At 39.3% G+C, this 72,089-nt stretch overlaps 1 protein-coding gene across 1 annotated transcript; it reads left to right on the top strand.

Annotated features, from left to right (window-relative positions):
- Positions 1–16,427: 16,427 nt before the first annotated feature.
- Positions 16,428–56,334, top strand: LOC104654299 (putative fatty acid desaturase 2-like protein FADS2P1). Its single transcript, XM_010353419.2, has 12 exons — positions 16,428–17,006; positions 28,265–28,375; positions 31,131–31,328; positions 32,665–32,766; positions 40,406–40,531; positions 43,559–43,619; positions 49,697–49,773; positions 49,969–50,066; positions 51,071–51,167; positions 51,909–51,988; positions 54,252–54,377; positions 55,751–56,334. The coding sequence occupies exons 1-12, from the start codon at positions 16,680–16,682 to the stop codon at positions 55,800–55,802; spliced, it is 1,455 nt and encodes a 484-aa protein (XP_010351721.1). The 5' UTR covers positions 16,428–16,679; the 3' UTR covers positions 55,803–56,334.
- Positions 56,335–72,089: the final 15,755 nt, after the last annotated feature.

The raw sequence follows: 72,089 nt of genomic DNA, 5'->3' as shown, positions 1-72,089 counted from the left end.
TAACTCTCAACTCCGTGTTAAAACCTTATTAAATATAACTTTCATTATTTATACTGCACAAATAAAGAGCAAAGAAACATGGCCTTTTTATTAATCATATGGTAAGAGACCATTTTCCTTGAGGTATTTTGAATTATTGAAGATACTTCCACTCTCTCCCCCACGTATTCTTCTCTTTCCTCCTTTGCTTTTGGTTGTGTTGTTTTGTGTGCCCATAATTGATGTGACAAAGAACATTTAATGAGCCCTGGCCTGGTGATCTCTTCCTGCCCCACACCACTGCCTGACATTTGCTCTAATTTGGGCTTCTGCTTCTGACCTTTGCAAAGCTCTCTAGATAATAAGCTCCCAAGCTAATAAGCTCCCTAGATAATATGTTGTCTAGATAACCAGTTCCACAACATCAGAGCTCACAATACATCTCCCATGGCTACCACGACTTCATGTACATCAATAAGTATTTACGGAAAACAAGTTGTGGATTCAGCTGCAACCACATATGTGTGGCCTATTAAGGTATATGAAATAAGGACTTGTCACCTAAGATTTCTTAGCTAACATGTTGGCAAGGGAGAAGGAAGAAACAGTATAAGAATTGACCCCAGCAAACATTTACTCTGAATCTAGCACATGCAAAACCCTGAGATAGCCATCAAGGACAAAAATCTTCACTGGGAGGTGGGAAGCTCTAAAGGAAAAGCACTTGTCTTGGTGTCAGGAGACCTATGCTTGTGTTTTCATGCTAACAGGATGTGTGGATTTCGTCAAGTATCTTCATCTTCTGAACCTATTTCCTCATCTATAAAATGTCACTAACACCCACTTTGAAAAGCCACATGTAGGTTAGGAAGATTCAGTGTATGTGAAAGAGTTCTCTGAACTCCTAAACACTTGCTGTGATGATGGTGAAGGTGATAATGAGGAGGAAGGAGTGTCTGCTATGGGCAAACCACTATCCTAACACTTTTAAATACATTATGTTAATCCTCACCAATAAGTCTACAAATTAGATTCCATCATAATCTCAATTTTACAGATGAGGTTCAGAGAGATGACAAATTTTGCCCAATATCACACAGTCGGTTTAATGGTGGAACTGAAATTTTAACCTAAATTGATCTGGCTCCATAGTTAAAACTCTTAACTACCATATTATATGGCCAATCTAACTCCTTTATCTTTGGGAAATACTTTTATTTACAGGTCACTGACACTGAGTTACAGATCCTGGGTACAGTCTGGGTCTGTAACTTACTCAATGTATAATGCTGGGTAAGTCTTAACTTCTCTGTGCCTCGTCTGTTAAATGAGGGAGTTGAACTCTAGAATCTCTCAAGTTCATTCGCTTTGGGTTCATCTAACATTATATGGTCTTCATTCTTGTTGGTACGATAGTTTATTGGTAATTTTTTATTAGGTAATTAACAGTCCAAGTCACCTTGGCTATCTGCCAAATGAATAGAAGAGAAGCACACTACAGATACTAAAGGCAATTGAAGGGAAGAGATTTCCAAGGGCTTTGGCAGGTGGAGAAGGCTTTTTGGAGAGGATAAGCCTGAACCATTTCATCATTAAAAACACTTTTATTATTTTTCTCCATAGTCACTATATTTACAAAGATTTTATTTTTACTTAACGTTGTGGCATGGTCTGGCAAAAGACAGCATCTGCAGCCCACCCCCACCCAAGGAAAGAAGAGAAATCCTGTAAGCCCTAGAAAGAGTCAGGCAGGAAGACAAAATTAGTGGCTGCATGCTTACTGCAGACCAGCACGGTATAAGAACAGTATTTTGTCATCAGCTGTGAGTCAGCTAAAAGTTGAACCCACATGTTCAAGCGTTGTTAGGAGTTGAGTCTTTTCTTTGATGAAGCATATGGGAGCCTCATTCATCCGCACTTTCCTTGCCTCCACATCCTTGCCGTTGTGGGAATGGCATATAAGGCAGTGATTCTCCACCAGAAGTGACTTTGTCCCTTATGAACCATAGGCAATATCTGAAGACAGACTAAATGCCATAACTTGGCTGGGGAGGAAGTGGGAGGCTTGCTACTGATATCTAGCGGTAAGAGGCCAGGAATACTTAGGACAGGCTCCCCACCCTCCATCCCCAGCAACAGAGAATTATCTGGTCCAAAATTTCCATAGTGCTGAGGCTGAGAAACTCTGATACAAGGGAACAGCAGTTACAACAAAGAAAAAGAAAGCCAACTCACCAAGAGCGGCTGTAAATAGAAATGTCTTATTTTTACTCTCTCCTCTCCTCCCCAGCATTAAAGGGAATAGAAAGGAAAGCACTTGGAATCCCCAGGCCAGCTTGTGGAAGGTTTTGGGGTAGTGTGGGTGGAGCTATAAACTGAACATGAGATTGATTTTTAAAATAACTTTTTATTTTGAAATAGTTTAAGACTCACAAGAGTTGCAAAAATTATAGTATAAAGTCCCCATATACTCTTTAGCTAACTTCTTCCAATAATAATGTTATATAACCATAGTATATGACCAAAACCAGAAAAGTGACTGTGATGCAATAATACTGTTAACTCAGGTGTAGATATTGTTTGGATTTCACCAGGATATACGTGCACTCTTTTTGTCTGTTTATTTGCTTTGGGATATAGTTCTGTGACATTTTACCACATGGGTAGACTCAAGCACCCATCACCATAATCAAGATACAGAACTGCTCCAAATCCATAAAGAAACTCTCTCATGTGTTACACCTTAATAGGCACACCTTTCCTTCAACCCCAGTCTCTAATAAACACTGATCTATTCTTTATTCCTGTAATTTAGTCATTCCAATAATTGTATATAAATATAATTATATAGTATTTTGCCCTTTGAGGTTTTGTTTATTGTTTTATTTTTCATTCAGCATAATGCACTTCAGTCATCTAAGTTGTTGTATGTATCAATAGTTTATTCCTTATAACTGATGAATAATAGCCCATTGTATGGATGTACCAAAGTTTATTTAACGATTTACTTGTTGAAGGATGTCTGGATTGTTTCCATTTCTTGGTTGTTATAAATAAAGCTGCTATGAGCTTTTGTGTTCATCTTTTTGTGTGAATATAAGTTTTCATTTCTTAAGAGAAATACCCAGGAATGTGATTGCTGGATCATTCATATGGTAAGTGCATATTAGCCTTTATAAAAAAAAACCACCAAACTGTTTTATAATGAGACTGTACCATTTTACTTTCCCATTAACAATTCATGAGAGATCCATTTATAAGGCTGATGTTTTAAAATAGAAGCACTTGTGAAAATAACCCAAATGAGATTGTTTTAATAACTAAAATGACTTCACAGCTAAGACATCTGACTACAATAATATTAAAGGAATCCACTGCTAACCTGGAAAGGGAGGTTTCAAAGTGCACAAGAGGTAGTAGTTATTAAGGAAAATAACAATTATTGTACATCAAGCAGATTCTCCTCAGTCAAACATATTCTATCATTAAATATCATTTTCTTTGAAAGGTAAATTTCTGTTTTCAGTTTTTATTTCTAAAGGATATAAGTCACGGTTATTTGGAGCTGCTGATTACCATGTGATAACATATAGCATTACCCTGAGATGAACTAATTCCAGCCAAGTGCAAAGAACCAAACTTCCTAGTGAGACTAGTTGACCTAATATGAGAAATTAGTACTTTTAATAAACCTGGAAGCAACTGGATCTGTCAGTTAATGATATGGCTATAATATCCAGTAAGGGACTGAACTTTCCCAGTCCATCATAAATTATAGCAAACAACAGTTCTTATCTCATATACTTTTTAAAATTTGATAAGGTATGCAAAACATTTAACACAATATCTGAGACATAGTGAATACTTAGCTCAATCTATGAGATGGAATGAAAATACCTATCTGTCTATTATGACGAAGAATAAAATAGCAAATGTGAAGCATGTAACCAGCAGTAGAAACACGATAAATGTGAGCTGAATATATTTGCCACCTTGAGTGTTCACTCCAAGAGGTGCACACCGTATCCAATTAAAAGGGAGTGGTGGAAAGAGGCCAGTTTAAAATTTACCTGGTTCTTTCCTCAATGCCTTTGAATTATCTGTCCTTTGAAGACCATAAAGATTTCAGATGGGCTGATCATCATGCTTTCCGAGTTTTTTGGTTGTAATTTAATTTAATTATTGTGATAAAAATGACACTGCTCCCCATAAATACTCAAGACTCACAGTTTGTTATATTTACATTCATGTATCTAGGATCTCTCAAGTTCGTTCTCTTTGGGTTCATCTAACATTATATGGTCTTCGTTCTTGCTGGTATAATCATTTATTAGGTAATTAACAGTCCAAGTCACCTTGGCTATCTGCCAAATGAATAGAAGCACACTACAGATTTCAGAGGGAGTTGAAGGGAAGAGATTTCCCAGGGCTTTGGTAGGTGGAGAAGCCTTTTTGGAGTGGATAGGCCTGAACCATTTCACCATTAAAAACACTTTTATTATTTTTCTCCATAGTCACCATATGTATATATTTGTGTGTGTATATATATATATACTTATATATATTATATAAGTATATATATTTATATTTTTATATATTTTTATATATATAAATATTGAACCATATTGATTTGAATACTATTGATTTGTATACTATTGGAAATGTTGTTCAGGAGATACAGCGTTTCTGCTGGATGTGTTCATTCAACATTTAACATTTCTCCTCCTGAATGTGTAGAAGCGTTGTGTAGGAGTGTTGTTTCCTACATACCAAACATGTAAGCTCTCTTTGTTTATTTCTTTCAGTTCTGCTCTGGTCCAAGCAATTTGTGCAGTATCAACAGAAATAAACCCACAAGCACCTCATAAGCACCTATTAGAAGCCCAGCACCAATCCAAACTCTGGGAAGGAGTATAGTCATCAGTCAATGAATCTGCTAGTAAGATAGCACATTCTGGAAAGTAACCTCAGAGAAGATGGCAATATATATTTATGGCCATATAAATCAAGAAACTTAGAAAGATGCACTCCTTTGGCTTTGCAGTTATTAAGCCTTTAGTGAAACGTAATGGCAGCATAAATGCTGAGAGGTAATTTGATAGAGGTGTCAATAACTTTAGCATAAATTCTGAAAGGTAATTTGATAAAAGGTGTCAATAACTTTAAAAACAGGCAAACCCTTTAACGCAGCATTGCCTACTCATGGCATTTATCCTACAGAAATAATGCAAATAAATACTATCCAAAAGGGTTTCATTACAGCATTATTAATAATGGAACCAACTGGAGACTCACATAGCCAATCATAATGGCATTTCTAAATAAAGGACGGTACATTCTCAATTTGGAAAATTATGTAGCCATTTAAAATTGTGTTTTTTAAAAGAATATTTTACAAAGGGAAAATATTAAGAGAAAAGATGTTAAGTGGATAAAAGCAGGATACAAAACAGCAATACTATTAAATGTGTGCAGTTTTATTTCAAAGATATGAATAAATGTGTGTATATTTGTATATGTGTGTGTGTGTGCGTGTGTGTGTGTGTCTAATGATCTCCCTAAAAGGGACAAGACCATCAGTATGTGGTAGAATTACAGGTCATTAAAAAAAATCTTCATATGTCCCATAGAGTCAGAAAAATATAGAAAGATGACTAATAGGTTTCTATCCTCAAAAAGAGTTGACATCCCAGCAGAAAAGATACAATTTACACATGGCATAATAAAAAATATACAACAGAATATGGGAACTAGACTTCTGCTGTCTCATCCTCTGGTCCTCCTTTGGGGAATTACCTCTCCTTCAATGTGATTGTGTCTCTAGTAAGGCAACCTCATCACCCTGACTTGCAACTTCTTGGGCTTAGTCACAAGTGGTGTCCACGATCCAGGCTAGCTCACCTGGTATCACTCTTTGTTGGGCCACAGAATGAGAGTCCATCTGGGTCCAATTTTTACACTTTAGAAAAGAGAAGCTCTTTGTATGAATTTGAAGCCCAAACTTCTAGCATTGACCAAGGAAGTAATATACCTGAGAATGAAGCCAACCTGGAGAAGAACCGAGTGGAACATTCAGAAAAAGAGACATTGGGACAATATCCCGAAAAAAAGTAATTTTTGCCCAATAGAATCAGCCATGCTTGAAGTCATATGTAATCCTGAACTTTTCTGTGTTGTTAGCCAATAAATACCTTTTTTATTTTCATTTTGTCAGACAGTAAATTCCATTTTCCCTTAAATCAATTTGATCTATGTTACTTGTCTTTCAACTCACAGGGTCATTATTGATATAAACACATCTTTCAAAGACATAGTACGAGTTACTGAATCAGGGAAGAAAGAGGTCACTTCCAGTCTGATAACTGGGAAAGGCTTCTCAGAAAAGAAGCAATCTGAGCTGGACCTTGGAACAAAAGAGAGAGTAGGACCAGAAGAAAAGCCGGAATTTATAGAGGTAAAAATGTAAGGTGTTTGGTAAGATGCTTTTACTGAAGGAGAGACTTTGTGTTGGGAAGCAGGAAGTGATGGACTGGGGCCAACATTGTAATTATCAGGCTAATGGGTTTGGAAATTATTCTATAAGCAATGAAATATCCATTAAAGAATTTTAGTAAGGGTGTGACCTGTTGAAAATCATCCTTCCAGAAAAATAATTAGTGTGAGAGTTATATCTAATACAAGTATAAAATTGGCACCCTCTTCATCCTTTTCCTCCTGTAATCTCTTCCCAGGGAAACTCACTCACTAATCTCCCGGTCTTCAGTTTTCCACACTGATTTATCCTCCATACGTTGTCTGGTGGACTTTTTAAAGATATGTCTAATTGTGGCACTTAAAAAGTCAGGATGTTTCTTAATGCCCATACTGCAACATGGATAAATCTCAAAATAATTATGTTGAGGGAAAGAAACCAGACCAAAAAGGAAAAATGCATAGTATATGATTCCATTTATATAACATTCTAGAAAAAAAAAATGACAGAGAGCAGATCAGTGGTTGCCGAGCAATGGGGAGAAGGTGAGGAGGAAGGGTGAGAGTGTAATTACAGGGGAATGAGAGGACTTTAGAAGGCAATGAGATAATCACTGTCTTGGGTGCTAATGGCTTCACGGATGTATACATATGTCAAATTTTGCACCTTACATACATGCAATTTAGCATTTGTGGAATTGTTATACAGTTATACTTCAATATAAATTACACCTCAATAAAGCTAGTTTAAAAATAAAGTGACAACGTGGTCCAGTCTCAAAGCAGACAGCAAAACAGTACAACTAAAAACCAGTTTTTAAAGTGGTTCAGGCTTTTCTTCATGTATTTTCTGAACTCGACAGCATCAACTCTCTAAAGCACCCTTATTCTTTCTTGATCCCACTTCTTCCAAATTCCTTCCCTGTTGCTACATCCTTTTATTCTAAATTCCTTGAAAATTTTACCTTCTACCATCAGCCATAAGTGAAAAGATTCTCTATTTTTTCTAAAACATTAAATCTAGTTCCAGACTCCAAATGTTAGCAAGAAGTTCTCGAATCAGGTATTTTTTGTATTAACCACTGCCCTTTTATTGTTTAAGGATTTCAGGGTACCAGAAGAAAAGAAATAAAAGAAGATGCCTCATCTTCATTCTGTGGTAGTCATACTTATCACTGTCGATCGTTCTGCTACACAAGGCTTTTTTTTTTTTTTTTTTTTTTTTTACCAGTTAGCATTCAGTAGTTCTTTCATTGTGCCAGGCATTAAGCTAAATGCATTTTCTTACTCCTCATAACAACCCTATAAGAAAGACACACAGTACCCCCTTTTCCCACTCACTTGCCATCTTAGTTAGGGCTAGTCACTTACCTTCTCTGATCACCAGTTGTCTCTTGTAAAGCGAGCTGTAAAACTAGGTGGCTCTTCAAACTCTGACATTGGTTTTTTCCTTTATTTACTAAACATACCAATGCCAAATAAGGTGCCATAAGAAAGAAGAAAGGTGGATTACACGCTGAAATTGGGCTCGTTTTTATAGACTGGACCTATATGGACATTTACTGGCCTAAAGTAACTTTCTTTCCTTTTTTTTTTTTTTCTTTTCTTGAGACGGAGTCTCATTCTGTTGCCCAGACTGGAGTGCAGTGGCATGATCTCGGCTCACTGCAAGCTCCACCTCCCAGGTTTACCCCATTCTCCTGCCTCAGCCTCCCGAGTAGCTGGGACTGCAGGTGCACTCCACCATGCCCGGCTAATTTTTATATTTTCAGTAGAGACAGGATTTCGCCATGGTAGCCAGGATGGGCTATCTCCTGACCGTGTGATCGGTCCGCCTCAGCCTTCCAAAATGCTGGGATTACAGACGCAAGCCACAGTGCCTGGCGAGTAACTCTATTTCTTGCTCAGTATACTCAGAACAGATTGAGACTACAAGAAATCTCTGAATACACAGACACATTTAAAGTTCTTCGAGACCATCTGGTCCCTGGAAGAATTCAAGAGCTTGATTTCTGAGCACATAAAAGAAGTCTGAGGCTAGACAGGTTTTTTCTGGGATCTGGCAGGGATATAGCCAGGACATGGTGTAACACAGGCAGTGGCATTCCAAGGACAGGCTGATAGGAGCAGTCTACCCTGGTAGAAAGGAAGATTTTTATCACTGGCTTTAACAAAATTATTTTTAAGTGGCAATCTTCAACCATATGTGCTGCTACTTCCAGCAGTCTATTCCAGGACTGCTGATTCAGCATGGCAAACTTCCCCAAAGCATCCAAGGCCACAGTGCCAAGTGGCAAGCATCCCTGCGCCCTAAAGATACCATGCAACACAATATATACCCAGCTTCAATACGACAACACTGGGCTCTGCCTCAGAGGAAGCTCAAAGCCTCATCACAGGAAACTCATACATTGCTACTGACAGTATAAGATGATACAACCCCTATGGAAGATCATATAACAAAACTGCCTATATTTTCACCTTTTGACTCAGCAATTTCACATTAGAAATTTACCCTGAAGATACATGTCCTAGATATCCAAGCAGTGAATATCATGGATATTAATTATTTGTAAAAAATAATACACTCTACGGTGCTTAGGGATGAGGTGTCACAATGTCAGTAACTAACTCTCAGATGAATCAGAAAAAAAAATGAGTGGATAGTTGAACTGAATGAATATAGATGGATGGGTAGAGAGCATAGGATGAATGGACAGAAAGGAATAATGACAGAGATAAATGATTGATGGATTGACTGATAGCACATGCAATGTGAAATAAATAAAGCAAATATGGTAAAATTCTGACAACTCGTAAATCTAGATGATGGAAAGATAAGTATTCATTTCCCTATTCTTGCAGCTTTAGGTTTGAAATTTTAAAAAATAAAATGTTGGGGAAAAATTAAACCAAATTACTTTGTTCTTAAATGACTGAGGGACCATGGGCCAAAGACCTCATGAAACTATAGAATAAACCTACAGCATTTCCCAAAATTGACGTGAGGCTAAACTGGATATTATTGAGCAGGAAGCAAAATAGCCATGAAGTTTTAAAGTAAAACTGCGTCAACCAATCACTTGAAGCCACTTGAAACTTGAACCCTAGAGTGTACATTTATTTTCCTTAAATATTAGAAAGCATTTAGGGAAAAATTTTAAGAAGCCACCTTCATCTCCACACCTTTTAAGCTAACTAACTCCTTGCAGGAGATTTCATCTCTTTGAACCTGATTTGTCCTTTGAGAGAAATGGCATTAACACTCATCATCCACTACTATTGTGAGAATTCAGTAAAATGTCACACGCCACTTACCACACACCACTATTGTGAGAATTAAGTAAAATTAAGAGGTAAGTAAACATGAGGGATGCATGGCAAATGCATGACAAACGTCTCTTCTCTTCACTTTCTTTCTACCAATTGTGTACCTAAGAGACCAGCTAAAGATCATTGGCAAACCTAAAACTATGATATTCATTCATGCGTTAATCATTTATTTAGCAAATATTTAGTGAGGACCTAATTTTATGCCAGACTCTGTAAACAGTGATGAATGAAACAGGCAAAGTCCCTGCCCTCCTGGATGTTGGAATGTAATCCCCTTCTCTTTCCTCTACCCCTCCCTGTCTCTTACTTGACTAGTTGAGCACCGTTTTGGGTGTTCCTGAGAATAGGCCTCTGTTTCTCCTTTTCCCCCCCATGAGATAAGGCAGCAGCTGAGACCACGGAAGTAAATGATTGCTTTAAGTTTGTGTGAAAACAAGGCCACACTGCCCCACTTGAATCCTGCCCATGGCAGGACCAGGGCCAGCCAATAGCAGGCTGTCAGCACAGCTAAAGCAGTCCTTCCTGAATGTCTGCTTTGAGACAATGAGACTCTTTTAAGCCAAGGCACCAGTAGCTAATTGGAGTGTTTTTCAAACAAACTTTGTTGAAATTATAAAGCAGCACTTCAGAACAGCTGCCCTGGGAAAAAATGGGAGTGCAGTTTACACAGAGTTCATACACACAGAGCCAGGGTGTGCCCCAAGTTAAATGAACCCATCTGGGGAGCAGATCGGCCCTGGTCATAATGAGCAAATCAGCCCCTGATAAAAATAGCTGCACTCACATGCAGCTATTTTATCCAAAGTAGATCTCAAGGAGCTCAAAGCACATTATAAACAGATAGGTAAGTAGTGAGCCAACAGAAGAATCCTTTTATGTTCAGTCCAACATTCTATCTGGTTCTGTAGCTAAGAAGAAAGCTTATGTTTTTCTCTGTGTGACACAATGGATCCAGCTGGAATAGTTCCTATGGAGAATGTAGAAAATCTTGTATTCATTGTAAAATCACAATTATCATAATAATATTAGCTTGGCGCAAAAGTAACTGCTGTTTTTGCCTTTGCTTTTAATGGCATGAACACTATTATTAATCTAATAACAGAATTCTGCATTAAAACCATACTTCTACTTTCGTTGTCTCGTTTGAGCCTCCCAACAGCCCTTTAAGATAAGCAGAATTTTGGTATCATACCTTGTTGAACAGGGACAGAAACTGAAGTTCAGAGAGGGTAAGTGCCTCATATAAAGAGGCACAGCTTTTTAGAAGGAAGTGGCATAAAAGAGACATGAACAGTTCTTAGGCTAACACTGGTGCTTTTTTGCTCTCTTTGCTATCTTCAGAAAAGATCTTTCTCTGTTGATGACAGAGTTTGAATCCTCAGAACCTCAAATGGCATGGGCTGGCATCTGAGCTCGTTATAGAATTCTTTGTAATGATTTCCATTTTTTACCAGAAAGAACAACGCTTTGATTTTGAGGGCGCTACTATAGAATTGTCCATAAACTTAGCTTGATCTTTTGGTTGATTCATGACGTTGCAGAGCTGGAGAATGTTCATTTATTAATTTAAAAGGAGTCAAGGAGCCTCAAGGAGAAAGATTCAAAGTGGGACAACTGTGATTCCAAAAATCCAGCCCTTGTCGGTGGGAGAAGGAGAGATCAGTGTGCCTCTTCAGTCTGTGTTGAATGCTTTGATATTTTTTTTCCCACTTCTTTTATTGAACTAATACATGTTTGTCTCTTTTTCTTGCCCATTGACTGACTGTATTCCCACTCCCTTTAGGAGCACTGAATTATTAAATTCAGAGTTCAGTGCCCGGCAATTGCATGTGCCCACTGAACATTGCTGAGGTTGAGTAATATGCTGACTTGGAGATAAATAAATGGTATCAGTAGCTAACATTTACTTCTAGGACGTCTAGGTATTCTCCTAAGCACGATACATGAATTAACATGTTTAATCTCTACAAAGGAAGGTCTATTAGGCATTAGTAGTATTAGCTTCATCTCTATCTTAGAAATGTGAAACTGAGGCACAGGAACGTTAAGGCCCTTGTCCCAGTTCACAGCACTAGAAGCAGCGGTCCTGGATTTTGAATCCTGGAAATCTAGCTCTCTACAAAGAAACCACATGCTTAGGAATGGAGGGAGTTGGGCAGTGTGTTTTCTTTCTTTGTTTTGCTTCATTTCAGCAGCTCCTTGTACAGAGAAAAGAAAGTTTTGTTCATCTCTCATCTCCAAGTTATCTAGTGTAGCCATCAGAAAATAACGAGTTCTTGTGAAAACTTCAATAAATTATATGAAGACAAGATGGCTCTTAGCAGCAGGAAAAACTTCTATAATACCTCTGACCAGTTTCAGGCTGAGAAGTAGGGGCACTGGGATTTTGAGGGTCAAACTGCTTTGGCCAAGGGATACTGCCTTGAGTATCTTAAGTAATTGAATACACATATTTGAGTCACAGTAACCCCTACTCTGCTGTGCTGTTCAGAGATGATATGAAAATGGCCCAATAGTTTTAAAGATGGTGAAAAGTCCTGGAGGCACAATGCTAGCCCATGGAAGCCACTCCATACGGGTTTGGTGGATGGATTCATAAATGAATGAGTGAATGATTCACCTTCAACCAGCAAAAGATGCCTGCTTTTCAAAAAGCTCAGTGTGGGATTCACATCTCAGAATCTTGTCCTTAAAAGAACTTTGGTTTAAACACTTCTTTTTGTAATCGTTATCATCTTCAGCATTACAACTGAGGCAAGGAATTTACCAAATTTTCCACCAGGAAGCATTAAAATATTATGAAAGAAGTCAGGGGAAGCGGGTGGGGAGTGGTTACTGAGAAGGGGTCGGTTCTCTGTGATGCTAGGACATTTGTTTTTGACTTTGGGGAAAAATTGAACATAGCTAACATATCCCCATATTCTAACTGACTGCATCCAATATGAAAAGGAATATTTTAAGGTTGCCAAGCGTACAGAGGGCTTTTGCTAGGAAAGCTCTCATTACCAGTATTTTCTGAGTCTTCCAAACACTTTTCATGCAAATACCTGAGACTGGGTAATTTATAATGAATAGAAACTTATTGGCTCACAGTTCTGGAGGCTGAAAAATCCAATATCAAAGTGCCAGCATCTGGTGAGGGCCTTCTTGCCATGTCATTACTGGGCAGAAGGCAATAGGATGACAGAGACGGCTTGAGGGGACTGAACTTGTCCTTTTATAAAAGCACCAATCCCACCCATGAGATGGAGCCCTCATAGCCTAATCACCTCTTAAAGGCCCCATCTCTAAATACTGTTACCATGGCAATTAAATTTCAACATCACTCTTGGAGGGTACAAACATTCAAACCATATCATCACGATACGGCAAAATGACATTCTCGTAAATGTACTTAAAGTGCCAGGCAACTCCTCTGGACAAGCCCCTGACGTGCCCTCACCAAACTTCCAACCAGATTCTTGCCCTAAAACCTCACTTATACTGGAACTCCGGAGCTGTCTTGAATTTACGCCTGGGAACTACAAATATTCAGTGTGCATATGTCGGATTTATAAAATTCCCATTCAGAAATCATAGACAGTACAGAGGATTTCTGTCAATACCACAGCACCTAAGTTAATTTAATGTAATGCTGAAATCTGTGCTCATTCTTTCATTTTGCAGATGGGAAACTAAAGCCTACATAAGTAATTTGCCTGATCTTCCACGGCTAATAATGGGGAAGCCAAAATATGATCCGAGCTTCAAAATCAGTTTCTTTCTTTGATTTCCTATTTTTATTAAAGAAACCACCTTTTCATGGGCAAGGACTTCATGTCTAAAACACCAAAAGCAACGGCAGCAAAAGCCAAAATTGACAAATGGGATCTCATTAAACTAAAGAGCTTCTGCACAGCAAAAGAAACTACCATCAGAGTGAACAGGCAACCTACAGAATGGGAGAAAATGTTTGCAATCTACTGATCTGACAAACGGCTAATATCCAGAATCTACAAAGAACTCAAACAAATATATAAGAAAAAAACAAACAACCCCATCAAAAAGTGGGGAAAGGATATGAACAGACATTTCTCAAAAGAAGACATTCATACAGCCAACAGACACACGAAAAGATGCTCATCATCACTCACCATCAGAGAAATGCAAATCAAAACCACAATGAGATACCATCTCACACCAGTTAGAATGGCAATCATTAAAAAGTCAGGAAACAACAGGTGTTGGAGAGGATGTGGAGAAATAGGAACACTTTTACACTGTTGGTGGGATTGTAAACTAGTTCAACCATTATGGAAAACAGTATGGCAATTCCTCAAGGATCTAGAACTAGATGTACCATATGACCCAGCCATCCCACTACTGGGTATATACCCAAAGGATTATAAATTATTCTACTACAAAGACACATGCACACGTATGTTTATTGCAGCACTATTCACAATAGCAAAGACTTGGAATCAACCCAAATGTCCATCTGTGACAGACTGGATTAAGAAAATGTGGCACATATACACCATGGAATACTATGCAGCCATAAAAAAGGATGAGTTTGCGTCCTTTGTAGGGACATGGATGCAGCTGGAAACCATCATTCTTAGCAAACTATCACAAGAAGAGAAAACCAAACACCGCATGTTCTCACTCATAGGTGGGAACTGAACAATGAGATCACTTGGACTCGGGAAGGGGAACATCACACACTGGGGCCTATCATGGGGAGGGGGGAGAGGGGAGGGATTGCATTGGGGAGTTATACATGATATAAATGATGAACTGATGGGTGCTGACGAGTTGATGGGTGCAGCACACCAACATGGCACAAATATACATATGTAACAAACCTGCACGTTATGCACATGTACCCTAGAACTTAAAGTATAATAATAAAAAAAAAAGAAACCGCCTTTTACATTATAAAAGTAGCATACTAATTTGTAGAAAACTTAGAAAGTATCACAAAAAATAAAGAAAATAATATTGAATAATGTTTCAGTGCAAAGAGAAATAATGCCAATATTTTGGCATATTTCCTTCCAATCATATACCATCTAGTAAATACAATTTATTGACAAATTATTTTTTATATGGCAAGCAGTAGTCCATGCCATTAAAAACTTCCTGTTTAGTATTTATATAATATTCAGTGTATATATACTTTATAGTTTATTTTAATATCTATGTAATATTGAGTTTATATGCACTTTATTATATAGTAACAGTCTTTATTGCTAAATATTTAGATCATTTCTGATTTTGACAATTATAAATAATATTGAAATAAATCTCCTTCTACATAAATCTTGAAGTGAAAGACAGATAATTAAGTTAGCACAGATTCCCAAATGTGAGAATATATTTTTTCTATTTTATGTAGCCTCTTTCCTTAAAATTAAGACCCTACCCCCAACCACCACTCTGAAATTATTTCTTCTACTTTGTTTATAAACCACAGAGTTATTATTACAAATGTCTAGATCGAGGTGTGGGAAATAGAGTGAAAGAGCTGGAGATTTGGAATCAGAAAATCTAGATCAATGCACCAGTTCACTTCTCACTCACAAGGTGATCCTGGAATGTTACCTGAGAGGATTTCGGTCCATGTTTTCTCACCTGGAAAATGGGGCAGTAATAGCACCTCCCTCAAAAGATTGAACTGAGGCTTAAATCAGATCAAACATGTGACAATGGCTTTGTAAACCATCATGTGGTCTTGCAAACATCAGTTGTGATTACCTTTATGTGTGCTGACAGATTTAAACAGCTTTCAAAGGGAAATCACAAGAGAGAAAACCAGTTTATGTTGATGTGCTTTTTGGTAAAATGAAACTCAAACCTTTCTTTATTTTATTTTTGTATTTGTAATGCTTTTGGGTACATAGTATGTGTGTATATTTATGGGTACATGAGATGTTTTCATACAGGCATGCAATATGAAATAAGCACATCACAGAGAATAGGGTATCCATCCTCGCAAGCATTTATCCTTTGAGTTACAAACAATCTAGTTATCCTCTTTAAGTTATTTTAAAATGTACAATTAAGTTATTATTGACTATAGTTACCCTGTTGTGCTATCAAATAGTAGGTCTTAATCATTCTTTCTATTTTTTTTTTTTTTGTACCTATTAACCATCCCACTTCACTCCCCCAAACCCCCACTCCCCTTCCCACCCTCTGGTATAATCTATGTCCATGAGTTCAATTGGTTTGGTTTTTAGATCCCACAAATAAGGGAGAACGTGCGATGTTTCCCTTTCTGTTCCTGGCTTATTTAATGTATTGTAATTCAAACCTTTCTTTTACAAAAGTTTGAAAGAATTGAAAGGCCCTTGGGATAAATAACAGCTGTCAAAAGAACATTTCCCAAGTCCAATTCGTGTCATCCTGGAGATTTTGAAAGCTTTTGCTCATATGTTGGATTAGCACATCTAAAAGTCTCTGATCACAGGCACGTCCGAGAGTTAATGAACCCAACACGCCTTGATGCTGTGCAGGAGAATCACCAGGACCACAGCTTAGTCCCTCCTCCCTCAGGGAGGGCCACAACATGAAGCCAGAATGTGATTGGCCTAGGCTCTTTACTAAAGAGCATTTAATGATGAAGGAGGATGCTTCCAAGAGGCTAGACAGCAGAGAGAGAAGCAAAGAGAAAAAGAAGGAAGGAAGGTGGCCTAGCCTTCATCAAGGCAGAAAAGATTCAGGACAGGCAAAGAAGTGAGAAGCTGGGAAGGTGCTCACTATCAGGTTTGTGAAAAGACAACTAGGCTCAGAAGTTTTCAGTGTAGGTGTCATACTGCAATGGAATGAAAAGGGAGAAAGGCAGTCATTTTATGGTTCAATCAGAGGTGAGGATTAGAAATTTCAAGCATTAACCCAGAAATCCTAGGTATTCAATGACAATGAAATTTGAAGAAAAGTGTGGGGACAACGGGAGCCTTGTAGGAAGGTATCAGTCATACCCAGGTGAGAAGCATCAGCCAAAAGGAAAACCCATAACAAATGGGGAAGCCGAGTTCTATGCAAAGCAGGAGGCAAATGGGAAATGCAGCGTGCCCAGGAAAAGCCTCAACATGTACACCTGGCAGGAGATCCAGAGGCATAATCAGGAAGCCGACCAATGGCTGGTCATCAATCGCAAGGTTTACAATGTCTCCAGCTGGGCAGACAGGCATCCAGGTGGGCGCCGGGTCCTCAACCACTATGCTGGGGAAGATGCCACGGTAAGAAACTCCAAGCTTTCCCCCAAAACCCTCTTCGTCTTTCCCCCAGCTGCTGGATGGCTGAGATCTTGGCCGTCTTCCCAAAAGCATTGCACAATCATTCATCTCTTCCCAAACCAACTTTTCAGGATTCCTCTCTAGCAAAATTTTAGTAGTAAATTAAGCCTCAAGGTTTAACTATGAGCTTTACCTGGTTTGGGATGAGTTACTGCCGGTGAATACTATGTTTGCATATTCTGAGTTTTGTTTTGTTCTTGGTGGTTTGTTTTGCTTTGTTTTGAAGATGAGTCACTGTCTTATAAGAAGAAAATGACAAATGTGCGAGTAAAATCTGGAAAAAAAAAAAAAAAAAGAACATCTGAACCCAAATAGAAATTTATAAGACTCTTATAAATTTCAAATAATTGGAGTGCATAAAAGAAAGAAAGAAAGTCGTGCAGTGGGCATGAAAATGTTGTGAATAATGATTGAAGCCTACAATTACCTAGGCTTTAAGAGCTTGAAGAGCTCTTTGGCTTCCTGTAGTTCATTCAGTATCATACAGGTAATGCAACCCCACTTTTATTGACACATTGAAATGCATCACCTCACTTAAACCTACAAGGAAGGTGACTATTATTTCCGTATTACAGATGAGAAAGTTGACATTCAAAGATGTAAAAAACATGTCACACAGCCAGCAAGTAATGGTGCCAAAGTTTTGAAATTGGGTCGGTTTGATCCTAAAGCCCTAAATATCTGGATTGTAAAAGAACAAAATAAAATTTCTACTTATTTGATAAAATGGTGTCTCAAAATCTTAAATGCCTTAAGGAATCTCTTTGAAAATATTCCATAAAGAAGTCAGTTTTCTCTCAATTGGGACTTTTATTTCCCACATTGTATAGATGAAGAAACAGAATTAGAGGAACTAAACAACTAACTCAAGGTCAGAAATTAATATATGACAGAATAGAAATTTAAATGCAGGCTTTTAAAAACTATGTGGCTCCTGTTGGTTTTACAGTTTAGCATATAACTTCTTTAACTGGTTTTAAAGATCGGATTGAAAACATTATTTTGCTAAGTACCAGTCTATAAATGGTACCGTACTAATAATAACAAAATTCACAAATACCTGCAAGATTTCATCTTTTGATGCCATCAACATCTCTTCCTCAATTCTTATTCTTCCCCCAATTTCTCATTCCTCTTCTCTGTGTAGGCTTTTGTTCTTCTACCACCTTCCTATCTTGTTTCTACAGTCAGAATAATACCTTTCTGAGTATGCCCTGCTACAACCCCACCACTTCTCTCAGATATATTTTTTTAAACAAATTTCAAACTTTCCTTGGAAAATAAGGATGAGCTTATACACAGTGCCCAGAAATCAGAGAGCAGAGGGTAGAAGAAGCAAGAAGAAGAGCATTTGTGTAAGAACAACAGGAGAAAAAAAAAAAACAAGAAGAAAATGTAAAACATACTACAGATGCCTATCTATCCCATCCCCTCATTTCCACAACTCAGAGAAAATACAGATGAGGCTTTGCTAACACAAGTCACAGAACTGGCTCAGAGGATGTGTTTGCAAAGACATGAACCTTCAACCACCTTAAAAATAACTGATAGCCTCATTCAGTTGGAGGCAGCCAAGATAGATGATAAAGTTTTAATTTGCTAATGATTTTTATCTCCTGGAAGTCAGAAAAAGACCCTGAGTTTGTGTCCAATTATAGCCAACAAGGAGGAATTAATTAATATAATAGAAACCATCAGAATCTTGGGGGTAAATACCCATGCTACCTTAGGATTTATGTATGTCAAGGAAGAAAATCATAAGTTGGTCAGTCATGTACCTTAGACTTTAGGAAAATAAATAAAAAATGTCCAGAGAAAAGATTCTCCTAGAGAAAATGGCTTAAGAAGAAACGGGGAGTGCCAGAACAATCCACAGTACTCCATGACTCAGAGTACAGGGAGCCTGAGCTTTGGAATAGGTTATGGGAACCTAGGAATGTTATTAGGATGTTCTGAGTCTCAGCTTCCTCATCTGCAAAATGAGGCTGACATTACCTATCTGAGTGATTTATGGCAAATAGAACCAACGCATGTAAAGTGTTTGGCATTAGTGCCAGATACTTAGTAAAAGTTCATTCAATCATAGCCATTATCAGTCTTATCACCAGCATCTTTATCCTCAGAAATATAATTATTTCCTGTTTGTTCACCACCAGCTTAGAAATCCTGTTTACATTTTGTGTCATCTGATTGGGAACGGAGGGCTATGTAATGAAGCATCATGCTTTCTTTTCTTTTCTTTTCTTTTTTTTTTTTTGAGACGGAGTCTCGCTCTGTCGCTCAGGCTGGAGTGCAGTGGCCGGATCTCAGCTCACTGCAAGCTCCGCCTCCTGGGTTTACGCCATTCTCCTGCCTCAGCCTCCCGAGTAGCTGGAACTACAAGCTCCCGCCACCACGTCTGGCTAATTTTTTGAATGTCTATGTATTTTCAGTAGTGACGGGATTTCACTGTGTTAGCCAGGATGGTCTCCATCTCCTGACCTGGTGATCCTCCCTCTTCGGCCTCCCAGTGAAGGAGGGAAGATCATAAAGTCAGAAGGCCTGATATCAAATGCTTACCCCATAACTTAAGAGTCGTTTGCAGGTCGAGCCTCTGAGTGGCAAGTGTGAGCCAAAGTACTCTCACTGTGTGCCAACCCCGGGCCCATGGCTGCACCTGCCCAGAGAAAGCACCCTTTCCTTGTATACATAGTAACTCTTCTCTAGGTCTCCATCGTCCTCATAAAAGGTGAATGATGCTATTTACGTAATCTATCCCACAGCGTCATTCATTCATTCATTCATTCATGCAGTCAGTTGTTCCAAAACTCTTGTTAGGGTTCCACCCTCATGGGAATGAAACAGGTCTGCTTTGCATCTGGGCTCTACATTTACTAGGAACGTCCTGAGGCTCTTGAAGTCTCAGCTCCCTTATCTAGAAAATGAGGATAATAATACCTTCACCTTAGCATTGCCATAAAAGTCAGCAGAGATCAAATGAAGTGCTCACCGTGGTACTTGGTACAGATTAGACACTCAACAAACAGCAGCTCTTGCATTTTATTATTACTTCATTCTTCCGAGATGGGTTTCCATTTTCTCCAAGGAACTTTACTGAGAAAAATAAATCTATAAAACAAAATTGGTACATAAGCTCCTGTTATTGCACATAGGAGGTATCTGGTATTTTCAAATGATATGATTTAAAACTAATGTCACTATGCTAATAACTAGAGTTATGGCCACAGTCTTTTTATCTGTAAGAGCTCACCTAGGAAAATCCAGAAACAACCCGTAAGTACAACAAGGAGGATTGATTCTGTAGATTATAATTATAATACAATAAGCTATTTTGCAAACATTAACATGAGGATTATAAAACATATTTTTCTTCTTTTTTGTTGTTGCTTTTTATTATACTTTAAGTTCTAGGGTACATGTGCACAACTTGCAGGTTTGTTACATATGTATACATGTGCCATGTTGGTGTGCTGCACCCATTAACTCGTCATTTACGTTACATATATCTCCTAATGCTATCCCTCCCCCCTCCCCCCTCCCCACAATAGGACCTGGTGTGTGATGTTCCCCTTCCTGTGTCCAAGTGATCTCATTGTTCAGTTCCCACCTATGAGTGAGAATATGCAGTATTTGGTTTTCTGTTCTTGCGATAGTTTGCTGAGAATGATGGTTTCCAGCTGCATCCATGTCCCTACAAAGGACATAAACTCATCCTTTTTTATGGCTGTATAGTATTCCATGGTGTATATGTGCCACATTTTCTTAATCCAGTCTGTCACTGATGGACATTTGGGTTGATTCCAAGTCTTTGCTATTGTGAATAGTGCCACAATAAACATACGTGTGCATGTGTCTTTATAGCAGCATGACTTATAATCCTTTGGGTATATCCCCAGTAATGGGATGGCTGGGTCAAATGGGATTTCTAGTTCTAGATCCTTGAGGAATCGCCACACTGTTTTTCACAATGGTTGAACTAGTTTACATTCCCACCAACAGTGTAAAAGTGTTCCTATTTCTCCACATCCTCTCTAGCACCTGTTGTCTCCTGATTTTTTCATGATTGCCATTCTAACTGGTGTGAGATGGTATCTCATTGTGGTTTTGATTTGCTTTTCTCTGATGGCGAGTGATGATGAGCATTTTTTCTTGTGTCTGTTGGCTGTATGAATGTCTTCTTTTGAGAAGTGTCTGTTCATATCCTTTGCCCACTTTTTGATGGGGTTGTTTTTTTCTTGTAAATTTGATTGGGTTCTTTATAGGTTCTGGATATTAGCCCTTTGTCAGATGAGTAGATTGCAAAAATTTTCTCCCATTCTGTAGGTTGCCTGTTCACTCTGATGGTAGTTTCTTTTGCTGTGCAGAAGCTTCTTTAGTTCAATTAGATCCCATTTGCCAATTTTGGTTTTTGTTGCTGTTGCTTTTGGTGTTTTAGACATGAAGTCCTTGCCCATGCCTATGTCCTGAATGGTACTACCTAGGTTTTCTTCTAGGGTTTTTATGGTTTTAGGTCTAACATTTAAGGCTCTAATCCATCTTGAATTAATTGTCATATAAGGAGTAAGGAAAGGATCCAGTTTCAGCTTTCTACTTATGGCTAGCCGATTTTCCCAGCACCAGTTATTAAATAAGGAATCCTTTCCCCATTTCTTGTTTTTGTCAGCTTTGTCAAAGATCAGATGGCTGTAGATGTGTGGTATTATTTCTGAGAGCTCTGTTCTGTTCCATTGGTCTATATCTTTGTTTTGGTACCAGTACCATGCTGTTTTGGTTACTGTAGCCTTGTAGTATAGTTTGAAGTCAGGTAGCATGATGCCTCCAGCTTTGTTGTTTTGGCTTAGGATTGTCTTGGCAATGCAGGGTCTTTTTTGGTTCCGTATGAACTTTAAAGCAGTTAACATGTTTTTCTTCGTAGAGAAGGGTCTCACTCTGTTGCCCAGGATAGAGTGCAGTGGCATGATCATAGCCCACTACAGCCTCCAACTCTTGGGTTCAAGCGATCCTTCAGCCTCAGCCTTCCAAATAGCTGAAATCAGAGGTGTATGCCATCACAGCCAGGTTTTTAAATTTTTTGTAGAGATAGGATATCACTATGTTGCCCAAGCTGGTTTCAAATGCCTGGCCTCAAAACATCCTCCTGCCTCAGCCTCCCAAAGTGCTGGAATTACAGGTGTGAACCACTGCACCTGGCCCATAAAACACTTTGATGACTGTAAATATATATGAATAAATATCTGGCCACAAATTTTATATAAAACAACAGTGTGTTCTGAGCTCCACGAAAAACATAATTGCAATATTATGATGCATTCAGAGAGACAGCATAATCAGAACAAAGAAAGCAGTTTTATTATCTTGTGTGCTGGTTAACACACTCCTTATTTCTGGACACAACACTCTAGTAGAGAGACTAAGAAACTAAAGTTCTATCTCATGAGAGTCAGAGTCCAACAGGATGGGAAAGAATAACAAAAGCTTACAGGAAATATGGCAGGGTCCATTTCAACTATTTGGAGGACTGGTGTGTAGAAGAAGGAAGAGTTGTGTGCGGCACCAAAAAAGGCATTCTGAATGGTTTCAGATGAGTAGAGCCAGCAGAGGCAAGACTGGGGCAGGGGAAAGGGAAGGTGTATACAGAAATGGAGTACAAACATGATTCATGGTGTGAGTAAGCACCCCACCAGAATGTGGGGTGTCCACCCATCCCAGCCTGGACACTTCCTTTACTTAGCATAATATTGGCTGAAACTACATGCTAACTAATGTTAGTGGTTATCACAGAGGAATTCACTGGCTATGAGAAGAGGAGAAGACAGAGAGAAGATGAAGAGAGACAAGAGATAGGGGAAGAGAAAAGAGAAAGAAGAGCGGGGGGAAGGATCTTGTGTGCCAAGCTAAGGAGTTTGCATTTTACCCTTACTGCATGGCTGCCTCTCCTCCTGCTATATGTGAGAATGTATCCCTAGCACAGCATCCCTCCCACCTTCATTCTCACAACACAACTGCCTGGCATTTCTAAGCTGTTGGTAAAAGAAAAGTAATAATCAGTGATAATTGCATCTTTCCTGCAATTATTAAAATTATCTGATTCTCATGGAAATGATAGTTCTAGTTGTAAAATAGATGGAGGAGAGGAGAGAGAAAGAAGTTCAAGCGCTAAGAGATGAAAATAGGCCATGAGGAGACACTGCCTTTCTGGAAGGTGAGTCTGGCAGTTAAGTGAAGGATGAAATCCAGCAAAGCCTCCTAAAATGAAGGAAGACCAGGGTGGAGTCCAGGGAACATGTTGAAGGCCCAAGCAAGGTGTTGGCTACAGGAATGGAGAAAAGGAGATGGGTGGGAAGGATATTTAGAAGACACAATTTATAGTATTTGATGAGTGACTTGATAAACTAACAGGATGGAGGAGTCTAAGCTGACTTAAGATATCTGGCTTGGGCAACTAAGTGGTGATATCTATTACAAGGAAACCCAGGAGAATGCACAGGTTTGAAAGGAAGAGGAAGGGGAGGGGAGAGTTGAGTTCCTTTGGGCTGGAGCTCAGCTGAAAGCATTACAGAAAAAAAAATATCAATATAAGGAAGGGTTTTCAAGAAACGAAAGTGTTCAAACAATAGAATGAATTGCAGTGGGAAAATAACCCTCTGCTTATCCCTATGGGTGAAGAGGAATCTGGTGACTTTCTGTGATCATTCCTACTCCAAAGCAGCTGTCTCCCAGGACAAGGGCAAAGATGCTTTCTCCACACAAAACTGGCCTGTTCAGAACTCACTGTCCATCTGAAATTTGTAGAGACTTGTTCTAGCCATTGCCTTAGGGCAGGTGAAATCTGAGAAGGAAGCAGAAGAGGAAGTACCCAAAGGTGCAGGAACAGGGGTCTTCATCTGTGGCTGGATATAGAACAGTTTCATGAGCTTTTTTTGCAGTGAGTACACCAAGGTCTATATTCTAGTTATCTGGTTTTATGACTACACATACAACATTCTCCATGGATGGTTTCTAAATTTATGCTTGTTCCTTAGTAAATTTCTTTTGGCAAATTTCAACCCACCTCCAATGAACTAAGTAATAATCATATAGAATCATGGCCACTTCTTGATGTCTGACTCCAAAATCTAAGCTCTTAACCTCTAGGCTGGGTCCTCCATAGGTTTTAGAATGACTGAATAAATGAATGAAGGAATTAATGAGCTCATAGAGAAGATTAGGTAGTATTACCTACATTTAGGAGAAATTAAGTAATTTCTGTGTGTGAAACAGCCTACACCTCTGCTACCCTATACCATGCCCTAGTGTGAATTAGGAAAGGCACACTCTTTGGGTGATTGCAGCCCTGTAAGCAGAAGGTTCAGCAAATGGAGTGTCCACTGGAAGTCAGGCCACACTTGCCATCTTGGCCAAGTGCCTTTGTACAGGGCACAGCCTGTATACAGCATTTAAGTTGTAAAAACAGAATTTTGTCTCACACCCTCTGACTTTATATATTTTTCTCCTCCACTAGGGATCATGCTGCTTTTACAGGAAAGCACATGACTCCATCTCCCACCAAATAACAGCAAAAATATTAGCAGTTTATCCAAGGTATTTGTGAAAGCAAAGTAGTAATCACATCTCCATGCTGTTACTATTTTGGAAATAATCAGTTATGAGATGAGCTATGGTATAAATTTATGACTAAATAGTAAAGATGATGATTGAGAAGGAAGTCAAAAGGCTAAGAGATGAAAATGTGAGATGCTGAAGTCACAAAAATGTCAGAAAATAGAGACGCCATGGATAGAAAGAGATAGCAGTGCTTAACATCTGTATACTTTGAGTGCCACACTTTGATTGCACTTAACACCTGCATACTTTGATTATCCTAATACCTTGTTATAGAAATGCTATATCCGTTCATTCATTCACCCTTTCCCTTATTTGTCAGGTGTCTATTGATCACATGATATGCTTCAGGCATAGTGATCAACTTTAGGTATACATTGACCAATAATAGTACATGGTCCCAGTCTTTAAAAAACTCACAAACCACTAAAAAAAAAGGGTGAATACAAAGATTCATTATAGTATAAAAGTACAGTATAGTATAGTATGGTATAGTATAGTATAGTACGGTACAGTGTAGTGTAGTATAGTATAGTATAGTATAGTATAGTATAGTATAGTATAGTACAGTATAGCATAGTATAGTACAGTACAATGTAGTATAGTATAGTATAGTATAGTATAAATTTGAAAAGTTCTAGGAACAAAGTGTCCTGTAACCCAGGAGCAATCGTGAATCATTTTCCTGAGTGTTTGGGGGAAGCAATGTTTAATCTGGGCCTTGAAGAGTGAGAGGAGCTTTTAGAGAAAACGAAGGAGGTAGTCAAGGCCAAGAGAGCAGTAAGTGTAAAGCCTCAGAACTGCAGAAAGTCGTGGAATGCATATTAAATGGGGAGACTCCAGTAGAGAAGATGATGCATGAAGGGTATAGAGAAGGTGAGTCTAGGGAGGCAGGTTGGAGCCAGAGGCAAAATGTTTTACATGACTCAAACCTATGGTGGTTACATGCCATTACCATCTGCCAAGCAGATACATACTGATTTCAGCATCATCCGCAATCTGGCATCACTCCTTTCTTGGGAGGACTTTAAGAAAACAAACTGTATGTGTTAAGGCTGGAATGGACCTTAGGGCTTTAGAATTGCATAACCCCGAACTCCAATCCTGGCTCTGCTATTGAGTGTGGCATTTGGGGCAAGATACGTCTCCCCTCTGAAACTTAGTGTCTTGATCTGTACAATGAAAGTGATGGAACCTCACAGAAACAAAATGGTGACTATGAGTTGGGCCGTAGAATACCTTGTACACAGGACACACTTCATAAACACTGACACTACCCCTTCTCCTCTTAATTCTATCCCCTCTCCTTCTTTCAGCAGGAACACATTTGGCCCAAGAATGTTGGTAACAGGACTTGCATTATTGCAGACTTTTCACGAAGGGAATTTCACAACTTAGTATCTAGATTCTGTTTGAAAATTCTTTCAAATAGAATATTCTAAGGCTACCTAAACTCCTTTGTTGTACTGCCCCACTAATGCAGGAAAGAGTTCCACAGAGCAGGCCAATATCTACTCTTCTGAAAATATCTGCGGCATTCCCATATGTTTTGTCACAGTTTGTCCCGTATGGTTTGTCCCCTACAAACCTTCCTGGGGATTTGAAGAAACAATGAACCCAGAAGAACATTATTGTCAGCACACTGTTCCAGGACTCTAGATAGCTGCTCAGAGTGCAATGAAATTGCAATAGATGACATTCTACACTTTGATCTTGATCCATCAGGATGTCTTCCATTCTAACCTGCTCTGAAACAGCAAGCAGCACTTGATTTTTCAGTATGGGTCACAATGAGATATTTTAATCACTCTCTTAATCACTGAATCACTCTTCCTGGTTAGGGAACCTAAGCTTTAGTATCATAAATGTGAAAAATTTAAACACCTTTGAAATTATTTAGTCCAGCATTTCCCAAGGCACTCAGGAGGAGTGTACAAAGCAAAACGGACACTGGTGGCATTATCTGTACAAAAGAAGCAATGGAACCTCACTGCCTGGACTGATTCTAACAGATAAAAGCCCATTTTACATCATTGCATCTGGAGATCCATAGGTGAAATGAGTCTAAAGAGTTGATATTGTATCCTTCTAATTAACCTTGTTAATTATAAAAATAACTTCTTACTTCCACAAGTAATTATATTATAGTATAGCATTATTATAATACTACAATAATAAGTAGGCTCCTATGTAATTCTTGGATATATCTAAAGTTGATATAGTGTTTGAAAATGTAGCACTCATTATATTCACTAATATAATTCAAAGCTCACTCCACATTAGGCATTGAGGTAAAGGGAGGAAACCTCTGAATAGTGAAGAGAAGGTAGGTAGTGGGTTCTTATCAGTGGAGGTCTACACAAAAGAAATATATCTGATGTGTATTTAACACATAGTAAATGCCATTGGCATTATTATTAATTTACTTAATCCTCATAATAACTTTATGAATTGGGCAGCTATTATTATCGCCCCCATTTAGGGAAGAGAACATAGAAGCATCACAGGCAATTCAAGAGACTTGCCTACAATTACTTAACTAGTAAGTAGCAATGCCAGAATTTGCATGTAGGAAAGCTGGCTCCAGGGTCCACTTTCGTAATCAGTATAATGCAACACCACCACTGCAGAGTAATTTGCATGGCTTCCATGTATACAATTTACAACTTTGGTTATATTTCTTCATTTTTAATTGCTGCCATCTCCAAACCATAATAGCAACAAGTCTAGCATCTCCCTCTTGGAAAATCTTTCTTCTTTCCGAAAACAATTTAAATCCCTGGAAGAGAAGACTCTCTTTCTTCCAAACTTAAGTAGGATATAGGCATCATCACTGCTTCTCATAGCCATATGGAATTGCTACTTAACATGCACCTGAGATAGAAAAATATAGTTTGTCACCTCTATTCTGTTTCTGGCTGTCACCGAGTCTCTGCACAGGCCAACACAGCATCTTTTTAATAGAGAGTGAGGAGACTCCTTCAGTGACAAGCTTAGCCAAAGATGTACTATTTTAGACCACCCAGGGCTCTAGGGCTGTGCTCTTATAATCTCTCATGCCTTTGCCTTAAGCCATCATCAACTTTAACCTGTCCTTCTCTAGAATGAACTAATTCAAGGGGCCTTCTTCCCCTGGGCTTTGGCCAAAAACCCAGAGAGAGCTCTCCATGGAAGATATAATTTGCATAGCCAATCTTAGTTGCTGCACTGTCTCAGATAGTGTGAGCAAATTTCACATTTAGACTGATGCTGGACTTTTGTGAAGATTTATCCCAACCCATAAACTTGATTATTTCTTCTGGTGATAAATAAAATAGTGATCTCATCAATGCTTCGGGATCCCCTGACTGTGTTGGTCATACCTAGAGAAGCAGTACACATAGTAGGTGGGTCTCCAGCAGGAAGCTTTCAGCAGAGTTGGTTTTCAGGGATAATTTTGATCAATCAACTTGAAACATCAACTTGGAGTTACAAGCAAATCCTCTGCAATGAGATCTTTGCTGATTCCCAGATTGAGCACAGGACAAGATAAGTAAGGGAACCAATCTGTGGGTAAGCATGTCTCTTCGAAGCCTCTAACAGGTATCTCTGATTTACAGGATGTCTTCAGGGCCATGCATCCAGAGCCTGACATTGTGCAGTTGTATCTGAAGCCACTGCTCATTGGAGAACTTGCCCCAGGAGAGCACAGCCAGGAAAGACACAAAAATGTGAGTGAGATGTCAGGATCCAGGGGTGTAGAAGGATGGAGACAAGGCATATTTTAAAGCCAATCAACAGTTTTCTGTGAAGGGTGGGACCACAGCAGAGTCAATGGGTGGAGTCCACGTACTTCCAAACAATGCCTTTTTCTTTAGATCATCAGAACTCTTAAATCTTTGTGAAGCAAAAGAATGAAATTGTTGGTCCTTCATCAAACAGTAATTTCATGTCTCTAAGCACCTACTTCATGCCAGGGAACTTATGGATATAATTTCCTTTTCATTGACTGCTTGTAATTATGTTTTATGTCTATGTCTGTGTTTCCAGCCCAACTAAGTTGCATGAGAGCTGAAACTATGTCCACTTTTCTTATCCCTGTGTCCTGAAGACCTCCTTTCACAGGATCAACATGTAGTAGAAACTCCAAAAACAGCTACTGATTGAAAGATGTCGCTGTATCCTAACCACAGCCTTTGTAAATTTGGGGAGATTATCATTCAGGGAAAACAAATTACTTTCTAAAAGTCTGACAGCTGGTATATCAAAGAGCTGAGACTCCAAATCACTTCTCTCTGGCTCCAATCCCTTAGTATTCCCAAGGATAAATGCCATTCTTTCTTTAATATTTTGACTACATGAATACTGTCTTCCGAAAGACAGAGTCTCCATAGGACTAAAAATTCACTGGGATGGTTTTACATAACGCTGAGAGGAATTTTACTTAATAATGATTAATTCCATTTTTTGAAATTTATTTTTTGTAATAGCTTACATTTGCCTGACTCTTAAGCCCTTTGAAATAATTTGTACAATGTGTGGATCCATGAACCACTGTAAAGCACAGGGAGCAAGGATTTTTTCCCTCTTTGAAAAATGAAGAAACAGACTCACAAAGGGAGCAGGACTAATCTGAGGACACAGAACTGGTTACGGGCAAATCTGAGACTAATACTTAAGCTCACTCTTTAGGCCCATGTTCATCCCACAGCACAGCTCTGTTCCGAAGAGTGGGTTGGTAGGATGGACAGCCTGCACTCACGCCCCAACCCTGCCATTCTCAAATTGTGTGAGTCTAGGCAAGTTCCCAAACCTCTTTTGGCTCAGTTTCTCCCCCTATAAGATAACGAAAACAAAAACAAAAACAAAAAAGATACCGAAAACAATGGTACCAACCTTATGAGAGTTACTGGGAAAACAATTGGAAGAATTAAAGTCATCACTGAAAGTGCTTAGAACAGCACCTGGAACACAGTAAATGCTCAATAAATTTTACTTATTATCATAATCATGAACTGATGATGGTACTAGTAATTTTAAAACTTTCAGATATGTCCCCATCATTTGGGTCAGGTAGCTCTAGGTTAAAAATTGAAGGTGATGCAAATCTTTATTGTTTTTCCTAAATATTTTCTGTTAAGAAAAATAAAATCCCACTAAGGACTGAGACCTATCAGATAATCATTATCTAAAAGAGTGTTGGTCTCCAGAGATAAAGGTCTACCATAAATTTTCTTTAATACATTTGTGGGGATATTTTAGTTGCTATATATAGAAAATTAGTATTTGAGCATAAAATTCGGTGTCAGGTGTAGGTTTAAGTTCACCACCTGTCACTGACTTGTTGATAACTTCAAGTCAGTCACTCTTCTGGGTTTTGCTGACCTCCCTCAACTCTGCAATAAATGTTTTGCAAAAGATGACCAGGCTGGAGGCACCCTACAGATAACAAGTTAATATTAATTATTAAAATAATCTGTGGCCACAAGAAGTGTAAGACTGATGGGGCTTGGGAGATGAGCCTATCCAGAACTTTTGCCAGGCAATGGGTCCTTTAAAAGTTGTGTCTGTGAATTTTGAAACTTTTGGCTTCTAGAATTCTTTTCATAGCTCTTTCTATTTTGTTTCTAACGTTTCTCCTTTCTTACATCTGTACAACCCTGTTATCTTTCTCATAACCTGGTCACTTTCCCAGCTGTCCTAGTTTCGAGTCCATAATAGTCAATAAGCCAAGAGATATTTATTTCCAACCTTGTGTGCCCCCCAGTATGTTGTGCAAGTTTGTAAACCAATGCTGATGTTGTGCATGAACACTCACACATGCACATACACACAGGGCCCTTAAACAAGACCTCTCCAACTGAGTACACACACACTAATAAGCCCTGCCTTATTTGGGGGGATCCACTAAGCAGCTCTCAGAAAATTCATCCTGAGAGCTAATCTAAGTGAACTACATTGTTCTACGATCTCCATCTTCCATGAAATAACCCTTTCTACACATTAAGCAACTGATGGCCTGGAAAGTACTTTGTAAACTATACCAGAAACTATGGTAACACAGATCCATATAGATGACCAAGTTCCCCCAAACAGAACCAGAGCTCACTCAACACCTGAAATAATCCTGGTGGTTTAAAAGGCGACTGTTAGGCGTACGTATCTCTCTACTGCACTCTCTTCTCCTTCCCCCTCCCCTGAAAAAATCTAATTCTGAATTCCAAAACAGGTTTAGGACAGTTTACAAGTCATCATTCATCTTTCACTTCTGTAGAAAACAACAAAAATTTTTCATAAATTTTTTGGAAGGTTTTATTTGCTGGTTCATTGTTTTGGGGTTTTAATTCTGGACAATTAAATGTATTAATAAAATTCTATTAATAAAAGAGATGTATACAAAATTTAAAAATAAATTATTAATTATGTTCATCTGTATTCCCTTTCCCGTGAAGGAGCTAACTTACTCTTTGAATATTTGTTTCATAGTCACAGTTGGTGAAAGATTTCCAAGAATTGCGGAGGATCATAGAGTCTATGAACATGTTCCACGCCAACCTGGGGTTCTTCTTTCTTCACTTTGCCCAGATCTTAATTTTGGAAGTGCTGGCGTGGCTAATACTGTATCATTTTGGCAGCGGCTGGCCTGTTACTATATTCATTCCCTTTCTTCTCACAATTTCTCAGGTAAGCAGGTATACTAAGCCCAGGCAGCGTCGTCATAAAAAGGCTCAGAATTTCTTCTCTCTTTAGATTGGTGCCAGCTGCTGCCTGACACTTCTTGGCAAAGTACTCATCAATGTCAGGCACTTACCAGCAAGTGACCAAGCGTCACTGGGCTTTGGTTCTCTCCTCTCTAAAGTGAGGATAATAATGAATGTGGAATTATTCTAAGAAGGACTGATCAGGCAAATGTATAAAATATAAAGCACAGTGTCTGGCCTATGGTAAATGTTTAATTAATGACAATTGCTGCTTTTTGCCCTGTTTTATCCCCACCATCTCAGTGATTTAAGTTCTGTCCTTAGCCACGCAACATGCATATTTATCTTTCATTCTTTAACCAATCAACATTTATCAATGCATCAGACCACGAATTCTTCAAGGGCAGAGGTTATATCCTATAGAGAATAAGAACGTGTGAGTTCCTCTATAAATGACAAATAGCAACTGACATTTAGCAGGGCATTTGATAAATCTTTGTTGAATAAAGTATGAATCTCTGAACATAGCCTTCTATGAGCATGATACCATGTTGTCGATACAAAGGAAAAGTCAACATGCTCCCTGCTCCTGAGAGAATTTATCTAGTGGAGGAAATAGTCCTTCACAAACAGCTAAACACACTGCCGGGCACAATTCAATGTTATTAATCCCAAGGAAAGGAACAAGCATGTACTGTTGGAGCAGAAAAGAGCATCATTTAATTCTCATTAGAATCATTGGAAAAGGTTTTGTAGAGAATTAACTGCAATGTGTTTCCAGGTTCCAGAATTCTGGATGTTAATTCTTTTTCTTAAATCATCTTGTTTTATTTCTTGAAAAGTGACTTTTGGAAACAAGAAAGGAAACAAATATTTGTTTAGTGTGTAGCATAAGCTGGACACTTTACATATACGTAAGTAGTACAACAACCCCGTGAGTCAGGTATTAGTGGCCCCTTTTATCAGATGAAGAACTGAAGGTGAGAGCTACCGTGTAACTTGCCCAGAGTCGTGAAGCTCGTTAGTGTTGAAGAACAGTTTAGAAGTCAAATCTGTCTGACACCAAAGACCATGGTCTTTGCACTCCATACTGGAAACCTTTGAAAGTGACAAGGAGAGCATTCCAGGCTGAGACAACAAAGGCATAAAAGTTGGAAAGATCAAGCAAGATATGTATGGGAAATAGACACTAATTTTGGCTGGAGGTCAAACAAGATCACCCACTGTTCTCAAATAAGGTTGTGAATCTACTGTGGGACTCATTGATTGATTTCTTGTTAGGGTCCCAATTTCTCTAACAGTAACTTCATCTCTCCTAGGCCCAGAGCTCATTTTTGCAGCATGATGTGGGGCACCTTTCCATATTTAAGAAGTCCAAGTGGAATCACGTGATGCATAAATTTGTGATGTGCCATCTCAAGGTATGGGACGTCAGGGAGCATGAGGGGAACTCCTGAACATGAGTCCCTAAGGAGTGGTTCCCATGTTTGTGCATGGATATCAGTGAAATATGTTTATGATACCCCACAAATAAATGTAAGTGTACTGACAAGGTAGATAATATATACTCATATATAATACATTATAAAATATGTGTTGAAATGAGAATTTTAAATTTTTTGTGAGGATTCATTTAGTTCTGTTTAAGAAACTCTTATATTTTGTATTGCCCTGGTAGACTCTTTGGCTGAATCCCTGGCATCCCCCTGCCCTAAGGAATCACCTCATAGAAGAAAGTGTGTGCCTCGAAAAATGACGATGTGCATTGTGGAACCATAAGTGGGAATATTCTTAGAAGGGATTTGAAGATTTATTGTTGGGAAGCTAAGGGAAACCAGCAAGCCTGATTAGTCCTAGGGGTGGGGGCAAGGAGGGGGCAGCTATGAAGAAATAAAGGAAAAGATGCAAAACAGATACTAGTGAACAGAAAGACTAGTCAGGAAAAGCCAGGTGGCTCTGTTCAAGAGTGGAGGATTGCAAAATCCAGACAGCTGGAAAAAGCAGGTAGTGATATGACAGCTGGTCTTATCCCCCCTTACTTGAGCTCCAGGAAGCAGGTACACTGTCCTATGCACCACTGCAATGCAGCACCTAGGAGAGTGCCTGGTGCATGGAGCGCCTCAATAAGCATTTGTTGAATGAAGGAATGAGAAAAAGAAAGAAAGAATGAGTGAATGAATGAATGAATGAATGAATGAATGAACCAGTTAACAGGGCAGGACTTCCAAGCATGGCTTCCAGCCCTGGCTCTGACTGTGCTCATTGTGTGATCTTTAGTTAATCACATTCTATCTCTGACCCTCAGTGTTCCCATCAGTAGTATTAGGAGTTAAACTAGATCTCTGCTTTTCTAGAACTTTCTAGGTTTTGGTGACTATGTACTCCGGCCTAGAAGGGAAGCAAATGCATCTGAGCCTTCCACTAAACCAAATCCTTGGTTCAAACCAGGACCCCTTAGGAAAAACCCACGGGCACTGACTCAGAGCCTATTAGTTCTTCCCTAACACAGTGATTTTATACATATGTCTCATTCTGGTTATCTGCTTCCCCAGCCCGTAGTGGCTTGGAAGTAGCCAACTAACGAAAGAGTGAAGACAGTGCTGGAGTCAGGCCCACAGAGAGTAGTGAGTAGTAACTACTCACAGCAAATGACAAGGAAACACAGATGGGGACTCACATTGTGTGAGCCTGACAAGTGCCGGGTTCAGAACTAGTCCTGTTAGGCTATTTTCTCAAGTAATTCTAATGACGTGAGGACATAGCACTCCTAGTTTTCAGTTGAAATTCATGTTCAGAAGGGTGAAGTATTTAAGCCAATGGCCATAAACTGGTCACTGGAGAATTCATAGCACAGCACTAAATATTGCAGGCACTGGAGCAGAGCTGCTCAATGCTGGCTATCATTTGGAGCCACCTCAAGAACTTATTTTTTAAAGCCCTGATGCCTAAGCACCATCTCTAGATATTCTAAATTCATCTCCGATAGAGTCTAGACATCAGTGGGTTCTGAAAGTTCCCCAGGTGATTCGAACCTGCAAAAACAAGCCTGCCTTCTGTGGGAATTCATGCACTCATGAGCTGGGTCACTTTGAACAAATTACTTAAATGATTTTAAACCTCAGTTTCTTCAACTGTAAAATGACGATAGACGATGGCTTCAACCTGATTAGGATGTTGTTAGGATTATACTCAGTGCTCATGCGTCATGCTCAACCAAGTGTCTGGCATACAGGAAATGCTTAATAATGGTTAGTTGTTACTAACCTAGGAACAGTCTTTCCATAATCAAAATGAAGACTCAGCATCAATAAGAAAAATGTTGCCGGGCGCGGTGGCTCAAGCCTGTAATCCCAGCACTTTGGGAGGCCGAGACGGGTGGATCACGAGGTCAGAAGATCAAGACCATCCTGGCTAACACGGTGAAACCCCGTCTCTACTAAAAAATACAAAAAACTAGCCGGGCGAGGTGGCGGGCGCCTGTAGTCCTAGCTACTCGGGAGGCTGAGGCGGGAGAATGGCCTAAACCCGGGAGGCGGAGCTTGCAGTGAGCTGAGATCCGGCCACTGCACTCCCGCCTGGGCGACAGAGCGAGACTCCGTCTCAAAAAAAAAGAAAAGAAAAGAAAAGAAAAGAAAAATGTTTAATCATTGAAGTATTAAGAAGATGGGGATAAATCACATCATCACTGAGTTGCAAGGTACCTGGAATCACCTACTTTTACCTACCCTCTCTCCCACTGATCAGTTTGAGCCTTAAGTCAATCCGATAACACAGAGTTGGATTTTGAGACGTGTCCCCCATAATAGTTAGAATGAATAATAGGTTGTTATTTCATGTGACAGGTCACATTTGACCAGAAAATTCCTAGGGGCGTTCTAGTCCACCCTCTCTTCACCATCATAAGATAGATGAGGCTGTTTCTGGATTCACTCAGAGATACTCACCACAGAATAAAAGCAGAGGCGGTTTCTTATGCTATTGTGAGTTTCAGGTCATAGGCCAGCCCATTTTTCCTCCTCTGTTCTGAGGAGTCAGAGGAAAGGTAAGACTCATCTGCCCTGGAGGTAGCTGGCAGTGGATTCAGTGCCAGTATGTGAAATATTTCAGATCAGCCCCACCCATGCTGGCACTTTAAAAAATAAATCACTGCTTTCCCATTGATCCAGATTTGTACACAGCTATTTCTACGTAAGCTGTGTCTCCAGAAACAATTTTGCACTAGTCGAAATGAATATAACCTTGATGACTTGTGAACTGAGTAAGAAAATGGGAAATGGCTCTAAAAGCAAATCAAGTGTACTCTGCCTTTTTTTGCAGGCAAAAACAGTGACTCATGAGCAAAATGAATATTGGCTTCAACTATGTGCAGGAGAGAAAACTACCTGTGGAGAGGAAAGGTGGGCAGGGAGGATGTAACAAAGAAAATTATAATGTAAACAGCAACATCCCCGCCTTAGACATGCATCACAATTTTAAAGTTTAAAACTTAACCTCATGTCAGTTACTTCCCACCACCACCTCCTGCAAAAGGCACCAATATGGAGATTCTTTAGAATTTTCATTCACCAACTGAGAAAAAATATATATGCTCTGGTCTTTCCAGTGTTTGCACAATAAAAGAGCACGTCCCAAAATAAACCACAAAATGTTTGCATACATTTTGGACAACTGTGAAATATTAAATTCAAAATGGACTCCTTGTAGCATATTTTTCATATTCGTCAGCATGCACATATAAAAAAACTAAGAATCAAGTCTCATTATAGGGATAGTGGGACAGAACATTTGAAATTAAGATCTTCCTAGAAAATCTGGCCTATACTGATTCCATGATGACATCCTAAAACATTTTAGTTTGGTAAGGAAAAGGAAAGTGTCAAGCATGTTATTTTCTGCAATCCTCTCAGAAGCCTCATCCGTTTTATAGATGAGGAAATTGCCCAAGGTCACACACCTAAATAGATAGCCAAGGAGGGATTAAATTCAGGTTGGTTTCATTCCAAAGCCAGGGTTTGTTCTTTTTATTATTAGTAGTATTCTTATACTTTAAGTTCTAGGGTACATGTGCGCAACCTGCAGGTTTGTTACACAGGTGTACATGTGCCATGTTGGTTTACTGCACTATCAACTCGTCATTTACAGTAGGTATTTCTCCGAATGCTATCCCTCCCCGAGCCACCCGTCCCAGACAGGCCCTGGTGTGTGATGTTCCCCGGCCTTTTTCTACTGCACTGAGAATAGCCCTAACGTGGAAATGTGGAATGACAGGTTTGTTCCTGCGTAGAATTTGGCGAAGGGGCAGCCTATTTGGCAGGCAGCTGATAATTCTCTCTTACCTGTGGAGTACTTTGTTTCCCTTGTCTCTGGCAATAGTGGCTTCCAGAAAGAGGGGCCAAAAGAAGGCACTTATTTGGATCACACCCAAATTCCTTGACCATTATTCTAAGCTTTACCTCTTAAGATCTGCTCCCCGTTGTATCATGAATCAAAGCCAGTCTCCCACATTACTGCTCACCACCACAGATAGTCATTGGCTAAAAGAGTACAGTCAGCTGGTGGAAGAGACCAAACGTTGGCTCTCAGGGGACTTAGTTGAAAAGGAGAATATCTCGGCCGGGCGTGGTGGCTCAAGCCTGTAATCCCAGCACTTTGGGAGGCCGAAATGGGCGGATCACAAGGTCAGGAGATCGAGACCATCCCGGCTAACACGGTGAAACTCCGTCTCTACTAAAAAAAATACAAAAAACTAGCCGGGCGAGGTGGCGGGCGCCTGTAGTCCCAGCTACTTGGGAGGCTGAGGCAGGAGAATGGCATGAACCTGGAAGGCGAAGCTTGCAGTGAGCTGAGATCCGGCCACTGCACTCCAGCCTGGGCGACAGAGCGAGACTCCGTCTCAAAAAAAAAAAAAAAAAAAAAGAAAAGGAGACTATCTCATCACATTGTCCTTGTTCAGTTATCTACTACTTCCATTGGATTATATGTTTCCTAAGTGTGGAAACCTCACTTTATCATGTTTATCTTTATGTTCCAAATGCCTAGCTCAGTAACTATCTGACACCTAGGACATAATTCAAAATAAATAATGAATGTGTGAATAAATACACAATTATAAGAGTAAGTGGCTCATATGCAATTTAAAAAATCTTTTATCGTTTTATTTTATTTTTATTTATAATCGACACATAGTCATTGCATGTATGTATGAGGAACAGTGTGATGTTTCAGTGCATATGTACGTTGTGTAATGATCAAGTCAAGGTTATTAGCACATTCATCACTTTAAACATTTATCATTTCTTTGTTGTAACATTCAATATCCTCTCTTCTAGCTATCTTGAAATATATAATACCTGATTGTTAGCTACAGTGAACCTACTGCAGTGGTTCTCAATCTTTCTGGCACCAGGGACTGGTTTCATGGAAGACAATTTTCCCATGGACCAGTGGGTGGGGGGTGGTTTCAGGACGATTCAAGCACATTACATTTATTGCGCACTTTATTTCTATTATTATTAGATTGTAATAATGAAATAATTATACAATTTACCATAATGTAGAATCAGCGGGAGCCCTGAGCTTGTTTTCCTGCAACTACTGGGTCCCATCTGGGGTGATGGGAGACAGTGACAGATCATCAGGCATTAGATTCTCATTAGGAGCATGTAACCTAGATCCCTCACATGTGCAGTTTACAACAGGCTTCGTGCTCCTGTGAGAATCTAATGCTGCCGCTGATCTCACAGGAGGCAGAGCTCAGGCTGTAATGAGAATGGTGGGGAGCAGCTGTAAATACAGATGAAGCTTCCCTTGCTTGCCTGCCACTCACCTTCTGCTATGCAGCCCAGTTTCTAACAGGCCACAGACTGGTACCAGTCCATGGCCCAGGGATTGGAGACCCTTGCCCTAATGTGTAAGAGAATGCCAAACCCATTTTTCCTGTCTAGCTGTAACTTTGTACCCATCGTATGCAATTTGATGGAGGAAACACAGAGCACTGATGGGGCCCTAGAAGCAGGGACAGAAATTGTTAAGTATAGTTTGTGACATGTTGTGGCTTGAGCATCATGAACTATCCATACATATATATATAAATAAATAAAATATATATCTCACATATATATCACATATATATCATGTATATATTATATTTCATGATACTGAAGCTCAACGTGTCACAAACTATACTTAACAATTTCTGTCCCCTCCTCTTCTGGGTGGGGAGGAGAGACAGAGATCCATATATACACACACACACACACACACATACACACACACACACACATATATGTATATTTGCAAAGTCCCCATTCAGGCATAAGATTCAGGATAGAGACTCAGGCTGGAGGGTTGCAAGAAGGTTAGAGAATGTTAATTGTGAATGAGATGGGGGTTGCTAAGAAACAACTGCAAAGAAGACTATGGAAACACAATGCTAATGCTTACAGATTTTCAAATAAAGAGCCATCCCCTTCTACTACAGATGTTTGGTGTCCAGACCAGCACGCTCCTACAGAAATACAATGCACCACGTTAAAATGACACTTGCATTTTAAATTTTCCAATAGTCATATTTAAAAGGTAACTTTATTACTCCACATATATTCAAAATAGTATTATTTCAACATGTAATCAATGTAAAAATAATTGATGAAATATTTTACATTCCTTTTTTCATACTGAATCTTCAAAATCCAGTAGGTGTTTTATACTTACGGCTTGTCTTTATTCGGTCGCTTTTCAAGTGCTCAGTTGCTCAATAGCCACAGGTACTAATGGCTATTGCATTGGACAGAGCAGACTAGAACATGCATAGACTGGTTGCTAAGCTATGTCAAATATGCAATAAAAAACTACTACTGCTGCTCATTCTTCTGTAAATGATTAACATAAAGGGGGAAAAACTGAATATCCCAGCATGCCAACATTTTACATAGGTCATCTCATAACTCCCCAGACCACCCATGGAGGTAAATGTGCTTATGTTATTTACCGGAGATAGAACTGAGCCTCAAAGAGGTTGGGTGATTTGCCCAAAACATGCAGCAGTATTTATTTTATTTTTTATTTATTTATTTTTTTGAGACCGAGTCTCGCCCTGTCGCCCAGGCTGGAGTGCGGTGGTCTGATCTAGGCTCACTGCAAGCTCCGCCTCCCGAGTTTACACCATTCTCCTGCCTCAGCCTCCCGAGTAGCTGGGACTACAGGCGCCCGCCACCTCGCCCGGCTAGTTTTTTGTATTTTTTTTAGTAGAGACGGGGTTTCACCGTGTTAGCCAGGATGGTCTCGATCTCCTGACCTTGTTATCTGCCCGTCTTGGCCTCCCAAAGTGCTGGGATTACAGGCTTGAGCCACCGCGCCCGGCCGCAGCAGTATTTATACATCCAGTATATGTAACTAGGTTGACGTGCCTCCAAATTATTTGCTCTATTAAAATTTCAGACTTTCTATGGTAAAAAAAAAAAAAAAAAAAAAAAAAAAAAAAAATCACAAACAACCTAATCAGAGGTGACTCAAGCTTGGCATCAGCTAAAATCTTTTTATTCTCATTGATTTTTGTATGAGAGCATTGAAACCCAGACATGCAAGGATCTGAGCCCAGCCCCCCAAGGAGATCACTTCAGATCCATGATTCTTTGAAACACTCATTGAAGTAAGATACCTGGGGCCGCTCCTTTTTCCCCAGATCTAATTAAAGTCTTGGAGCTAAGTCTTCTTTATACGTAAAATAGAAACAATACTCTCTGCCCCACCTACCTTCAGATTGTTTTTTAATGAAGATCAAATAAGAGAAGGATGGGAAACATTTATTTTCAATCAGCTTTTATGATTTTCATTACCAAGACTTTTAGCCTAAAGTTGTGTTTCTGGATCAGAGATTTATTTCTTTGTAAGCTATGAGTGCCTCTGTCCGATGAGTCATGCTGTGGCTCAGCAGTGGAGGCAAGCTAGAGAAACTCAAATATCTTATTTTGACTTTGGGGATGCGTGCAGAAAACTCTGAGAGTGAAGGGTATTTCAGGAAAGAATTATTTCAAGTAACAAGCCCTCTCTTCTCCTCAGGGCCTGTCAGCAAACTGGTGGAATTACCGGCACTTTCAACATCACGTAAAGCCGAACATCTACCCCAAAGACCCGGATATTGACATGGGCCCACTTTTTCTGCTTGGAGATTCACAACCTGTCAAGGTACACTTAGAAATCTTGAGCACCAGGGAAATGTTCCTGGAAGTGGTTCCTGGAAAGGCTTACAGCCTTGCCTTGGAAAGATCAAGCCAGAAATTCTGGCTTCACACACAATCTGAGAACATTTCTCCTTCTTTTAGGCTCAAAATATAGATTTGAAATAACTGAATCTGGGACTGTAAGAATACAAGGGCATTTAGAGTCGTAACCTTTAAGTCTATGACCTTAAAGATCATCCGGTCCAACCTCCCACAGCAGGAAATATGGGAATCCACATTACTCTGTTTGAGCAATCTCAGTGACAGATGGGTCCCTGCCCAGTGCCTGTCATTTTCTCTGAGGCAATACAAGGCAATGTTAGATCGTGGAACCAGATGACTGGGGTTGCAATGACTGTCTGAGGTTTAAACAGGGCGTGGAGAAACATTCACTGAGAGAATATAGGTCAATATATTCAATAAGCACTAGGTCACGTACATTCACCTACCTAGTTATCTCAACTAATTCTAGCCCAGTTAGAAGAATCTATGCTGTTATATTTTGTTCATGTTCATTTTGGTGCATTTATACATGAACTACAGCCCAAATGTCATGAAAGAAAGCTAGAGGTCTCACCTCTAATGTGAGTTTCTTAAAAAACAGAAAAAGGAGGGGGAAAGTCATCTCCAGAATTTCTCAGTTAATGATTACTTTTTAAAACTTCAACTTGAAACCATCGTGTAAAGGACAACATCAATTACCAAGATTTTAAGGAGTGAGTCTTTCTTTTTGAAACAGAGTTTTGTTCTGTCGCCCAGGCTGGAGTACAGCGGCGCGATCTCGGCTCACTGCAAGCTCCACCTCCTGAGTTCATGCCATTCTCCTACCTCAGCCTTCCATGTAACTGGGACTACAGGCGCCCGCCACCACTCCCAGCTAATTTTTTATATTCTTTTTTGGTAGAGGCGAGGTTTCACCGTGTTAGCCAGGATGGTCTTGATCTCCTGACCTCGTGATCCGCCCGCCTCAGCCTCCCAAAGTGAGGAGGGAGTCTTTCTTAAGCAAAGGAGGTATAAGGATAACCAAAGAAAAGTGCCTCCCCTCAAGTGAAGTACCTGAGAGTCAGATACTTGGGAAGAGGTTGCTATCTCCTAGAAAAACTAAGAGTTTTATCAAAATAAAACAGTGTAGCCTCCTCAGTTATTGCCTGTCTGGTCCATTAATCAAAAATTGTGCAACTTTTTGAAAGTAGTTTTTTTCATCTTTGGGAGACTCACCCTTTTCCCTAGCTGAAAGAGAAAACAAGGTCTCTTGCTTTGAAAAAATTCTTGGTGCTGTGATCACAAATCAGTTGCTTTTGACAACGATTCTGCAAACACATTGGACTTCCCTGATGTTTGTGGGTTTCTATGATCATCATTAGAATTGTAAAGTGCTGATTTCTCCAATTGTCCCCTCATATCTCCCCTTCCTCCTAGAGAGCAAGGGAATTTGTCTCAGGGAAGTTCATGAAGCAGCTTGAGTTCAGACATGCCTTCCGTAGAGCTATTTTCAGTACACATGCTACCTCTTCACAAATAATAGAGGTTACCTCTCCAAGTTCTCAAGCTGCTCCTGGGATAGCCCTAAAACCTTAGAGTTCTATGTAATATAATTTCAAAGCTACTGCACAAGACATTATTTAAAATTATTTATTTAAACCCTAAAATTCAGTAGTTTCACATCAAAAACATTTCGAATCAGCCCTGGGCTTTTCCTTTCTTCCTTCTTTACTGTCTGCCTTTCTAATACTTTATTCAAATGTTAAGTTTCTTCAGCAAGCATTTATTAATTCTTCTATGTCCCGTGCTTATATCCTGGAAGACAGAATCCTCCTTTTGATACTCAAAATCTGTCCATTACGGTTTGTTCACTCCCACACACTTCCAACTAGTCCCTTTACCATGTTTCCTGCTACTAAAATGTTTAAAGGTTTCGGAATAACTGCAAATAGCTATTATTACCTTATCACTATGCTATTTCTTGTAATTTTTGACAATAAGAGAAAGAAGGACCAACCACACAATCCAAATACAAGAAATCTATACATAGGAGGAAAGATATCAAAGGAAAGGAGAAAGCAAGAGTCAAACACTGCCCAGAGTTTTAACTGAAAGAGGCAAAAATACACAGTGAGTGTGAATTATCATTTATTCATTAATTCCTTCCATAAACATTTATTGAGTGTCTGCTAGATACTAGAGATATAACCATTACTTCTATCCTCCTTTCAAAGCATTTGCTGCCTTTGTGCCCTGAATATATGCCAGATTAACTAAGGAGACTCCTAGAAAATGAATCAAATTCTCAGTAGTGAATGTAATATTAGAATTATATTATTATATAGTAATTATATAATGTATAATAAATATTATATGTACTATCATCATGGGCTAAAATAATAAATGATAGTGTGATTTCCATGATGAGAACATAAAAGAAGAAAGATGAGACAGACAGGAGGGGCCATGACTATCTATTTTATCATATTACCATTTAGTATCTTTTGGATGAATGAATTTAAAAGAAAATTCTTGACTGTGATGAATGAATCACACATCTGTTGGATGAATGAATGAATATGGAGCAGAATCCTAAATGCCATAGTTGAAGAAGCACAAGAAAAACTCAGAAATGTCCCATTTCAGTGACCATTCCACCTCACATAAAGAGAAAAAAAATTCAAAATGATTCCCACAGGAACAAAAAAATGATACAATTCCTACAGTCCAATGGAATATTCCATTTGTGATAGAATTACCCACATATAATTAAAGCAAGACGATGCCACAGTATTTCTTCCTCCCATCCTGGTTCTGGTTCTTCTAGTGCCTCAGACTTGAACGCTAATGAACACTGATCAGATGGCTCTTTCCATAAAGATTTTAGACACACACACACACACAAGCATGTGCACACACACACATACACACACACACATACACATGCATCCTTGAGTGTGATGACCAGAAGTATGGTCTCTTATTTTTGTTTTATTCTCTCTCCATTCAGTATGGCAAGAAGAAAATCAAATACATCAACTATGAAAAGCAGCACCTGTACTTCTACATGGGTGAGTCTCCCAGAGCCACATTCCTTATATCCCATTTCCCTGAAGCAAGTACTTGTCAAGGCAGAAGTCACAATTGGAATGCTCTCACAGAGACCAGCCCACGTCCTATTGCTATTGAGCAAAGCAGCATGTCTTATTTCAGACTCCCTGGGGTGAAAATCTGCAAAGGGAGATGGAAAAGTAAACAGCCTTTTTAAACAGCACCTCATCACTCTGAGAGTTGGATGGGGAAGGAGGGAGAAACCCAATGAGGGAGGGAAGGTAGGCTGCCTGTCAAGGGACCTGCATCTAGGACTGTCATTCTGGAAAGACCAAACATCTATCAACAGAAAAGAATAATGGTGTTTGGGTAGGGAGGAAGTAGAGATGGGGAAATACATCTGAAGCATTGACAGTGTGACACCAGCAATGGAGAGGCCGGGGAACAAAGGGCACCTGCAGTGCTCTTGTGTGGAAGAAAGCTGTCTGCTCCCATGACCTGCATATAGCTGTGGGAAGGCATGAGACATATATATCTGAGTGTGGGCATGTGGGTCAAGTTTGAAGGAAAATACAAGTAGCTGCATAAATCTGATACCAGTAAAAGAACATCATAAGCAAAGACTGCTCTTAACCAATATCAAACACATAGCAGCTCACAAAAAAAGTTTTCAAGAAACCCCCAAATCTGCCCAACTAAAACATGTATCTGGGGAATAAACCAAAATCAGGGAAAGAACCAAACATTTCCTGTAGTCCAGTTGTTCTCAGCCAGAGCAATTTTGCCTCCCAAGGGCAATGTCAAAAGACATTTTTTTGGTTATCGCAACAGAGGAGGAGGGAAGGTATTAGCAGTCAGTGGATAGAAACCAGGGATGCTGCTAAACATTCTGCGATGCAAAGGAAGCCCCTCATAAAAACAATCATCTCACCCAAATTGTCAGCAGTGCTGGGCTTGAGAAACATAGTTGTGATGATCTGATTTGCCCACGTGTAGGCCACAAACGGCCACCCCTATTACGCCAGAGGGAGATAGCAGGGGGCAAATTTTTTGAAGTGTGAGATCAACCATCACTGCTGGATCCTCTACAGTGGGAATTCAGCCTTCCCCAACCTGCACTCGTCACCTGCCCCACTGCTCTTGCAAAACCTAAAAGAGGAATGAGGACATTCGTGCCCCATTTTTAAAAGGTAGCTGATTCCCAGCCTGACTAGATGTGTGTCTGCAAAAGAAAACCCTGCTGGATTTTCTTCTCTGAACTCTCCTGAGAAACATGTGTTTACCTCCCCTGTCTGAAGTGGGACAATATGCCCTTACTTTATGAGAAATGAGGGAATGGTGTCAATTCACTGCAAAATGCCCACTTCACAAACCACACTACCACCACCAAGAGCTGCTTTATTGTGGCCTTTCCCGGCAAATGCTGGCTTAACATCTCGGGTACAAATGAGTCGTACTCAAACTGTCAAAAAGAAACAAAACCAGACAGTTGTTAAAGGCAGCAAGACAAATCATATTCAGGCTATCGCACTAGGGGAGAGAGACTTCACCATAAACCGAGCTTAATTCTCCTGACGCAAAAGTGAGAGAGAGGCTTTTTAAATGCTGGAGCATGCTAAAGGAAAAGTACTGAAAGACACTGGGAGATGGGGTGGGGGTGGAGGAGTTGGTTGGTAAGATTTGTCCAGGCTGTCTGTGTCTGCTAACTGGTACTTATCAAAGTTAGGCTCCTATCCTCCCAAACAGACTGACAGATAAGAGCCCCATCCTTCTTGATGACTACATTTCAAAAGGATTGTTACCAGGCCCTTGAGAAATACATTTCTGGAGTGTAGAAGCTATATCTCAAAGGAAGGCACAAAGGATTTACAATTGTCAGTGTCCTAAAGTAAATGCTCTAAGAAAAAGGGGTGTCAGGTGCCTATAGTCAGACACTGGCCAGAATAAACAGTAAATTATTTTGGCAGCCCTGAGCTTTCTCAGGTAAAAACTTCAAGGATGCTGGGATTATCCCAGAGAGATGGCCTTGAGCTTTGAGAAACTATGCTAGTGTTTGTTCAAGTTTCTTAGTGTGGAGAGTGGATGAAATCATTTGTGCTGAGAGTCTGCAATTCTCGTAGGCCAAGGATGAGGCCTAGTTGAGAAGAGGGCTCAAAGGATCCTAACTAAAGTTTGACCAGGGAGACAGCCTTTGTCAAAAGCCAGAGGATCTCCTTAAGGATCCTCTGTGCCTGGGAAGCCTCAATGATGCTGGGGGAAAGGCAGGTAAATAACTCTCACCAGGAAATGAGTATACCTTCTTTATCTCTGACACCTCAACACACTGTAATGGGGCTAAATCCCAAAGATCCAGGGAGACTGAAGGACTCCAAGGACCTTGAAAAAACTTGAAAGTTGGTAGCAGAAGCTGTTCAGGGATGCCTTCATCAAAAATGACTCAAATCTCCCAAGCTTTCCTAGCTTCTTTGAGGCAGCTTGAACCTGGAGCTACTGATCTAATTAATTCTTAGCCCTGTCTTTTAGATTTGAAATGCCCATTGCAGTCCAGGATGAGGCTGTGGATCTCCACTTGGATCTTTCCTTGGGGCCAGCATTCCAGGAATGCTGCATTAAGGAGATAGACTCCTGCCACTTGCATTGGGGTCACATTTTTTAATTAAATACATTTACTGGATTTATTAAATAAATTTATTAAGTACATCATAAAAATACAATACAGTAATCACAAAACAGATGCTGGATCATCCTAATACCAAAAACAGGGAGAGACAGAACAACAAAATGAGATTTTAGGCCAGTACCCCTGATGAACATCAATGCAAAAATCCTTACTAAAATACTGGCAAACCAAATCCAGCAGCACATCAAAAAGCTTATTCACCACAATTAAGTTGGAATTCAAGGCTGGTTCAACATACACAAATAAATAAATGTAATCCATCACATAAGCAGAACCAATGACAAAAACCACATGACTGTCTCAATAGATGCAGAAAAGGTCCTGAATAAAATTCAACACCCCTTTATGCTAAAAAAAAACTCTCAATAATCTAAGTATTGATGGAAAGTATCTCAAAATAATAAGAGATATTAATGACAAACACACAGCCAATATCATACTGAATGGGCAAAAGCTGGAAGCATTCCCTTTGAAAACTGGCACAAGACAACCTCTCTCACCACTCCTATTCAACATAGTATTGGAAGTTTCTGGCCAGGGCATTCAAGCAAGAGAAAGAAATAAAGTGTACTCAAATAGGAAGAGAGGAAGTCAAATTGTCTCTGTTTGCAGATGACATGATTGTATATTTAGAAAACCGCATCATCTCAGCCCAAAATCTCCTTAAACTGATAAACAACTTCAGCAAAGTCTCAGGATAAAAAATCAATATACAAAAACCACAAGCATTCCTATACACCAATAACAGAAAGCCAAATCATGAGTGAACTCTCATTCACAATTGCTACAAAGATAAGAAAATACCTAAGAATACAACTTACAAGGAACATGAAGGATCATTTCAAGTAGAACTACAAAGCACTGCTCAAGGAAATAAAGGAGGACACAGGCCGGGCGCGGTGGCTCAAGCCTGTAATCCCAGCACTTTGGGAGGCCGAGACGGGCGGATCACGAGGTCAGGAGATCGAGACCATCCTGGCTAACACGGTGAAACCCCGTCTCTACTAAAAATACAAAAAACTAGCCGGGCGAGGTGGCGGCGCCTGTAGTCCCAGCTACTCGGGAGGCTGAGGCAGGAGAATGGCGTGAGCCCGGGAGGCGGAGCTTGCAGTGAGCTGAGATCTGGCCACTGCACTCCAGCCTGGGTGACAGAGCGAGACTCCGTCTCAAAAAAAAAAAAAAAAAAAAAAGGAGGACACAAACAAATGTAAAAATATACCATGCTCAAGAATAGGAAGAATCAATATCATGAAAATGGCCATATTGCCCAAAGTAATGTGTAGATTCAATGCTATCCCCATCAAGGTACCATTGACTTTCTTCACAGAATTAGAAAAAACTACTTTAAATTTCATATGGAACCAAAAAAAGAGCCCGTAGAGCCAAGACAATCCTAAGCAAAAAGAACAAAACTGAAGGCAGCATGCTACCTGACTTCCAACTATACTACAAGTCTACCAAACTATACTACAGTAACCAAAACAGCATGGTACTGGTACCAAAACAGATATATACACCAATGGAACAGAACAGAGGCTTCAGAACTAATGCCACACATCTACAACCTTCTGATCTTTGACAAACCTGACAAAAACAAGCAGTGGGGAAAGGATTCCCTATTTGATAAATGGTGTTGGGAAAACTGACTAGCCATATGCAGAAAACTGAAACTAGACCCCTTCCTTACACCTTATACAAAAATTAACTCAAGATGGATTAAAGACTTAAACATAAGACCTAAAACCATAAATACCCTAGAAGAAAACCTAGGCAAAACAATTGAGGACATAGGCATGGGCAAAGACTTCATGAATAAAACATCAAAAGCTATGGCAACAAAAGCCAAAATAGACAAATGGGATCTAATTAAACTAAAGAGCATCTGCAGAGCAAAAGAAACTATCATCAGAGTGAACAGGCAACCTACAGAATGGGAGAAAATTTATTTAATCTAGCCATCTGACAAGGGGCTAATATCCAGAATCTGTAAGGAACTTAAATTTACCAGAAAAAAACAAGCAACCCCATCAAAAAGCGGGCAAAGGATATGAACAGACACTTCTCAAAAGAAGACATTTATGTGGCCAACAAACATATGAAAAAAAGATCATCATCACTGGTCATTAGAGAAATGCAAATCAAAACCACAATATGATACCATCTCATGCCAGTTAGAATGGCAATCATTAAAAAGGCAGGAAACAACAGATGCTGGAGAGGATGTGGAGAAATAGAAATGCTTTTATACTGTTGGTGGGAGTGTAAATTAGCTCAATCATTGTGGAAAACAGTGTGGTGATTCCTCTAGGATGTAGAACCAGAAATACCATTTGACCCAGCAATCCCATTACTGGGTATATACCCAAAGGATTATAAATCATTCTGCTATAAAGACACATGCACACGTATGTTTATTGCAGCACTATCCACAATAGCAAAGACTTGGAATCAACCCAAATGCCCATTAATGTTAGACTGAATAAAGAAAATGTGGCACATATACACCATGGAAAGCTATGCAGTTATAAAAAAGGATGAGTTCATGTCCTTTGCAGGGACATGGATGAAGCTGGAAACCATCATTCTCAGCAAACTAACACAGGAACAGAAAACCAAACACTGCATGTTCTCACTCATAAGTGGGAGTTAAACAATGAGAACACACGGACACAGGAAGGGGAACATCACACACCAGGGGCTGTTGGTGGGTTGGGGGTTAGGGGAGGGATAACATTAGGAGAACAACCTAATGTAGATGATGGGTTGATGGGTGCAGCAAACCACCAAGGCACGTGTATACCCATGTAACAAACCTGCATGTTCTGCACATGTATTCCAGAACTTAAAGTATAATAAAAAAAAAAAGATGCTGGAAAATATTTAGAGAAATGGGAAGATGGTCAGGATATGCTTTATTTTTAAATGTAGTGTACCAAACAGTACTACAGGTAGCATAATAGCAATTTTTAGAACATATATTAATATATCTATATTCAAAATGTTTATGGTAATATCTGGGTAGTAAGATTACAGGTGATTTTCCTCTTTTTACTTTTATTTTAGTTTCAAGGGTACATGTGCAGGTTTGTTATTATACAGATAAATTGTGTGTCTTGGGAGGCATCACTACTCACAATAGCTAAGACACGGAATCAGCCTAAATGCACATCAATGGTAGACTGCTTAGATAAAATGTGGTACGTATACACCATGGAATACTACACATCCATTCAAAAGAATAAGATAATGTCCTTTGCAGCAATATGGATGGAGATGGACGCCATTATCCTAGGTGAACTAACGCAGGAACAGAAAACCCAACACTGCATGTTCTCACTTCTAAGTGGGAGCTAAACATTAAATACACATGAACACATTCTGTTTATTTATTCAGCATCATTTTTTGTTCTATTTCAGTTGGGCTCCCACTCCTCATGCCAGTATATTTCAACCTGCAATCCATGCAAGTAATGTACCTTCGAAGATACTGGGTGGTGAGTAATGTGGCTCATTCTCTGAAACTAGACCAAGTAGAAGAGGGAAAATAAAAATGCTGTGTCCCCTCCAGATATAGTTTCCTTGAGTAACAGGGCATAAGATTTAGCCAGAATGTGAAGGGACTCCAAGCCAATGAAGCAGAAATGAAACCATGTTCAGGGTGTATAATTTTCAAGTGCTTTTCTCTGCAGGACATCGCCTGGGTTAGCAGCTTTTACATCCGATATTTCATCACATTTGGCCCATACTATGGAATCTTTGGGACCGTGTTGCTCATATATTTGGTCAAGTAAGAATATTATTTTATTCCAGTAATCCAAATGATCCTCGTCAGATCCTTCCCCATCAGAGCTATTTGTCATTAGTTTTAAGATAGATTAGATTACGACATCATGCCCCATTTCTTGCAGCTGAGGTGTTTTTAAGCAAATGTGAAAAAAAATAGTTGAAATAGTTGAATAAGATGAGCCCTTTGCAATAAAAATTTGCCCAATCTCCATTTTTTACCCACGTCCTGGATTCTTAAATGAAGCATTTCAATTGAATCCTAAATCCTTAAAACTGTAATCTAGGTAGACATAATAATCCCTACCAAAGAATGACAGGGAAGGAATTTTTTTTTAAGTTACTTTATAACCAGAGGTTTTCCCAATGCATTTTTGCTTGAAGAGTCCTCTCCAATTTTCCAATGTAATCCTCCCTCATTCTGTTGTCACGTTATTCTAAGTCCTAAATAATTATAAGAATAATGGTAGCTACTATGCATCCGGCACTTTGTTAAAGGCTTCACATGCTTTATCTTATTTGATGTAATCCTCACACAACTCTGCAGTGTAGATAGTATCATGCTCATTTTTCTGCTAAAGGAACTGAAGTTTAAGGAGATTAAATCATATGCCCAAGGGCATGTAAGAGCAAGTAAGAGCCAAGGCCAGTGCCGAAACAGAACTTGAATCTAGCTCTTATCTGAGGACAAAGCCCAGGCTGTCAACCAGTTTGCATGTGCCCTTAAATTTCCCTAGTGGTTTTGATCTTTGCACTAGAGCTACAGAAAACTTTAGAGGCTCTGCTCCCATACATTTGGCAGTCATGTGGCTTAATGCTTAGTGTGTCATCTCTTGATATAAAGGTCTTTCAGAGAAGAAAAAGAAAGATCACCATTTTACTGGAACCTTTGAGTCTCTTTCATTTCCTCCAATGCTCAACCAGCTCTACCAGGGCTTATGCAAGCCCAGTGCTTGCTACTGAAACACCCTAAACAGTCATCACTTCCTCCTTTTACTCCTCCAAAAGGTTTCTTGAAAGTCCTTGGATTGCATATGTTACCCAGATGAGCCACATACCAATGAGAATGAGCACAGAGGAGAACCGAGACTGGCTCAGCACTCAGGTAATGATGGACTTCCTCAGGGAGAATCTTTCAAACCACACCGATTTAGAACCTGGTCCCTCCCTTGACACGCGGGGATTATGGGGATTACAATTCAAGATGAGATTTGAGTGCGGACACAGGCAAACTGTATCAATGGACAATTTGATGGGAAGAGGGCTAGGAAATGGGTGCTAGTTGACTGGTTGGGGAAGAAATTATAGGGGTGTGGAAAATGTTCCCAGTCCACCTTTGGGTGGGGCCACAGAACCCATCAAGTCATGAATCATGCATGGGTCCAAGTGGGGACAGTCTGAAAAACATCTCAAAAAATTAATCTTAGGTTCTATAATAGTGATGTTATCTACAAGCACAATTGGGAAAGTCACAAATCCTGTCACCTCTGGCCGCATGACTCCTGAGCAGTAAAGAATTATAGAAACTATGCCTCCATCTTAGCAGAATTCACGCCCCTCTCACAATCCTGACGTTATGGCCTTTTATTAGTTATACAAAAGCAGTTTAGTTTTGGGAAGGGCTACTATCATCCTTGCTTTAAGGTTAAACTACAAAATAAGTTCCTCCCAAATTAGCTTAGCTTATACCCAGGAATTACAAAGGACAGCTTGGAGATCAGAAGCAAGATGTAGTCAACTAAGTCAGATTTATCTTACTGTCATAATTTTGCAAAGGTGGTCTCAAATATTTTCTTTGTTTGACACTTGGGCTCATTTATAACTAATATAAGCTTTTTCTTTGCAGGTCTTGGCCACCTGTAATATTGAACAGTCCTTTTTCAATGACTGGTTCACTGGGCACCTGAACTTCCAAATTGAGCACCAGTGAGTAACAAGAATAGTCCTTAGTAGGGCAAGTGCAGTCACTTATAACATCCCCAAATACAATCCAGATCAGGCCCTAGGCTCAAGGTCTCAGAGAACCAGCATTTTCTACAGGCTGCTATCTTTCTATTAGCAATGATGGGGAAGGAAGTATGGAAGGAAGGAAGGAAGGAAGGAAGGAAGGAAGGAAGGAAGGAAGGAAGGAAGAAGGAAGGAAGAGGAGAAAGAGAGAGAAAGAAAGAACAAGAAACAGAGAGAGAATGAAGGAAGGAAGGAAAGAAAGAAAAGAAAGAAAAGAAAGAAAGAAAGAAAGAAAGAAAGAAAGAAAGAAAGAAAAGAAAGAAAGAGAAAGAAAGAGAAAGAAAGAAAGAAAGAAAGAAAGAAGAAAGAAAGAAAGAAGAAGAAAGAAGAAAGAAAGAAAGAAAGAAGAAAGAAAGAAGAAAGAAGAAGAAAGAAAGAAAGAAAGAAGAAAAGGAAGAGTCCTACTTGCCGAATGCTGAAGGAGTCACGTCCCGCCGGCCCCCGAGCCCGGCCCATCGAAAGCTCCCGCCCTCACCGCCCGTCCCCGCTCCCGCCCTCCCGCCCCCCGCCCTCCAGCCCTAAGAAGAAAGATTGTGAGTAAATAGAGTGAAATCTTGGAAAAGTGCCAGTGATTCCATTTTCAGATACCTGCAGGCTTGAGAAGTGGGTAACCAAGTTGTGTTGAAATTTAATTTAAATATCTATCTCTTTAGATCTGAAGTTACAAAATAATCAATGATAAAACCCATTCCCTGACGCAATATTCAAATGGTATTGGCAATACTTTGCCAATGAATCAGTTAGGTGGCCATAAAATAAAGAGAAAATGGTAACACTTGGAGAGTCGATCTCCAGAATATTCAAGGGAGAGACTGTCCACATCCTCTTTACCTAAGCCATATTTTGGATAGTCAGAGAAGGAAAGAGCTCTTACACCTGCTCATTTAATTTTCTCATCCTTTCCTTCGTGTTAGTTCTTAAAAGTCTCAGCAAAACAAGGAAGGACTATTATTCACATTTTATCAAAGATGAAGTTAAAACCCAGGAAAGTCACCTGGGTGATCAGTGGAAAATCTTAAATAAAAATCCATATCTCCTCACTCCTTATTCCTATCCCAGGACTTTTTCCTATATGCCATGACTAGAACCTATTGAATATTCATCTATTCATGGGATAGGAGTTAGATGGTATTTGGGAACCTCTGCCTAGTCTCTTTGCTAAAACATAACAAGAGTCACCTTTACTCCAGTTCCCAATAAGTTCCTCATCTTCATCTGAGACCACCTCAGCCTGGACTTTATTGTCCATATCATCAGCAGCATTTTGGGCAAAGCCATTCAATAAGTCTCTAGGAAGTTCCAAACTTTCCCACATTTTCCTGTCTTATTCTGAGCCATCCAAACCATTCCAACCTCTGCCTGTTACCCAGTTCCAAAGTCATTTCCACATTTTGAGGTATCTTTTCAGCAACATCCCACTTCCGGTTCCAATTTACTATATTAGTCTGTTTTCACACTGCTGATAAAGTCATACCCGAGACTGGGAAGAAAATGACATTTAATTGGAATTACAGTTCCAAATGGCTGGGGAGGATTCAGAATCATGGCGGGAGGCAAAAGGCACTTCTTACATGGCAGTGGCAAGAGAAAATGAGGAAGAAGCAGGAGAAAATGAGGAAGAAGAAAAGCAGAAACCCCTGATAAACCCATCATATCTCATGAGACTTATTCACTATCATGAGAATAGCAGGGGAAAGACTGGTCCCCATGACTCAATTATCTTCCCCTGGGTCTCTCCCACAACACATGGGAATATGGGAGATACAATTCAAGTTGAGATTTGGGTGGAGGTACAGTCAAACCATATCAGATGGATAGAGAGAAAGAGAGAGACAAACACAGAGATGGAGATGGGGGACAGGGGTATCTTCAGCTCCCCTAGGTAATTCAAAGTGATAGACAATCCATACCTTCATTTGACATGGCAAAATATAAACATATTCGATGAAGATAACATTTACTCTGTTGGCATTTCCCAAACATTCACCACCCACTTGGCTTGCAGAGGTGTTAAGAGATAAGGATATTTTGGCAGGAGGTTTTTAACTTCCCAGAACAGCACTATTGTGCAAGGTCAAGGTTGGGTCTGCATTGCTGATATAGTTTTATTTGGTAATAGAAGGAAGAAAACTCAGAGTTTTTCTTTAGGTCTAAATTTTGTATCTCTTGTATCTTTTTCCAGTCTGTTCCCCACAATGCCACGCCATAATTATCACAAAGTGGCGCCTCTGGTGAGGTCACTGTGTGCCAAGCATGGATTGCAGTATGTGAATAAACCCATGTTGAGGGCGTTTGGAGATATTGTCAGGTAATAACATAATTTCTCTTGGCTCACAGCTCTCATGTGTCTTTACTGCCACTCCCCAGACTATTCAGTGGCTTATGAATCATTCATTTAACAGCCATTTATTAAGGGTCACCTGTGTGCTCAGCGTGGCTACACGGCACCACAGGGAACCGTATCAACAACAACAAAATAATGATAATACTGACCTTTTACGTATAGGTACAGCTTAGTGAAAATGTTTTACTGCCCTACTAAATTTCAAATTTCTTTAAATCAAGGCTGTATAGTATTTGCCTTTCTATCCCCCACAGAGCTTCCTACATGTGTTAGAATTTAAGTAGTGGGAGGAACTGTCGGATCATCTGGTCCAGTGTTGCAAATTTAGAAGCCTGCAGGGTCCAGTGGGGTATAAATGCGCAGCTCAGGCTGGGGTGATTAATTAAGAGTAGTGAGGCATGCAGAAACTGAAAATCCATACTTACCCTTAGGCATTCACATACAATTTCCTAAAGAATGTTGTGCTGGTTAAATTAACAACCAGAAATCTGGGTTTAATAACTTTCTCTTTAGTTTAGGATTGAAAAACAAAAATCTTAAATGAGGCCAACAAGGCCAGGCCTGATCTGATCTGATCCCTGACCAGTGCTCCAGCTTCAGACTCTCCACCACACTCCTCCTCTTTCTCTGTCCTCCAGATAATTTCCTCCAGAAATTAGTGCAATTGGCCTACCTTAAGTTGCCGTAAAACTCCCTTCCCTAGTTGTCTTATCCTTTTGCCACTTTTTCTTCTGCCTGGAATGTTCCTCTAAACCTCCACCTCCCTTGACATCATCTTGTCAATTGCCATTCTTTCTCCAAGGCTCAATTCAAATGCCTTTTCCTCACGTCTATCTCCTCTGACCCCAAAACTAAATTAGTCGCCTGCTCTTGCAGCACCTGGTTCTCTTCATATGTGAAGTTTATCACAATTGTATTCAAATAACATATTGGGTAATAAATTATTTAATATGTGTCTCCCAAGCTAGACCAGGAATTTCATGTGGACAGGACTCACATCTACCCTACTCATTGCTGTACCACCAGAGCCTAGAAAAATGCCCTCCATATTATAAAATAGGGTTGATAGGTAAATATAGGATGGGTGGATTTACAGGTATATAGGCTCAGAAAAGAATAAAATGAAAGAAAATCTCAATGTTCTCCATAAAGGAAAGGTGAATTCACCTGCTAAAAACAATTCGGTCAACAGAATTGGTCAACAGAGGATGACATTTATCAGAAATAGCTGGAAATGACAACATTGTTCTGAACCAGGCAGAGGAGCAAATTCCATGTAAGAGCTTTCTTAACATTACAGTCTCACCTCCTGATGATCTTGTTTATTCCTTCCACAGAGCCTTGAAGAAATCTGCAGCCCTCTGGGTGGATGCTTACTATGAAACATGATGCTAAATGTCAGCCTTCATACACATGTAATTGCATCTCTGATGAGGGTTGGTGCATGTGCAGGAGCTCGTCCCTGCTTAACTGGGAATTAGTTATCACCATTGGTATACCTGACTGTGCTGTTCTAGGAATATGGATCCCAAGCATATGTGATAACCCCTTCCCTAAAAGTCTTCTTTGCAAGTAACAACCTAGGAAACACAAGATGACATTGACCAGGGTTATAAAAGGGAAATAGAGCTCAAAATTTTAGTTTTTTCACTAGAACCTTAAACTCAGTCCTCCCAATAGACCTTAGTCAGATCATCTCAGTCAAGGGTCAGAAGTACAAGAACCAGGCAAAAGTTTTATGGATGAAGTGGACAAAGGGAGAAGTTGGCCAAAAGAAAGCCATCTAACAGGGTACTTTGGAAATTAGTGCAATTGCTCTTAAAAAAGAATCATATGTGTAAGAAGTTCCTCTTGTAGCACAAACGTTTTTTACTTATTTCTTTTCATATGTGTGAACTTCTTTTTCTTTAAAAACTGAATATCATTAACATTAAAGTTTCTTCAAATATTTCAATATTGACTTCAGATCATTATTGTAACTGCATATGTGTCATTCATGTATATATACATTTTCTTTCCAAGTGGAAAAATTAAAATGTCTATGACATATCCTAAAAGAACTTCCTACATCTAGTCCTAATAGCAACAGATCAAGCAAGTTAATGTTCTGTATTTAAATATGTGTTGTGTTTCACTAAAGAATAGACTGTGTTTTAAGTATAAGATTTTGTTGCCTACTCCCTACCCACCATGCAGAACTACTGTACCTTGTAATTGAGTTACCCTGATGAAAGAAAGAGTTTTGTTTTCTCTAATGGAAACTCCAGGCATTGACAAGGCAGTTTTCAAGTTTGACACCAAAGTAAGCATATCTTAGAACAAGAGGTCTTTCTCTCTCACAAGAGAGGGTTTTAGTGCTAGAAGGATAAGTGGACACTCTTAGTAACATACTGATCTCTAGTGTCTAAACTTTTATTAAAGGTTACCTTAGCTGCAGAAAGCACAATAGTGCAAGCTTGCTTCCCCAGCTCCAAGCAAGTCGGTGCTACTGGATTATCTGTTACCTGAAATTCTACCAATATACATTCATTCCCTTACTCCAAGCTCTGCAAAATACTCTTTTAGCTTTGTCTGTTTCTCAATTAAACCCCTACTAGAAAATAACACATTAAATCACTCATAGCTCCTGGGGACTTAGCCACACATGTCAAAGTTAGGAAAACAATAACTGGTTGTCTGGGAGGAAGAGGCATTATTAAAATGATAATGGCTAATATCAAATAGGAAAGTTGGGGAGGAGATGTAAAGAATAAAAAGCTATTTTGACTTCATGGCTCTTCATAATAGGCAGGCAAGTGCCCATATTCCTCCTGCTGGTGGATTTCAGATGATTTCTCCTGCCTCAGTTCAGGGTTACAAGTGGGAGTGGGCTCGATGGTTGGTTTTTTCTGTCTCCCCTGGTCCAAACCAGAGACTCTCAAGCACTGCTTGTTCTCCTGATTACTTAGAAATAGCAATCTGACTCTTCTCGGGCAAATTTACTATCTCAAACTTGCTCCCCACTCAGAGTTAAAAATAGCCCACTTTGTAAATCTCCAAACAGACTTGATTACTGTGTAATCTGAAGAAAGTTGGGATATTTAGACAGATTATATAAGGAAACATGAAATCAAAAAAGGTGCTTGGGTCAGACTCACATCTGTAATCTCAACATTTGGGAGGCCAAGGCAGGAAGATCTCTTGAGTCCAGATGTTCAATACCAGCCTGGGCAACATAGGGAATTTTTGAGCAACTAGAGTTTTGTTTTTATTTTTTTTTATTATTGTTTAGAGATTCTGTCTCTTAAGTAAGTAAGTAAGTAAATAAATAAATAAATAAATAAATAAATAAATAAATAAATAAAATTCAAAATTCCAAAAAGGTGCTAGACCATCCGATTCTGGGCTCTTCTTTGCTGGGAGGTTTTTGATTACTGCTTTACTCTCCATAATCATTATTGACCTGTTCAGATTTTCTTTCTTCATGATTCAGTCTTGGTGGGTTGTATGTTTCTAGGAATTTATCCATATATTGTAGGTTACTCAATTCGTTTGTGCATAGTTGTTCACAGTAGGCTCTTATGATCCTTTGTATTTCTATGGTTTACAAAAATATGCAAACTAAACCATGTGTCATTTAAGGATTCATAAATATGTAGTAACATGATAAAGAGAAGCAAGAGAATAGTACACACAAAAATGAAGATCATAGTGAGGGAAAGGTGCTAGGTAAGAATGAAAATGTATCAGTAAGGTAAATTTTAATTTGCTTAGTAGGTTGTTAGTTAATTAAAATCATCATTTTTCTGAATTCACTATCTCAACTGTTGTCTCTCTCTCACCCTGTGGTGACTGGCATTTACACTTGGTGAAGCATTAGCCATATTTTTACTGTTTGTTCAATACACTTTCCAGAGGAGGAGAATCAAAGCCTACTGCTTTCACAGCTTTGAATACCACTGAGCACTGAGTTAAATTCAGATGACTGATCCTGCAGGTCATTTTATTTCTAACCTTCAGGCTATAGGGCTCCACTTTATGGGCATAGGAATGAAAGTGGCTTCATCAACCAGGTTCATGTCTCTTTTTACTAAATGACTCCTGGCAGTTATGTTATAGCCCTATCTGAAACTCTTCAATGGATTCCCATGACTCTTGGAATAAAGCCCAAACCCCAAGACTGCCCCATGGCCACTACCCCACCTTGTACCACTCTGGCTCTTGCTATCTCTGTTTCAGCCCACTGGCTCTCTTCAAGTCTTCACGCTCTTTTCTGCCACAGGCTCTTTGCTCCTGATCCCAATGGCTGAAACATTTTGTCAACTCTCTTGCCCTCCTCCATCTCACTTGGTCAATCTGCCACTCACTTTCAGATCTCAGCACTATTATCACGTCTCAATATAGCTTTACCCACTATCCCAGAGTGCTTCCTCACTAAGTCAAGGCTTCCTGTGACATATTCAGTAGCAATTACCATGGGTATAATTTTATATTAATTTATGTGGTGTGTTAATTTGTCTCCCTCTCTAGCCTGCAATATCCATGAAGCAAGGATTTCTTGACATGTTAGAGACACTCAGTAAAGATATGCTAAATGGAGGAAGAAATGAATGGATGGATGCTAATTCTAAGGGGCTACAGCAAAAAAAGTCCTCCTTGGCCTCTCTCATGGAATTCTATCCTTTTGTTTAACAACTCACCAAAAGAAACTTCTCCTGCTCCTTCATTTTTATGTCTGTACCTTAAGCTTATACTGTTTACCTAGAAAACCATTTAAAGTTTTCTTATTGCAAGAATTTTCTGATTCCAAAAATATGTTTATGTAATTTCTTCCAATTAGATAGATAAATTTAATTAAGTATATGAGAATAATTCCATATTCTAATTTTGAATTTTTTTAATTTTATCATGGTAAAAACACTTATTATGACATCTATCCTATTAACATTTTTAAGTGTACAATACAGTATTGTTTTCTATAGGCACAATATTGCAAAGTCGATCTCTAGAAATTATTCCTCTTGCATAACTGAAATTTTATACCTGTTGATTGACACTTCCCATTTCCCCTTCCTCCAGTCCCTAGCAACCACCATTCTATTTTTTCTTTCTGTGAGTTTGACTATTTTAGATACCTCATGTAAATAGAGTCATACAGTCTTTGAGGTTAATTTATGTTGTTGCTATTATAGGATTTCCTTTTTGCTTAAAGCTGAATAATATTCCATTGTATGTATACACATCTTTAATTCATTTACCCATTGATGGACATTTAGATTCTTTCCTCACTGTGCCTATCGTGAATGATGCTGCGATGAACATCAGAATGCTAATATATCTCTGAGATTCTGATTTCAATTTTTTTGATAAATATCCAGAAGTAGGATTGCTAGATAAAATTCTCACCAATATTTATAAGGATCTACCATCAATAAGTACTGATATATACACTTCATGGGCATTATTCCATTTAATCCTCAAAACAGGCCCATTGGGCATAGGTACTATAATTAACCTCATTTTTTTTAGATATAAAACCTGAGGCTTAAGGAGGCCAAGCAATTTGCCTGATGTTGCAGGTAGAAATTGGTAGAGTTTCAGACCCAGGAATATCTGACTCCACAGTCAATGCTCACAGTTAATTCCCATGCCAGGAAATCCAAAGTAAAAGACAAGAAAGTGGCATATATTCAAGCCAGGGAAAATTCATCTTCTTTACAGCTATCACAAGGAAGTGGCATTAAGTTCAAGCCAGGAAAAATTCATCTTCTTTACAGCTATCTTCATATGGCTTTCTCTGATCCTGTTTTCTCTAAAACTTTACTCTTCTTGACAGAACTAGGTAGTGAGAATTTGCCTGCATTTTTAGTTGGACATCAAGTAAGAGTGCCTGGATTCGAAGTCAGAAGTCTAGACTCTAATTTATGTTTATTAACTTAGTATCCTACAGTGAACTTGGCCATGTCACTTACACGCTCCATACCTCAATCCCCACATTTGTATACGTGTGATGCATAATATTTCCTGGCCTATGTGCATCATAGGATGATTGTGACAATTACGTGAAGTAAGACAAATGGAATGGTTTTATAAGTTGGCAACACCCATTCACATTATAGTTACTGATGTTCTACAATGAGGGTTCTTCCCATCCTAGATCCACAAAAAGCATGAAAGGCCACAGAGTCACCGAGACCTACAGGATGAAGACACTGAATCATTTTAACAATGACAGAGTACCTTTCCCCAGAGGCTTATGAGAGGCGTATGAGTCACAAATGAAAAAATGATTTCTCCTGTTGCAACAAGTAACATCCATGAGTCATCTTGCACCTTTGACTGTAATTAATCCCCGGTACCAGCCTGCAGATCTCAGAGGCTGTGGGGCAGGTAGTAGAAAGCTGAGATTCTGGTTATCCAAACTTCTGATTAACCATGTGAGTGCACAATTCTTATTGTCGGAAATCTTACCGATGGTGTATAATATAATATTTGTTGCCTAGTCAGTGTAAATAAAGGATGATCTTGTCTGCTTTCTTGCTAGTCAGAGACACTTCTGGTACAATCCTAAAAGTGCAGAATGCATAGGAAATTAAACTTGAGCTCTATTGAAGGCAGAGATATACTCAGTTATGTTTTCTTTCCCAGAACTGTTTATGAAAGTTTGAAAATACAGCAATGTTGAAATAATTTTATAGTGAATATCTATATGGCCATCACTTGATTTCAACATTACTACTTCAGTAAATTTCCTCCATCCCATGTCTATTCATCTATTCATCTCTCAATATATCCATTAATCCATTTTATTTTGTATGTACTTCAAGTAAATTTCCTGAGAGTACTTTTAAAACTAAACGTAAAATAATTCAGACAACAAAGTATCTTTTTCCTCTTCAATAAAGAATTGGTACAAATTCAGAAAACTAACAAGGAAATTCTGACTTAAACTTGACACTTGACCAACCGGACCTCATAGACATCTACAGAATACTCCACCCAACAATGACAGCATCATGCAATATACCTTTATAACAAACCTGTACATGTACCCCAGAATCTAAAATAAAAGTTGAAAAATAGGCCGGGTGCGGTGGCTCAAGCCTGTAATCCCAGCACTTTGGGAGGCCGAGACGGGCGGATCACGAGGTCAGGAGATCAAGATCATCCTGGCTAACACGGTGAAACCCCGTCTCTACCAAAAAAATACAAAAAACTAGCCGGGCGACGTGGCGGGCGCCTGTAGTCCCAGCTACTCAGGAGGCTGAGGCAGGAGAATGGCGTAAACCCGGGAGGCGGAGCTTGCAGTGAGCTGAGATCTGGCCACAGCACTCCAGCCTGGGCGACAGAGTGAGACTCCGTCTCAAAAAAAAAAAAAAAAAAAGTTGAAAAACAAATTGGTAAAAATTGTGTAGCAGTCACATCTCTAAGAAAACATAATGTAGTTATCATTTCTAAAAAACCAATTATTAACTCCCCACAGATTAAACCTTCTCATATAGAGAGAGATATCATATATAGATATATGTAGATACCTATATTCTCATATATATCTACTTATCTCTCATATCAGAGAGATATCTAGAGAGAAATATCTATGTAGCTATCTAGAGAGATATATAAATAGATAGATATCTATATATAAAAACTATATATATAGGTATAACAGAGATATATATGAGAGAGATATATAGATATCTTCATGATCCTTCACTTATATCTTTATTATTCTCTTTCATTTGTAACATTAATTGAGCACTTACCATATATCAGGCATTGACCTAGGTGATATGAATGAAGAGTTAGAAGCCACACCTCTAGGAGTTTATAGTCTAGCGCAGAAGGCAATCAACAAACAAGTAAATGGAAGAAAAACCAAGATGATTACATTTAAAGAAAATAAATAGGATGATGTGAGAGAGTATGATAAGCAGGGGACTAGATTAGTTCTGGAGGTCAGGGAGAGGGGAATCTGAGAATATTGAAAGAGACTGTCATGACATCCTGAGAAGCAGAATCATCAAAGGCAAGTGCAAAGGCCCTGAGGCAGGAACAAATTTCTGTTCAGACAGCAGAGTAGGAGGCCTGCGTGACTGTAGAACCGTTTGCAAGGTGGTTTCCTCACTGTTACTTAAATTTCATTCCTCCATAAGTATGGTTGGCCTTGGCTTTTTGACAGCATTTGAAATAATTTTCTATTACTTATGCAAGCATAGTTTTCTCTGGATTTAAATTACTAGTTAATATTCCCTTTATAAGCTTTCATGCCCTGTGCACCTCACTGATACAAATGATCTCTGCCTGTGCCACTCACAAGACTGAAAACTCCACGAGAACAGTGACTCTGTATACTGTTATTCACCATTTTATCCCTAGCAATGTACCCCTAGCAATAAAATCCTTAGCATTTTATCCTAACAATGAACTGGGGTCCATTGTTTGGCATACAGACATAGAGTGGGTGTTCAATGAATATTTTTCTAATAATTAGTTTGTTAGTTAATTAGAACAATGATAGATAAGCCTAGAATTGAATTGAGCTCATATTGGGGAAAAAAAATCTAAAATTCTAGCTGAAAAGTTTGTGCTTCGCTTGGTAGACCAGAGGGGTCCATAGAGAAGAATACAAAGAAACCTGCCATAAGATCCTGATGGGCAAGATCATGAGAGGCAAGTGCAAAGGCCTGTGAGCCAGGGCATAGTTTAATTGGAATTGAGCTCTGGGAAAACCTAACTTAAAACCACACAAAGGAAAGATTGGAAGAGTGAATAGCGTGGAGGTGGGAAGATCAATGAAGTTGCTATTGTGAAACCTGGGTGAGAGATAATGAGCTTGGCTGATGGTAAAAATATGCAACGTAAGGGAATACATAGAGACACATTGTGGATACTGAATCCATAGAACACAGTAAGGAATTAAACATTCAGGGGAACCCAAAGACACCCCAAAGTTTGGATTGTAGGTGGCAGCAAAGTAGAGGATGAAGAAAAGTAGAAGGTGAAGCAAAAGCAAAGGGCTGCTTTTAAGCATCTTGAGTCTATGGTATGAAAAGAAAACCTAAATGAAGACGCATAGCAGACAATTGGAGAAAATGTCCTTCTGGATCTTAAAAGGAAAATAAGGACAAAAGATACCAACTTGAGCATACTCCCCAGAGAGTTCACGAGGAAAACAGTAGAGAAGGAGACTTGATTTGACAGAGAATCTTAAAGCTGTTTTCACTGCAGAAGAGAGATAAGAAAGCGGGATCAGTAGTGATAAAAAAGGATTAGCCGAGACCTAGCAGGAAGCATAAGACAGTGTATGATGCAGAAGGTGGGAGAGGAAAAGGTTTAGAGGTATGGCTAATAAACAAAGACATGTCCTGAGAGAAGGCATTATAGATGCAAGCCCATTTAATTTCATGTTTGACCAACTTTGTTCAGTTTGAAAAAATTGAGTTGGGTTCATACCAAAAAGAAACTAAACATCCAGGCTGATGAATGTATAGTGGATATGTTGCCACTGTATCCTAAAAGGATAATTTTGCTAATGTTTGAAAGCTTCTCATCATTTTAAAAAACACAAGAGAGAGATCTTATATTTGCATACTGCAAAAAACAAGTTTTCTGAAATACCACAAACATAAAATTGTAAAGTTTATGTGAAACATTAAGGATAAGTGGAATAGGATCCTCATTCTCCCTAATGGCCACCTAGAAACTATAGCTGGCCCAGGCCCCACCTGACTAAACTGAGAGAGGAGGGGATCAATATTTCAGCAAATTAAGATGTCCCAGCATGCGGGTTGGAAAGTTCTGGTCTATACCACTGAAAGTCCAGATTTTCCTACTAATCCTACAGGCACAGATAATATTCAGGCAGTTAACCTGCATCAGTTATTAAAATATTACTAATATTTTACTAAATACATAAAGATAACATATTTACTAAAATATAAAGATAGTATTTATCTTTATATTAAAATATAAGACACTATCATGTTAGCCAGTAAATAGCCAATACCCTAAATCCTACAATTCCTACCAACCTACTCCTTTTGCCAAGAGGCCCTGACCCTCACCCCAGCCTGCGACCAAATGGGGGTGGGTGGTAGTTGAAAGGCTTATTTACAAAGAAAGAAATAGCTTATTTACAAAGTAAGAAAAAAGCTTATTCACAGAAGATAAATATGCTGCCCAAAACAAAATTCAAACTCTAGGCTTCAAATGAGTTGAGCTTGACTACCTCAACATGGCCTATTTTAAACCTCCCAATTAAGAAAAACAATCAAAGCCACAATATGTCACAACATAGTGACAAAAACAATACATATGAGGCCCTTTATAAATTCTGTCCAAATTATTGCAAAAATCTGAATATCCAAATTATTGCAAAAATATGAACGTAAAATAAATAAATGCATTGCCTTAAAAAGCCTCTTACAACTCAGGCTATTTTTTCTACCCTATATTCCCATATTTGTTACATTTTATGGCACTTAAAAAAACACTTATTTCTATCATTAGCTACCTTCTCTATACTGCATCTAACTCCTTTTTGCCTAGGAAAAAGGAAACTTTGCAATTATTTTCTATTTCTATCTTCGATAAAGATAATCTAGCAATGGGTGGACCTAAAAGCCTAGCCAGTGACCATTTATTTACAAAAGACATACTATTCGTTTTGTTCAGATGAATACTTTAAACTACAGAAGCTCAATGGGAATTCAAAGGGAGGTCATGAAACCTTTGAGTCAGGAAGAGAAATTGTTTGCAGAAAAGCTTCAGTATGCAGGTTGTACATCGCATCCTAATGGTGTGAATGCAATAAAGAAAACAATCTGTGGTCATTTTTATAATCTACCACACCATGGTAGATTTCTACTCAGAGTAAATTGTTTTTCAACTGACACCCAGATCAGGATATAATCCATTCTACCATAGCTGTGTAAATGAAAAACACTCAAATGAAATCTCTGTTAAGAGAAGGATGGCTTTTCTGCTCATTATTGTATTCCCAGCATCTGTTAAGTGTCAGGAATGTATTAGGTGGTAATTAAAATAGCTGTTTAATTAGTGAACAAGGACTACACGTAGAAAATTCGAATGTATCTACTAATGACAAAACTTGCTAGCTACATTTCATTACAGCAAACGGTTTAGCAGTCCATGTTTTATAAGGACTTCCTGGGTCCAGTAACTGCATCCAAAACATTACAACAGAAGCTCAAATCTCCAGCCAAAACTTGAACTCAGTGATTAGCAAAGATGGCTAACTTTATTTATTTAAATTATTTTATTCATTGTATTTTATTTTTTGAGACGGAGTCTTGCCCTGTCACCCAGGCTAGAGTGCAATGGTGCGATCTCAGCTCACTGCAACCTCTGCCTCACAGGTTCAAGCAATTCTTCAGCCTCAGCCTCCCAGGTAGCTGGGATTACAGGTGCACACCACCGCATCTGACTAATTTTTGTATTTTCAGTAGAGACAGGGTTTCACCATGTTGACCAGGCTGGTCTCGAACTCCTGACCTCAGGAGATCCACCCACCTTGGCCTCCCAAAATGCTGGGATTACAGGCATGAGCCACTGTGCCCAGCCCCGGCTAACTTTATTTTTTTTTAAATATTAGTCTAGACAATGATGGAAGAAATATGGCATCATACAGAGAACATTTTTGGACAGAAATAATATGGGGACGAGAATACTACACAAGCTGAAAGACAAAGAATTTATTATTCTGTATGTGTGTTCCATTGTTGTAGCAAAATATAATTGATTGTCTATCCACTACTCATTCTCCTTTATTTCTTCCTGAAAGGACTATTATTTTGTGTGGAAGGTAATGCAGCCGCATAAATAAAGACTTTATGTCTAAGCTTCCATTGTAGCTATGGTGGCACTTGTCTTAGTTTGCATTCCTGAGATATGGCTGTGAGTAAAGGTTACGTACTGTGGGAGAAAATGTAGTGAAGAATGAAGCTTATTACCTAAAGACAAATCTGACCTTTGCCCTCAGCTACGGGGAAACAATCTCTAAATCACTGGAATGTACTCCCTAATAAGAATGTCTTTATTTGCTTGGAGGCTTTGGCCACTGGACAGTCTAACAATGTGATTTGTGATGCGGTCTTTAGGATAGTCTGGATTTAAACCTCCAGAGGCACTGGAGACTGAGGTATTATTCTGAACCTCCCAGAGTACCTTGAATCTTAAATATCAGTCATGTGGTCAGTAAATAATCAAGTCCCAATAAAAACTCTGGACACCAAAGTTTCAGGTGAGCTTCTTGGGTTAACAGTACTCCATGCATATTGTCACAGTTAATGGCAAGAGAGTAACACATCTCTGAGGACTATTGCGTTACAGGTCCCCCATGAGGTTACTCAAGGGTATATATATGCCTACTTCCTGAACCCTGAAGGCTGGGTGGTGAGCTAAGGCCATGGTGCCCAGTGAAGGAACAGGTATCCCTGAAAATCTAAACATCCCAGAGAGTATCTGAGAACCTACCTAGAAAAGCAGTCTCATTGCATGCACACAGTACACAAAAAGCCAGAAAAATTAGCTTAAAAGCAGTTTAGAGATGGGAAGAGGCATGGATCTCTGGAGCTCTCCTGCTGCTGTCCAAGAGTGTCCTGTACGTAAGTCCTAATAAACACATCTGTGAAAAAAAACATTTTAAATGGTCCATTTTCAAGGTATGATAAATCTAAGTACTGGCAGCCAGCCTGCAGATGTGACAAACCACACAGTTCATGCACCTAAAAAGTCACAATAAGCAAAGAGAATATAGAGGATGGGTCAGCCCAGAAAAGAGAAGTTTCATTATTGGGAAACTGAAACTTATGTGGGGAAGGAGACCAAGGTATAACCTAATAAGGGGGATAATGAAACTTAGGCAATGTCTGGTAAGATTGTAACCCCATAGTACTCAACCAGTGAGGAACTGGGGGAGGGACTTGTGTGCTAGGAGATAAATTACCTGTTGGAACTGCCCCAGGTGTGCCTGCCTACCAGACACCCAATCTTCCAAGGCCACCATTAAAAGACTCGTTTCTGCTGTTGTTTGTGTCTCCGAGTCCATTCTTTGGTTTGGATGGATGAATGTGTTTCACAAACTTGGGGGCTCACCTGGGATCTCTGTGCCTGTGTGGAGCGGGACTCCAGTTGAGAGGGGAGATGCCTCCCACCTGATTTAGGCGGCCCACTTTGTCCAGATGTCCCAGCTCCCCACAGAGGCCATAGGCAAACCAGAGACTGTTATTCAGAAGGCAGCAGAGGAGACACAAGGATAAAAGTAGGCACCACAGCAACCAGGCAACCTCATTCATGAGCCAAGGTAGGAAAATTGGGCTATATGTACTGCCTTAGTGGTTGGGCATTTTTGGTGGTCAAGTGTGTGTAACTGAGAAGTGTCCTAGATACGAAGTGAGTGCAGAGTTCCATTCTCCCGCAAGGGAAATAGCCAGAAATGGAGGAAGCGATTCTCAGGGTGTGCAAAAAAATCTCCAGTAGTGGGGGTTGAGTACACAAGGAAATATTCAGACACAGAGACTGACCAAAAATGGAAAACAGAAATTCTAGGCCTAGAGGACAAAGGAAAGAGGGAGCCAAAGAGAATCCCTTTGACATTTTCCTGGACAGTCCTTTGGGGAGAATGCTGCAGGTTTGGAGAGACAACCCTCTAACCAGAGACAAGGAAAAGCAAAAGATGATAAAGTATTCCTGTTTTATCTGGCCCAAAGACCCCATTCATAAGCCTTCAGTGTTGAGGCCTAAATTTGGCTCAGATGAGCATTGGGTGTGCCAAGCTTTAATTCTCTATGTGAATGATAAGACCCCATCCTCACAAGAAAAGGCAGGTTATGCTCTTAGCTGAATCAAGGAATTAGTCCCCATGTTCCCCCTCAAAGAAGAAGAAAAAGAACCTAGTAAAAAGCCCTTGCCTAGCAAAAAGCCCTGGCCCCCCATCATGCTTGCCCCCTCCATATGTCTCACAACATAGGGGACAGGAAGATCAAGGGGCAGCAGGTGGGTCAGAGAAAGAGAGACCTGGAGACCACGGGGAAGACGAACCAACTCCTCCTTTAAATCCTTAATCCAAATTTAAGAAAATAATTAGAACAGTGTAAGAGGAATATTGTGAACTTCCCTATTCCTTCCACACAACAGGCATCGAGCATGTTCTCTCTTAGCGAAGTTCTCGTGGGACAGGGAGAGATTGGCTTTGTAAATGCTCCTCTTACAACTACTGAAGTTAAGAATTTCAAGAAGGAAATGAATTCACTCCTAGAAGATCCTCTCATTTTAGCAGACCAGCTGGACCAATTCCTAGGACCTGGCTTTTACACCTGGGATGAAATTATGTCTGTCATGAATATCCTGTTCACGAGAGAAGAAAACAGAATGATTAGGAGAGGGGGCATGACCATTTAAGACAGGCAACACCCTCTCGGGCAAGAAGTTTTGCCAGATGAACAAAAATTTTCAAATGTCGATCCCAAATGGTAATAATGATCCCAGGGACCAGGCCCAAAAGCAGGACCTCAGGAAACTATAATTAAAGGGATCAAAGAGTCCACTTCTGGCACACAAAATGTCTCAAAGGCATTCAAGATTCAACAAGAAAAAGAGGTAACTCCCTCTGCATTCCTACAGAGGCTCAGAGATCAAATGAGAAAATACTCCAGATCAGATCCAGAGGACCTAGTAGGGCAAGGCCTTTTGAAGGTTAACTTTGTAACTAAGAGCTGGCCTGACATTATAAAAAAAATTACAAAAAACTGATGAATGGAATGAGAAACCGATGGAGGAATTACTGAGTGAAGCTGAGAAGGTCTTCGTAAGAAGAGAAAAGAAGCAGAAACAAAAAGCCGAAATCATAGTTTCCACTGTGGAAGAGGTAGTCAGGAAAAGGTTAGACCAAGATCTCCCTCAAAGGAGATAAGGTTTTGACACAGAGAAAGAAGGGAAATTCAGGGAAATCTCCTAAGACAAAGTGGATGTTACAACTGTGAAAAGCCAGGGCATCTTAACAGAGAATGTCCTGAATGGAAGAAAGAAGAAAAGGTTATCCCTCTCATGACTACTGATGAAGACTAGAAGGGTCAGGGGCTCCTTCTGAGTAGGTCTCACCAGGAACCCTTAATAAATTTGAAGGTGGGACCATGCTCAACATGACTACTTATCAGGGAAATGCAAGTCAAACTACAATGAGATACTTCTTCATGCTTGTTACTATGGCTACTATTAAAAACACAAAAGATAAGTGTTACAGGGATATGGAGCAAAGGAAACCCTTGTATACTGTTGGTGGCAATGTAATTTGGTACAGCCATTATGGGAAACAGTATAGAGGTTCCTCAGAAAGTTACTACTTCTGGTCATTATCCAAAGGAATTTAAATCAGGATATCCAGAAGATATCTTTTTTGCCCATATTTTTGCAACATTATTCACAATAGCCACAATATTAAAACAACCTAAATGCCCATCAATGAATGAATAAAGAAAAGGTAGTACACACACACACTTTCTCTCTCTCTCTCTCTCTCTCTCTCTCTCTCTGAAATAGTATCCAGTCTTTAAAGAACAAAGATGAAGGTATTACATTATCTGACTTCAAACTATATTATAAGGCTACAATAACCAAAACAGCATGGTACTGTTTTGACACAATCACAGATACATAGATCAATGGAACAAAACAGAAAACTCAGAAATAAAGCTGCCCACCTACAATAATCTGTTTTTTGGCAAGTCAAGGCCAACAAAAATAAGCAATGCAGAAAGAACTTCCTATTCAATAAGCGGTACTGGAATAACTGGCTAGCCAAATACAGAAGACTGATTTCATCACAACAAAAACTACTCAAAATTGATTAAATATTTAAATGTAAGACCTCAAACTATGAATATCCTAAAAGAAAACCTAGAAAATACCCTTTCTAACATCAGACTTGGCAAAAAAATTTTGGCAAAGTCTTCAAAAGTAACTGAAATAAAAACAAAAATTGACAAGTGAGACCTAATTAAAAATCTTCTTCACAGCAAAAGAAACTATCAATAGAGTAAACAGACAACCTACCGGATGGGAGAAAATATTCACAAATGATACATCCAACAAAGGTCTATATCAACAATCTATAAGGAATTTAAACAAATTTATAAGCAAAAAATAAACAACCCCATTAAAAAGTGGGCAAAGAACATGAACAGACTCTTCTCAAAAGAAAAAAAATACGCAGCCCACAAACATATGAATAAAAATGTTCAGTATCACTAATGATCAGAGAAATGTAAATCAAAACCACAATGAGATAAAATCTCACACCAGTTAGAATGGCTACTATTAAAAAGTCAAAAGACAATAGCTGCTGGCCAGGTTGTAGAGAAAAGGAAATGCTTATAGACTGTTGGGAATGTAAATTAGTTCAGCCACTGTGGAAAGCAGTCTGGTGATTTCCAACAACATAAAACAGAGCTACCATTTGACCCAGCAATCCCACTACTGGTGTATACCAAAAAGACACATGCACTCATATGTTCGTCACCATGCTATTCACAATAGCAAAGACATGAAATCAACCTTTGTGCCCATCAGTGGTGAACTGAATAAAGAAAACATGGTACAAATAAACTATGGAATATTATGCAGCCATTAAAAATAATGAAATTATGTCTTTTTTAGCACCATGGATGGAGCCAGAGGCCATAATCCTAAGTGAATTAATGCTAGAACAGAAAACCAAATACTGCATGTTCTCATTTATAAGTGGGAACTAAACATTGAGCACATATGGACATAAATGTGGAAATAATAGACTCTGGAGACTACTAGGGGACAGGAAGGGAAGAGGGTATGGGTTGAAAAACTACCTATTGGGTTGTATGCTTCACTACTTGAGTGCAATATATTCATGTAACAAACCTGCACATGTAACCCCTGTATGTAAAATAAAAGTTGAAATTTTTAAAAAATTATATGTGTTTGTGTGTGTGTATGTGTGTGTGTGAGTGTATGTATGAATTAATCCATTTTCACACTGCTATCAAGAAACTACCCAAGACTGGGTAATTTATAAAGTAAAGAGGGTTAATTGACTCACAGCTTCTCATGGCTGGGGAGACCTCAGGAAACTTACTATCATAGCAGAAAACAAAGGGAAAGTGAGGCATGTCTTACATGGCAGCAGGCAAGAGAGAAGAGTACAGGGGAAAACTGCCAAACACTTTTTTAAACCATCAGATTGCAAGAGAACTCACTCACTATATTAGTCTGTTTTCACACCACTGATAAAGACACACCCTAGACTTGGCAATTTTTAAAAGAAAAAGGTTTAATAGACCTGAAGTTCCATGTGGCTGGGGAGGCCTCACAATCATGGTAGAAGGCAAGTAGGAGTAAGTCACGTCTTACATGGATGGCAGCAAGCAAAGAGAGACAGCTTGTCCAGGGAAACTCCCAGTTTTACAACCAGCAGCTCTCATAAGATGCATTCACTATCACGAGAACAGCATGGGAAAGACCTGCCCCCATGATTCAATTACCTCCCACTAGGTCCCTCCCCCAACACATGGGAATTCAAGATGATATTTGGGTGGGGACACAGCCAAACATATCACCCACTACCACGAGAACAGCATGGGGGAAACTTCGCCCATAATCCCATCACCTCCCACAAGGTCCTTCCCTTGACACAAGGGGATTACA

This window comes from Rhinopithecus roxellana, chromosome 15 (assembly GCF_007565055.1).
Source record: "Rhinopithecus roxellana isolate Shanxi Qingling chromosome 15, ASM756505v1, whole genome shotgun sequence".
NCBI lineage: Eukaryota > Metazoa > Chordata > Mammalia > Primates > Cercopithecidae > Rhinopithecus > Rhinopithecus roxellana.
Note: the sequence above shows the minus strand (reverse complement) of the source record. Positions and strands in the feature narration are given on the sequence as shown.

What these genes read in the sequence shown, in the direction of transcription:
- LOC104654299 (XM_010353419.2), top strand. Translation starts at nt 16,680, where the DNA reads ATGACAATGAAATTTGAAGAAAAGTGTGGGGACAACGGGAGCCTTGTA. An exon ending in TTGTGATGTGCCATCTCAAG is followed by an intron (nt 32,767 to 40,405) that starts GTATGGGACGTC and finishes TCTTCTCCTCAG; the next exon opens with GGCCTGTCAGCAAACTGGTG. An exon ending in GAGATTCACAACCTGTCAAG is followed by an intron (nt 40,532 to 43,558) that starts GTACACTTAGAA and finishes CTCTCCATTCAG; the next exon opens with TATGGCAAGAAGAAAATCAA.